Source organism: Crinia signifera, chromosome 2, assembly GCF_055691185.1.
Source record: "Crinia signifera chromosome 2, ASM5569118v1, whole genome shotgun sequence".
In the NCBI taxonomy this organism is placed as follows: Eukaryota; Metazoa; Chordata; class Amphibia; order Anura; family Myobatrachidae; genus Crinia; species Crinia signifera.
The window spans coordinates 185,006,408-185,078,496 of NC_139218.1; the positions used below are offsets into that span (position 1 = coordinate 185,006,408).

Sequence of the window (72,089 nt, forward strand, 5' to 3'; positions counted from 1 at the left end):
GTGCCTTAATGCAAAACCACACATGAGACGGCACTGATTAATTTCACATGTAACACTTGTATATCCATGTTAACCCAATACTAAGGACAATGAAACTTGTTGCGGAAAAGGGATGCAGTGGGCATCCTGGCAATCAGAATATCAATGCCATCATCCCAATTGTAAGTATGCAGGGTGGGTTAGCGTTAGACACTAGCGGGGGACTCAGGGTTAGGCTGCAGTAAGCGAGGGAAGGGAAGTATCCTGACCCACCACCATCCATATGCATTCCATGGAATAATCCAGCCATTTTATCATAGAAATTTGCACACAGAACTGCACAGAGATATACAAGTGTTGTAGCACAAATTTATTAGTGCAGCCTTGTGACAAATTTTCAGCCAAAAAAAAGTGCTTCGTGATTTACCTGGTGTTCAGAGAAGGGACATTTGACGAGACTGCAGCAATAGTGAATGAAGACATAACTATGTTATTGCATATTATGTAGAAATAGAATTTGATGATCAGTAAGGACCATATGGCCCATCCAGAATTAGGGTATTTGCGTTGGTGATTGGGATTATGGTACTAATTACCAGTTATTTATATAGCGCGCAAACACATTCTGCAGCGCTTTACAGAGAATATTTATACATTCACATCAGTCCCTGCCCCAGTGGAGCTTACAATCTATATTCCCTACCACATGTACACGCACACACATTCTAGGGTTAATTTTGTTAGGAGCCATTTAACTTACCACTATATTTTTGGATTGTGGGAGGAAACCAGAGAACCCGGAGTAAGCACAGGCAAAATATACAGACTCCGCACAGTTAGGGCTCAGTGCTGTTTGGCAGTATGGAAGGAAAGGGGGGTTTTGGGGGTCAATCGCACAAGACTGAGATGTGACAAGGACCCCTATATATTCATCAATTGAAAATTCAATTTATCAAGACGGCGGGGTGTGCTACCCTTGGACACGGAGATTAACGGACAAGGACTCTTCTCTTTCTTTGTCCTTGTCTGTTTGGCAGTATTACACCGCCTGTGCTGTATTTGGTTTAGCAGTATTTAATGAAAAACTTTACTCCACATGATTTTCATTTTAGGTTAGCAATATGGTTATTTAAAGAAACAAAAACACCACATTAAAAACCATACATTTATTTACTATATTCCCAAATAAAAAAGTATTCTATAGCTCTCAGATACCAGAAAACTATTCACCTTTATACATGAGGCATCAAACAACAATCATATCTGGCAGAATTGTGCACACAAAGGCATCTCTGCACACCTGTGCATGTACACACTTCTCCTACTTGTACATGTGCAGAGCAAAGGCACATGAAGCATGCATATGTCTATCTCTACCACACATTCTGCCAGAAAACCCAGCACTATTATTGCACAATCATTTGCTTTCTACAGATGTAGAAACAGTGTTGGTGGTTTAGTAGTAATTGTTCCCCCAAACATGTCTCCACAAAAACTGGCATTTTGAATGAAAAAACATCCCGCTGGCCCTAATGTGGTGCTTCCCAACCTCAGCTCTCAAGGCACACCAGAAGCTGGATACATGCCAAACCATGTGTGTGTGCTCAGCAAGTCTGATGGGACCTTGTTTAAGCAAGTGCATCCACTTGCCAACACAGGGGTCCTTTTCAGCCCTGAAGCAGAGGCATAAACACTGCCTGATAAGTGCTGATGTGATCAGGACGGGCCGGATCCACTGATCAGGTGACAGATCGCCTCATGGCAACAGTCCATGTTTAAGTAACATCCATGCTTGAGCACAAATGGTCAAATCAAATTACTGAGGTACTATTCAAGTCACCTATACTCAAGTATGGCTATCCTTAAAATTTGGACTGTTAAGTGTGCCTTGAGAACCATTGTTGGCACCCCTGCGGAATCTGGTCTGTCCTACAAAGCTTATATTATATGTATCTATTGATAGTGAGCACATGGCAAGTACATAGGCCTGATGCACTCAGCAAAATGTGCCATGTAGTAACATAAATTGTACCCAAATAAGGTGGCTGGGGAAGAATGCATATCAAACAATGACCTTAAAGCTGGAGTACCATGATAATTTGTATAGATTGTAACTGCTGGTGTGTCGGGGTCTAAAGATTATATGCATGTGCGCAATATATTATTGAACAAATCCTGTGTTTAGCAAGCGAGCTTTAAAATTCCTTCATGGAACTATACAGAAAGTATTGAGATATCCTTTCCTAAGAACACAAACGGACATGCGGTATGCTGGAATCGAAGTAGCCTGCTTTTGTTACATCAGTTCAGTGCATGGAATAAAACAGATTGATCTGTTTTAACATATAGTTAGCCAGTATATCTACAGCTTAAGACCCATCACCATGTATATAAAACAGAGCAATAAAATAAAGAACTACATATGATAAAGCATACAGTAATTTCAAAATTCTTTGGTTAGAAATATAAAATAAAAAACATAATATAAAAATATGGCAATGAGAATGAAAGCTGCATGAGAATGTGTGGAGAAAATAATAAATAGATGACTGATGGACGAAAAAAAAAAAAAGTAAGCGTAGGATGACAAAGTTCTTATCAGGAGTGTAAAACAGATGCAACGACTATTGCCTGTCACATTGCAATTTGATGCGAGCCAATTGTTAGTGAAATATAGATCATTCCTTTTTAGGCAGGAAAGGCTGGGTCTCTTCAGGATGTGGTCCAGGATCACTTAAACAACGTTGTAAGTGCTTGCTTTCAGAGCTCTCTGTGGGATCAAACACATCATCTGCTCCAGGTGATGGGGGCTCCCGTGCCACCATAGTGATCCCTCCTTCATCATTGTTTTCCTCCTGTGTTTCATTCACAAGATCCACAGACTCCGGTGAAGCTGGATCAATGGTGATCATAGGGAGATTCTTGGAATCTGGCTTTGGTTCATAGCCAACAGGGTCTAAAGACAACAAAATACAGGAAACACCATAAGCCAGCAGTACTTAAACTTGAATCAAGGCACCCAAGGGTAGCAGAATTTCTTTTCACGGAACGACTAGTCCAAAAGTTTTTTGATAATTTTATTTTTTTCTAAACTTAAGTAAATTATGTTTATATGTCATCATTAGCATTAAGGATATCTGCTGAGGAACCAGATTTGATTGTTTTTTCTGTTTTTTTTTTTTTTTTTGTGAACCACAAACCCAAACCACCCTTGCAAGTGTCCCAAGATACCCCTGGGTGTCATGGCGCAGTGTCTGAGAACCTCTGCCATTAAATAAAGTGTAAAAGTAACTAAAATCACATTTATCAGAGCAGCCAAGAAGGAAAAATAGGAATACATTTTTTAAGTTACACCTGTGACAGGACCTGCTAAGCATTACATTGGCAGAGTTACTGTACTGTAGTTCACAAACATGTTCCATTGCAAGAATAGAGCCAAACAAGTGTGTTCTCCCATAACAGTGTTGCATGGCAAATTGGATAATTCTGTGCATAACCCTAGTCTGATAAAGTGATTAGGAGGATGAAGGTTTGACCATCATTTGTAAATCATTTCTCACCTGAGCCCACCCGAGCTCTGGAGAGGGTAGGAGAGTCCAACTTGTGTGCAGGAACAGTCAAATAATTTGTTATCTGGAACAAAGAAAATACTTTGTCATTTCTGCTATTTAATTGTGGTCCTATTATAGGTTAATGATATTTTTAGGTTTATACACATTTAAAAGCTAGCCAATACATTTAACATTCTGAATGAAATGAAACTAACAATATAGAGTAGGAGCTAGAGTATTTGCACAGTCTTTAACAGGTGTAAAAACAGACTTATTTAGCCCTTACCTTATGGTCCATCTGATTAATTTTTTGCCTTCTTAGTAACATCTGGTTCCAGGCATCTTCATATGGGTCAGCAACCAATGTATGTCTGTTGTATGAACGGAGCTGAATAGATTAAGGATCACAAAAATTATAAAAGGTTGCAGTGCCGTGGGAAGAAACATTGAAGGGGAGGGGGGGAATCCGATGTAAGACGATGTAAGACAAGGGATCTTAAACTATTTTGCTCTGGGACACAGTCAGAAAAAAAAAATGACAGGACCCCAGCAAGTTACTGCAGAATGGGCACCATTCTGGGGAAACCTGTGGTTAGCAGACATCACATGCATGGCAGCATTGCTGATGCAAAAGTAAGTAGTCTGAAGGTCGGCAGCATGGTGTCACGGCCAATTTGAGGTCAGCATCCAGTTTGAGAAGCACTGGTGTAAAAGATGCAATTTAAATATGTAAAAGGAAGATGACAGATATCACTTAAAATCAGCTCACCCTTTGACGTGTCTTTTGCAAGTTTGTGCGCAAAATCTTCCGTATCTCTTCCTCTTTCCCCTTCGATAGGTTTGGAATAATCCGGTCTAATGATTTCTGTTTAGGCTGAATATTCCTGTGGAAAGTATTACTTCATTCACATGTTTGGAGTGCAATGATTATGTCAAAATCACCTGCTTGGCTTACAAAATGCTCATATCTGCTCTTGATTAACTTAAGTGGTTATATCAGTAATGTTCTATCAAACCAATCACAGAGTACTAATATTTCATTGAGCATATTTGATTAAATGTTGGCAAGTTTGGGAGAGAAAACTCACTTTGGGCCTACTTCACACCTGATCAAATTTGTTCTCAAAATGGGCAAAACTATGTTGCAATGCAGGTGGGGCAGATGCAACATGTGCAGAGAGTTAGATTTGGGTGGGAGGTGTTGAAACTGAAATCTAAAAATTGCAGTGTAAAAATAAAGCCAGTACTTACCCTGCACCGAAACACATAACTCACCCAAATCTAACTCTCTGCACATTTGCTCCACCTGCAGTGCACATGATTTTGCCCAATTTGAGACCAACTTTGTTTAGCAATAATGTCTGAATTAGGTCTTTTTTTGTTTTGCTTTCAAAAGGATAAATTACACTATGGGTCTTCTACATATCACCAGTGTTATAACATACAACGTAATTTCGTTGTTGTAAAATTTTTATGTTGTTTGACAATGACAACAAATTAATATCTTATTATCGTATACAAGATTCTGCAGCAATCTTGAAAATGATTGAATCACACCCCATTAAATGGGACAATACATTCTCAAGAACGCCCTTTAAAACTATCAGAAGCCATTATTAAATGTGCCACGGGTCTTAAAAATCCCAAACTTACTGCATGGACACAGTAGATACAGTAGACGGGATCTTTCCAATGCCCCCACTCTCTACCAGCTCGATTGCCTGTTTCATCTCCATTTTATGATAGAATGCGATGAGTTGTGGCTCCGTGGACCGCTCCCCTGCAATAAGGCACTTCTTCACGTACGTCTTATTGAAACGGTTTAACCTGTATTTAGAAAGATTGTATTATATTTACCAGTGCAATAGCCTAAATCTGTATCTTGCGTAATCATACCAGCCGACCATGTGTCCTTATTGTTCTGCGCCACATGTACTTATATTGGATTTAGTACAATTCAACACATCATGCAATTACTCTATTTTCTCTAAATTACCAAAAAAAAAAAAAAAAGAGGGTTTGAAACCTTAGAAAAAAAAAATTATAAACCTGGTTACAGATCTTCCTGAATGTATACCATACCTTATAGTCCACATTACACAATACCTCAGCATTCCCCGAGGTGCTCCCACTGACTATCAAAGTTTTATAAGAGCGGTTATGGTAGAAAAGGCCCGACACTAAATAGTTGACCTGAAAAGGTAGACATGCGTGTATTGGTTTTGCGTCAATTTGTAAATATTAGAACGCAGACTCCAAATTTGTGTACCCCATCCAGACGCTAACTACTCTGTGTCCATGTGGATGGCAGAAGTATATATATATATATATATATATATATATATATATATATATATATATATATATATATATATATATATATATATATATATATATATATATATATATATATATATATATATATATATATATATATATATATATATATATATATTAATATTATTATTATAGTTCCCTCATGTCAACCTATAGACCTGATACCCATAATACAATGTAATATAGTACAACATCTGCGACTTCCCGCAGCAGTGTACAGCCAGCTGGTCCCCCAAATATTTTTTTTGCAAGAAAAGCACTCTTTTATTCTGACAGATGTGGTAAATGACTATTCTAGCTGCAAATGTCTGGTTTTCAAAAGAAAATCCAAATAGTTGTATAGAGGCCCATTTATAACAACCATCACTCTAGTGTTCTTATGGTACATTGTGTCTGCAATAATGGGGCAGATGTATGAACGTTTGTTATGGGGGAGAAGGGGGTTTCAGAGCAAACTTCAGAAAAGCGACCAAGTCCTGATCACGTGACCTCTGGACTTAGTACTCAAAACCAGGCAAAAACGCCCATGATTGAATACTGATCGGCAAATCATTGTCGTTTTTCATTATGGGGAAAAGAAAACAGCAACGTTTTATTAACTCCCTCGAGGGGGAGGTCCAATGCACACACACACCCACAGAAAAAAAAAAAAAACATACAGAAAACAAGACTGCCCTTTGAACTTACTTGTCCTTCCAGTGATGATGGCCATAGTGACCACATATGTCTTCAATTCCAGTCAGAAGGTGGTCTAGGAACTAAAGAAATAAGTAGATTATGAAGATTCTTAATATAAGTACATCTTTTTGTTGTTAGGAACCAGAACACAAGAAGCATATGTGCAATACACAAAACATATATACAAAGACTGGAGTAACACCATAACCAGGGAGGGACTGAAAAGTAAAAAAGGTGATAGGGTGACCTGGCAATGTAGAGAAGTCAAGAAAGTCAAAAAAGCTCCCAATGCTTCAGTAACCCTAATTTAGGCGAGCAGGCAGTGTCAATCACTGAATAGGAGGAAACAGAAAGGCAAAGAGCAAAGGTGCTAAAGTGCAGAGGAAGAACAAGAGGGATTTGCCAGAGAGAATACATACAACAAAGGGCTGGAAAAGTTCAATTTCACAAAACTACATGTAGGCACTGATACAGGATTGTGCGAGTTAGGGGAACAGTGCCAAACTCTCCTCTGTGTGGTTCGCCATTTGCTTCACTATTACCCTTGCCACCATAAGCATGTTATCCATCTGCATTAGCTCCTCCAAGGACCCTTTGCCTCCCTTGGTATTCATATGGAAGACAGACCGTAAGTATGATATACAGTATTCACCTTTTCTGTACCATTTAACAGTAAACCTACAGTCTACCTATATGGGTCAACCACTGAAGGATGACAGTGCATAGGTCGAAACCTGAAATAGGTTAACATGGCTAAGGTTGACAATCAAAAAGTCGACATAAGTTGTTTTTACAATTTTGTCCCGAATGTTGACATTCGACATGGACACCGGCAAAATATCCGGTGTCCCCTGGCTGCACTCGGCACACTCCTTTATTTTCCATTCATACCACCTGTCAGCACATGGTCGGCTAAAAAAAAAAGGGTCGGTTTGGGGGTGTACCACTCATGTCGACCTTCCTATTGTCAACCTTCCAACCCCGTTGACCTTAGCCATATCAACATATTTCAGTGTCAACCTAAGCCCTGTCGACCTTCAGTGATTGACCCAATTCAGGTCAACCGAAATGTGGGTCAAACTAGTGAACATATCACACCTATATTCTGATGATCATTTAATCCACATCTGCCTCCTTTATCCCTTTAAATAATAATGGTCTTTATCCACCCTTGTGCTCTAACCATCATACCTTTGAGTTTGGACAGAAGGGGAAAAAATAAATAAAAACCCATGCAGTTTTCCTTATACAACCCTCTATAGCTGCATATATGATTTACTTTACTGACTAGTAACAATAGGCTTTGCTATTTAGATGATGTGCGTTGCCATTTCCAGGGGTGGTCTGCTTTGTTCTGACTGTCCAGGGTATTTTAGATAACACACATGCATAGTAGGTCATGCTAAAGAGTTGTGATTAAGATCCCACTGTGCCCTGAAAATACAACCAAGCTTTCTGACAGTAAATTGAGTAAGCAAATAACTACTTTGTTTATAGCTATCGAGCCCTAGTGAATGCACAATTGTATACACATACCACACACAGTGCCTATATGTACTCTTACTAATAACTATTCAAAATTTTCATTAGAGAAATTCAAACTTAAAAATAAGGTCCCCCAGCAAGACTAAGAAAAAAACAAAAAAACTCTAAAGTGTAAACAATGAACAACGCATTAAAACAATACTTATCATATAGCTCTTGGCCTAGAAGAGAAGTAATCACTGTGACCAGAGAAATATTTCACAGATTTGCCACAAAGTACCCCCATGACTGAGTCATACATTACAGTAAAGTTATTTTGAGTCTTTGATTCTGAGAATTTCGATTTGATTCAGTCAGCTGCTAAAATGTAGCCATCTGTGCAAATCTGCAGCTTGAGCATGTGATTTCTTGGTAGTTCTCCAATCAGCATACTATCCTACCAAAATAAATATGGACAGGATCTATATGTTCCGATAACAAAAGCAATCATCGACTATCACTGGGGGTCCAAAACTATTCTTGCATTGAAGTCACTGAGGCACACACATAAAAGTGTCAAGATATCCTTTGAAAATTCATAGATTATATTATACCCCTGAGCATTTACATAAAATATGGCCTGATGTTTCATCTGGCTGCTGGAGGAATTGCGGAATGGTAGGGGATATCCTACATGTCTTTTGGCTCTGCCCAGCAATCCAGCCCCTATGGGACGAGGTATTCACACTCATTTCAAAGGTATTGGGAGTAGATATTTCAAGGGACCCCCTTCTGGCTCTATTTCACTACCTCCCCAACGAAATGGCTGGGGGGGACAAATACCTCCTGGGCCATATCCTGATAGCCACAAAAGCTACCATAGCCCAGCTGTGGAATCAACCGAAATCCCCCATATAGTAGCGATTGAAAACATAGTACATAAAGACTTTGTCTTTGAAACAACTGACAACAATGGTTCCACATTGGCCTCCTCTATGCGTATGAGGTGGCTTAAGTGGTCCATATATAGGGAGAACTCGGGTCGCCCCAGCACACGATATAGCCCTGTCAACCTATCCTCCCTCAGATCTCCTAGCTCGAGCTCAAGTACCTCTGCCATGTAATTGACCTTCTGACTGCTATGTAGTGCATTATTAAATTGGATGATGTTGCATTGTATACCTGATGTATCCCCCCCCATACCCTCCCCGTCCAGTCTTTCTTCTTTTTGTACCCTCCCCCCATCACCCCCCACCCCTCTTACAGCTTCCATAAGTGTTTAAATTTACCATATGCTGTTACCTTATTTAAAAAAAAAAAAAAAAGGACTTTGATACATCAGAATCTCCCGAGCGGTGATCCCAAACATGAGGTCAACAGGGGACAATAGGTGCACTTTATCAGTAATCCTTTGATTTTATACCATTGGGGATTATGCAGACCGGATAGCTGCTAATTTGTAGAGACCTGCAACCAATTAATCGCCGCCCAGCCAGAGTGAAATCCATCCCTGTGAAAGCCTGTGAATTGCTTAGCAGGGCTTGTGATAAAAGCAGTCGGATCAGGGCCAGAGCTGACATCACACCTCCCTCCCTTAAACCCCTGGGCACGCCCGTGTTTTCCCCAACGCTCACAGAAAACGGACGGTTAACACCCCTAAATGCCAGGTTTGTCAATCAAATTGTGTATGACCAGTGTTCAAAATAGTAGCAGGATTTTAATCACAGCATGACCTAACATTGCATACTACAAGCCATGTGCAGGCACTTTACCTATAAAATCGCCCAGCCTGCAAATTTTCAGACGTGCGATCAGGGCTAAATAATCTCCAATTCCATGATAATACTGTGGGAAAAGATATTTTAGTGCTGAAAACAAGTGGGACGTGTCATAAGTACTGCATGGTGTTTAAAAGAGGAAGGAAAACATATGACAATCACCTCTTACAGCTTTAGTCTCTGGGGCAGGAAGGGGGCAGGGGCTTGATATTGATGTGCTGTGTTAAACTTCAATCATTCCAAACAAAAAGCACTGCACATTTAATGCACTGTCACTTCTAAAAAAAGAAATAAAAAATAGTGAACTCCCACTTTCCAATGTCACAATCCCAAAGACGTTTTCAACTTCTATACACTCCAGCAGCATTAAGCAGCTTGCAGAGAAAGATTACATCATAACCTTAGGCTGGGTACAGAAGGGTATATTCAATGCCCTCTGGAGGAGAGCTATGACTGCGCAGTACAGATAGCTTGCGGGTCAGTATTTAACGGACCCCCCTTCACTCGCCGTTTCCACCTCACAGTTTTTTTTCAGCAAGAGTGGATGTCATAGAACATAGAATAGGGCGAGCAGCTGGCGAGGGATGGCTTGTTTTCGGCAATCCTCACTGAAAAAAAGCCACTCTCGCCGTAGAAACCCCCTCGCCAGTGGCACGGAATACCGCCCATAGACTAATGTGCACCCTAGCCAACATCCATGCCATACATACTGTATGATATATCTTTCACAGGCGCATTCACCTGCATGCCTTCTTTTTCCCCATTAGGCTTGCAGCACACCCCAAGACACGACCTAGCAAACAGCAAAGTAGGATATATGACCAATACACGTACCGAGCCACAGCTTAAAATATCAGACGATATATCCTCTACCCAGCCTTAGATTTGACTGCAAGATCACACAAGCACATGAGCCCTCTACTCCACTTTTCTACCATCTTTTCAACTTGTATACAATAAGCAACAAGGACAAGCACCTAAGGACAAACTACAGGACCCTAGCAAGTTTTTTTTAGAGTGGCTGCCACTGGTGTTGTCAGCAGACCGCATATGAATGGGAGCATCAGACTCATTGAATCACTGACTGAGCCGGTCAGCAACATTAAGTGGTAACACACTTTGGGGGTCAGTACACATAGTTTAAGAACCGCTGCAAAAAAGCATTGTAGAGAACATACAAGAGGCATGTTACAAGGATATACATTTACTACTACGTTTTATGTGCAGTATAATGCTTAATTTCTGGAAAAAAATTCTAGAATACTTCCATTTCCACTACCATCTCTATGCTACCATCACCTAATGTACCCTTTCCCAATGCCAAATCAAAATGAATATGCCCAGGCTTAAGCTTATTGCCACCCTCTACACAAACTCTTGTTTCTGATAGCCACTGCCTTTGTGTCATAATGGATTCTGCCCTCCAATTTAATCCTTATATCCATTACCTCTTTTCTTCTGATTTTTCCTAATCACCAACATATGCTTCTTCCCTGTTCAAAACACTCTGGTGTACTCTCCAATAATCTCCTTTCTTGACTGCCGTGTCATCACCCCCCTACTCCATGACCTTACGCAACCCACTGTTCCCTTTACAATCCAACCAGACTCCTTACACCCCCCCTCCATCCCCTCATCAACTGTCTGCAAATATCTTCACTGGCTAACCATTCACATGAACCTACTCACCCTCATTTATATTAAGGCTTCCGCTCCATACACCTGACATTGCCAATGACATATACTGTAACCCCAATTCAACCATTCCACTTTACCTCAGGCCAAAGTTTCTCCTTTTATTGATCTCCAGGACATTACCAACTTGCTTCCCACCTACAGAACTCCTTGGATGAACAGACTTCACCTCAAACTAAAATCATGCAAATCGCTCATTTAAAACCTACTCCATCATACATACATATCATACCACCTTCTAATGTCTCAAGGCTACTCACACTATTTCCACTACATATAGCTACTTGTGTTCTGCTTTCTTATGGTTTACTTTAGCCTCACCTCGGACAATGTAGGCTTATTAAATGTATATCTAACCACTGCCCTGTCTACTTTGTATGTCCTTATTGTATATAAAGCTCCATTTATTTACGGTTTAAGGATGCACTATTTCTCTATAGTACAATGCTGCATAATTTTGTGGTGAAATAGGCAAAATAAACCTGTAATTATCTGAGTACTTATAAGTTTGCTATACCACCACGCTTTATACATTTCTCGGTACTTGTGAATTATCAGGGCTGCCGATTTTGTCCTTAAGTTTAGTTAACTTAAGGACACCCGACCGATGCGATGCCCCTGATTTACCCCCAAATCGCGTCGGTCGTGGCCGTTATAAGGGGCCGCGACGCGATGCCCGCGATTTCCCATAGACAGTGATGTTAAAAGACGCGATGGACCCGATTTCCCATAGACAGCAATGTTAAAATAAAATGACAATGTGAAATTGGCCAATATGGCCATTTCACATTGGATATGTTTCATGGCCCCCACCACCGTTAACGCCACCCCGCTATTGACGCCAACACGAAGCGTGGCGAGCGCAGCGAGCCCGCGAGGGGCGGCGTACACGTCCTCCGACCTTTTCATACCCCTACTATCCACGTCGGCACGGAGTTGAGAATAGAAAGTGTGGCGAGCGCAGCGAGCCACCGAGCCCGAAGCGTGGCGAGCCCCGCGGATACCTTCACAGGTATCCGCGTCCCCTCGCGGGCTTCACAGGTGTCCGCGTGCGCTCGCCACGCTTCGGGCTCGCCACACTTTCTATTCTCAACTCCACGCCGACGTAGATAGTAGGGGTATGAAAAGGTCGGAGGACGCGTACCGCCGCCCCTCGCGGGCTCGCTGCGCTCGGCACGCTTCGGGTTGGCGTCAATAGCGGGGTGGCGTTAACGGGGCCATGAAACATTTTTTTTTTTTTTTTTAAACATATCCAATGTGAAGTGGCCACATCATTTAACATTACTGTAATAATTTTAACATTGCTGTCTATGGGAAATCGGGTCCATCCGTCTTTTAACATTACGGTCTATGGGAAATCGTGGGCATCGCGTCGGTCGCGGCCCCTTATAATGGCCGCGACCGACGCGATGCCCACGATTTTTCGGGCGCGATAAAAAAAATCAGCAGCCTGGATAATTCACAAGTACCCATTTTTCCTTTAATTCTATAGACATTGCTAGTTATATTTAGGTTTTTAGAAAACCTTTACATATAGATATGGTTAAATAAATGACTAACAGTTACACATTTGATATTTTGGATACCCAAGAGAAGAAGTATTTACCAAGACTTTCTAGTCATAAGGTGTGTACACACGGCAGATATGCAGTGCTGTGTGAGTCCCGATACGATCAGATCGTATCGGGACTCGCATAGCACGGCATGCTGCAGAGGCACAAGTTTGACTATATAGTGCAGATCTGCACTATATAGTCTTGCCTGCCCTCTCTATTTGGCTGCCCATTTGCGCTCACACAGGAGCGTGCATCGGGCTCGCAAGTCCTAAAAAAAAAAGCACACAATCAGCAGGCGTTATGGTTTCCGATGTTCACTATATAGGCAACATCGGAAGCCATATCGCACCGTGCCTACACACTATAAAACACAGTTTGCCAATTCAAATATTTATTTTGAAAACGTCCACAAGTAAATGTGATAAAAAAGGGATTTGCCCCTTAACTCACACAAAAAAAAAAAAACAGTTTTCATTGGTATTACTTTATTAATATGGAGGTATTTAATTTGTCCGATTTACCTGTGTGTGAATCTCTTCATTTATAGAACGTTTAGACTCTTGCTTCTTCTTCACAGCTAAAAGTTCCACCAGAGGACGAATGGTCATTCCCTGTGTGGGCCAGAGAATATTTGTTAAAGTACATAAAAAATAAAACCCCACAAAGCAAACATAGGTTTCTGTACTTATTAGTAACTAGTAAGACTGCTCGAAGCAAAAGTGTTGAAAGCTAGTCTGCTACCTTCTGTGTTTGTGCATGTGTAAGAAAGATGTAGTTTCATTCTATGCCAGCAGATGGCAGTGTTTCGATGACTCACGGACACTAGACATATATATTTTACACTGAGGGCACAATAACCTTATTTACACATAATCATATGGGGTGGGATGGATCATTAGGTAGACATTCATTAGGTCGCCACCATTAGGTCAACATGGGGATAGGTCAACATGTGCCACTGCGCTCCCAATGCTTCAGCCTCGCTACGCTCGGCACACTATTTTATTCTCCCACCACGCCCTGGTGGATGGTAGGGCATGAAATACTGCATGTCGGCTCAAAAAAGCAATGCAAAAAAAAACATGACTGTCGACCTAAATGACTATTCTGGGGTGGTCTTATTTCAGCAGAAGCATCTAGTACAATTTAGCCTCATTACAAGGAAATGCACCATTTTGATTTACAGAAAGTCTACTACCTGTGTTTAAGAATTGAAGGTACTGTAGTAGATTTTACATAGTTTTTTTTTTGCTCTGTTAAGTTTAAGGAGTTCTGGTTATTTCATTTTTCTGGAGATTTTGGTCTTGCAACTTCTTATATTATATTGGAAGTCAACATATGTTTGTGAACATCACGGTTAACATTTAAAAAAACAAAAAAAACAAACGCGATTGTCTAGATGAAGGAGGCCATTTTAAGATCTTTAATGGGCCGGATATCTAGCTAGCCCTTAGCACTTTTAACATACATAAGGTTTCAACAAAATAGCTGAATTACTTACCTGCACAAAAACAGTGAAGAATATGACCGTTATTATTGCAGTGAGGAACATATCCCTGTTACTGCTGTGCACTAAATATCCCAGGGAGAATGCAATGGCACCACGCAAACCCCCATATGCAATTATAAACTGGTCTTTTGGCGTCAGCTTTACTATGCGGAACTTGTTAATAAAAAAGGTCAGACTCAGCACACCTGAGGAAAGAAAGCAAAATTAAATCCAAACAGAAGACAAAATAGTAAATTGTAAAGAAGTCCAAATCCTATCAGGGTCAGAGAGCTATAAAGAATAAGGAAAGTGTTAATTCTAGTACCCGCCATCTTTGAAAATCCATGCAGTTACTCTTCCCTGCCTGGGGTGTCGCTGTCTGCTGTAGTGCTTCTAGCACAGTGTGGTCTGTATATCAGCATTGATATGCAAACCAGAACTTTGATAGAAACACCACAGCAGACAGCGACACCCCAGGCAGGGAACAGAAACTGCATGGGTTTTCAAAGATGGCAGGTGCTAGAATGAACACTAAGGAGATAACTCAATAATATTTGCTAGACAAATTATAAATTATTCCCAGCAGTCTTGAGTGCTAGATATATACAGAACTGGGTGTAGGGTCAAAAGGGCAATAGGAAGAGCCAGGGGGAAAACGGTGGTGGCAGAAGCTCAACACTGGACAGCTAGCTGCAGCCGGTCATTATATTGAATATAAAACAGGCTGGAGTAGGTGCTTATAATGCAGTCTCTGGTATTTACACCCAAGCAAGATCACAAAACATACATTCTGATATCGGGACTTCTGTGTCATTCTCATGCACACATCAGTTTGGCCTCTTCTACAACAGGTTAATTTAGAAATCTATGTAAATTGTTGGATCTAAAAGTTTCATCTTCAAGAACTTTTCTACTTATACCCCTTTAACATTCACAAGCGCTTGCAAGCTGGGTCGCACCCCGGGTACAGAATCCCGGTTGCGAGTCGGCTTGCAAACGCTTTCATGCTGGCCGCCCGACCAGGCATAACGCCGGGCGGGTGACGTCACCTGGAGGTGGGGCCAGGGCGGTGCTGGGAGATGACAACATCTCCCAGTGGTGCCTTTACAGTGCAGTGAATGGGACCCAGGTCGGGTTGACCCAGGATACCTGTTCACACTGCACCTGGACCCGCGGGCATTCTTGGTCCAACCCTGGTCAAGACCTGTTTGAAATCCCGGGATATTGTACCACGACCCTGTCAGACTGACTCATTTCCCGGGTTGATGCACGTTCATGTGCAATAACCCGGGAAATATTTGTCAGTGTGAAAGGGGTATTATTAAATTTTGTGTGCTGCAATGACTAAGCATTTTAGACAGTCAATCTGACTGCATGCTCCGCATAGAGCCAAGTATCAAATGCCACTCTTGTTAGTGGTGGCATAAAAATCAGTTATTTCACTACATGATTACCTACCACTGCCAAACTGCTCCAATTATAAAAAAAAAATTCTGAAAATAGTTCTTAACATCGTCATTAAGCTTAATAAGAATTGAAAATTATGTCCCCACGATGTAGTAATGCAAGAATGGTGATTGTTTACAACCTCCATTTTCAAAACTGCCTTGATTTTTCCAGGAATTATTTTCATCAATTTACCCAAAGCAAAAATTTATATTGTTCACAGGACAGACCCATTTTGGAAATTTAGGTCATTTCATGCTCATTAGCGCGAGTGAAGGCAAATTAACAAAGCACTTCACCAAATAAGGTTTTGCACGAATGAACATTCCCAGCATTCTCACAGAGGAACTAATTTTCTAGCTGTATGCTAGCAATATCAATGTATTGAATGTTAGGAAATGTATAGGGATAAAAATATATTTTCAAAACAGTTTAAGTGTAAAATCCTAATCTATAAAACTCCGTTCAAAAAATGTACTCTACAGTATGGAACTAAAAGATGCTATTCTGTGTCAGCTTGTGTGAGTTGCTTTAACAAGCTGTAGTATTGATGCTTGGAAGCTTGTATGTTCTCAGATTTGTGAAGACAAGCTTTTGGTTTTACTGCAGGAAAAAAGAGTTTTTCGAATTATACTAAAATATTAAATATAAGTACGCAAGTCCTCTCAAATATATGCATAAAACTCATTATATGGGGCTAAATAAATCTTTGTAAGCATGAAGGCAGATCATCTGACTATGATCAAGAACCTCATGAATAAGTATGGGAGAACCTATGTGTAGACACTGGGTCGTCGCATATTTATAATATGAATGCTTGTTAAATCCACGAAACAAAAAGACTGCTCCACTTTACCTAAATACTGAAAATTAATTGTGATTGCTTCCTAAACTATATCTATGAAGACTGAGAAATCAAAAATGACTGAAGTCAAAGGTGTTCAACCATGCCTAGTCATAGGTTCAGGAATGGATAGGGGACAGAAGTCAGTAACCACTTACATATTAAAACAAAAAAACAAATACACTCACACCATGAATGTTCAAAAATAAAATAAAATGTATTTCACTATACCCAGCACACGTGCTATCAGACAGAAGATTAGTGTACTGATCACATAGGTCCAGTTCCAAGAATGAGGCCCAGCCACGGTGGAAACGCCAAGAAAGATGAAAATTAAGGTCTCGCTGACACTGCTCCACATCTTCAGGAAATACTTGATGGTAGTGTGGGACTTGTGAGAAATATTAGCCTCAACATAAGGTCGCATTACAACCCCTGAGGCAATGAGACTGCAATGAAATACAAAAAATATATATAGGAACATTTCAATTAAATGCTCCACAGGAGTATACATGAAATGCCACCACTGGAATTTGCAGTGATACTAATGGGAAATGTGTCACGGGTAGGGAATATGCAGGAGAAGGGGTGAGGGTTAGGAAATAAAATGAAAATGTAAAAAAAAAAGGAGGGAAACTTACGCCATAATTCCTGAGAGATGGAAGAGCTCTGCAGACATGTAAGCCATGTAACTATAAAGAAAAACAAACAAGGGCTCGATAACACGAATATGGGAGGTAAAGCGTGAAGTGAAGGCTGCGATTATGCCATACACGAATCCTACAAACACCCCTCCAAGAGAGACAACGAAGAAACTCAGGAACCCCAAGGAGATATCACGGAATGTGACCTGATCCAATTCAGAATACTCTTCAAACAGGTGGTACAAGACCTAGGGGGAAGAGCGTAAACACACACCTTAAAAAAAAAGTCAAAACTTTAATGTCAACTAAACAAAATGTCTTCGAGCAAGCACTTTAAAGCACAGCAATCCATAAACCACAAACATACAGTACTAGAAACAAATTTTGTTTGCTAAGTTCGGTACTTGTGAGTTATCTGGGCGTCCGATTTTGGTACTAGATCGCATGCATCGATTTAACATGCGATTTGCATAAGATTTGCTATTCATTTCATTACCCCACTATCCCCAAAGTGTGTCTATCAACGTGAACCCGAAGCGTGGCGAGCGCAGCGAGCCCGCGAGGGGTGGCGGTACGCGTCCTCCGACCTTTTCATGCCCTACTATCCACTAGGGCGTGGAGTGAGAATAGAAGTGTGGCGAGCGCAGCGAGCCACCGAGCCCGAAGCGTGGCGAGCGCAGCGAGCCCCGCGAGGGGACGCGGACACCTGTGAAGCCCGCAAGGGCACGCGGATACCTGTGAAGGTGTCCGCGTCCCCTCGCGGGGCTCGCTCGCCACACTATTCTATTCTCACTCCACGCCCTAGTGGATAGTAGGGAATGAAAAGGTCGGAGGACGCGTACCGCTGCGCTCGCCACGCTTCGGGTTCACGTTGATAGACACACTTTGGGGATAGTGGGGTAATGAAATGAATAGCAAATCTTATGCAAATCGCATGCTAAATCGCATGCAAATCGCATGCGATATCGCATGCAAATCGCAAGTACCCAAAATCGGGAGCCCGGATAACTCACAAGTACCCTAAGTTCTGACATTTTTCGAATGATGGATTTGTACAGCCAGTGTGAGTGACTGGGGATTTCTTTCCATAACTAACAAGAAACTGGTGTACCAAACAGTCAAAACAGCAGGGGAGTGGACTAGTGGAGAACTTGCCCATATCGACCAATAAGCAGAGGTTGCATTTAAGTGTACTCTATAAAAATGATAGGTAGAAAATCATTGGTTGCCATGCGTAATTTCTCCATTCCGTTAAAAGCTTGATATAGTATAGATAGAACACTAAATGATATTACTTAGTCACAAATTATTCTGGAAAGACCAGCTCTAGAGGCGAGGGGAATAAGCCTACAGTTGTTCCATCATACTTTAGAGGTTGACATGTAAATTCTACAAATGCTAGATAGGACTTAACACAGTAAATCTTATGTAAGCTCCATTTTATTACAGTCAGGATTGAATATTTTGTTTTATTGTCCCACTGCTCCCTCCCCAATTATGATCAAACGGCATCAACTAAGAGCCTACCCAAGTCATTGTTGAAGTGTTTTATTACTGCAGGATAGTTTGTAAGTTCCAGGTTTATTAATGCTGAATTGGGATCCAGCACTAGTCACTTCATAGATTTAGTAAGTAATGATCATACTTTTGCAATACTTAAGCAACTTAAAAACAACTGAAGGATGATTTTGCAGATTGGTTTCCTGGCAACTGTAAATGGAAATACAATTGTGTATAGAGTTTCCGCTACATTTGGCTGGGGAATAAAATGTCTGCATGGTTTGTGCAGTTTTTGTTGACATCCATACAAATCAAGTATATTTTATTGTGCGTGCAAAAGTTACATGGACAATAAAAAAAAAAAAATTTCTAACAAATGTGTTTGGTAAATCTCAACACTTACCACAGTGACTGCATCATTAAGCAAGGACTCTCCAAACACAAGAATATGCAGCAACTCATTAATGTGGATTTCTTCAAATACAGCCAATACAGCAACTGGATCCACAGCTGAAATGATGCTGGCAAATAGCAAGTTGTCCAGGAGGCTTACTTTCGATAGCTCTGTCCCACCAATCTGGCACACTGCGTACAGCAGAGAGCCTATGAAGAAAGCATTCCAGAGTGTTCCCACCACTGCAAATATCAGGATAGTTCCCAAGTTTTCAGAGAAAGGACGCAGTGGTAGAAAATACCCAGCATCCAAGATAATAGGAGGCAAGAGGTACATAAAGAATACATGAGAACTCAAAACTGGAGGAGTTTCACCAACAGCCTTGATAAGCCCGCCTACAAGAAGGCCCACAACAATGAGCAGACAGCTCTCTGGAACTACATTGGACACGGTGGGGATCACATGGAAACCTGCAAAAGCAAGGAAAGAAAAAAAAAAAATTACCCCATAGTAATGAGTAGAAACAATCATTTATGAAAGATTGTAGAGGAAATTTTTAAGAATGTGACTACTAAATTACCCTTTATTACTTAACCATGATCTTAAAGTACAGGTTGAGTATCCCTTATGAATAATTCTGTTAAAATAATTCAGGAAACTACGGTATCCAGATAAGTATTACTTCTGTGCTGTCTGTCTATCTGGGCATTATATAAAAATACCCAGACATATGTAATCAGTGATCCCAAGCATAGAATTCATTGAATTTTAAGCCACTTTTCTGACTCTTGAATGCTCTATAGGGAGCATTGGCAAATAGAAGCATTTTGTATATATGGACACTGTATTTGCTCACCACTCACACTATGCTCGGAAAACTTGTATTCTCCCTCCATGCCCTAGTGGACGGTAGGGCATGAAAACCAGTTTTAAAATAAAACTTTTTAAAACCATGTCAACCTTTTATAGCTGTCACGCTATGGCCTGTTGACCTTAGGGTGTTGACCCAATGTACGTTGACAGAATACTAAGGATCAGAGGAACTGAAGAAACAACTCTCTGAAATATTGCTTATACTGTAGAAGTGTTCCTTTGTTTTTATGAAGCATAGACTATGTAAGTACCAAAGCAAACAATTAAAATGCATCCATGTATTGTTCTAAAGCTTCCAATATCAATATTGCAAGGTTAAGGCTGGGTACACATCTAAAAGATATGTGCAAATCATTTGTTCTGCATACACACTGCCCAATCAGTTGTGACTGATGTCACAACTGGGAGGGATTTACATGGACCTGCCCAGTTGCCCTTTCAACCAACACTGGCTTGTGCATCCTCCTGTACACACAGAACAATGCTCCTATACATCTTCCATCAGCTGTGCAGTCACAAAACATGTGGGTTAGGGATTGGATATAGGAAGACACTGCCCAACCTACTAGAACAAAGTACTAAAGGGGGGGGGGGGGGGGTACAACAATAGAAAAACAATGCGAAAACAGTGACTGCACCTGGGATACTGCTGCCCAAGATCACCCTAAGACTCCCAAATCCTAGACAAATAGCAACAAAACAAATGGTGATCCTAGGGTGCTGTAAGCCCCCTCCTAAAGATAGAGGTAGTAGTCCCAAAAGGTGCTGTATCTACGACTCCTCATTGTGATCAACTCTTCCGTCTGGTCGTTCCTTTTAAACACTCTGAACGGACCTGAAATAGGTGCCCTATGTGCACATAGCAGGTTCTTTGCTCTTCTCTATCTCTGCATGCAGGTGGAATAACACCATTCATACTACATCAAAGTAGGTGACCATTGAAAATGACACTCACCAGGGCCAAGTTCCCTATGGGCACTGAATGGTTTCTTTAATCCTGTTCCTTTTCCTCACAGAACACAGGTGACTCGCTCACTCCAAATGCTTGTGTAAACACGATTTATTCCAATGGTGAAAAACATCCATAAAAGATTTCCATAAAACAATGCTAAAATGAGCAGAGACTGCCAGGGGCGAGTGGTGGTCTGGGTTACCTCCCTATCCGGATGGAAGGATCCCCCAATAGCTGAATATGACGCTCAGCACCAGTCCACAAGCCTCCTAGGTGTCCCCCCTCTAGATACTTTCTAGATACTATGGACCTAGTCAAATTTATAATGTAAATATTTATTCTGTACTTGGTGCTGATTAGAATGGCTTCACCTGTACTCAACTCTCTACTGGGCTGTAAAACTTTCAGCATTGGCAGAAAACGGTTCACATTTCTATCCTACTATTAAGAGTAATTAAAAAATAATGTCAATAGTTGTGGAGTATGGACCCTGGCAGAAGTGCACCTCATTAGGGGCGGGATGTACTAAAGGGAAAATGCGGTAAAACTGGGATTTTACCGCATTTTCCTATGTACCAATACCCGTCCGTCCCGTTTTTGCTAGGCAGGGTATAGCCACCCTCTGGGTGGCGATACCTTTAGAAGCCCATAGGCTTCTATCGCCGCCCGCCATCCACGCGCCCCCCCTCCCGTCCTCCTTTGATCTCCTCTTCCCCCAGCAGGTGTCATAGCCGGCAGGACATCCGGCTTCAGGGGGGAGCAGGAGATAGTGTTCCCACTAGGCTGTTTTAGCGGGGCGCTGCGCCCTGCCCGATTTTTACAGGGCAAAATGCGCCCTGCCCCTCTCGCAGCGCCCCGCTAAAACAGCCTCATGGGGAAGCCCAGCGTCGCCGTAGACGGCGATGCCTGGCGCTTCCCCGGCAGCACAGTGGCTTCGGAGGGGCCGGGCCCGCCCCCTTTGATGACAATGGTGGCCCAAGCACGCCTTTCATGATGGCGGCGGCCCGGGCACGCCCCCTTCATGGCGTCGGTGGCCCGGGCACGCCCCCAGCTGTGACGTCGGCAAGCCCGGTCCGCCCCCCAGCGCCCTGCCCGCTGTCACTCCTAGAGTGAACACTAGGAGATGCAGGGGGACACTGGCAGCCGCCGGGATGTGACGGAGACCCCCGCTCACCACATCACAGGTATCGCGGGGGTCTCCGTCACCGCAACCCGATGCTTGCCGCATATGTTAGTACATATGCTGCAGCATCGCGGCGGATGTCAAGCGAAGGGAAGCGATGTATATTAATACATCCCGCACTAAGAACAAATAGGACATTGCTACTTATTGCAAGATACCAAGAAACACTTAAGTGGCCTACACAAGGGAAGATGTGCTGAGCATTCTGAGCGATACCAGAACGCTCAGCACACAGCGATGTGTCAGCACTGTGTGCTGAGTAATCAAGGCCAATGTTCTCCGGTGAGAATGCTGGCCATGACCAATATCCAGCATGCTGGATATTAATCACCGGTTGACAGCAACGCGCAGGGCTGTGCATCCTCCACATGGAGCAATCTAGCAAGATCGCTTAAAAAATGCCTCTACATCGCTAAGTGTGTGGGGCCCCATAACAGTCACCAATACAATGGAATATCTAGGCTATACACATACACCTCAGGTTTTTATAGATTAGTTGGTGATTTTTTTTCCCCTTCTCCTTTTTGCCCACTACCAGCAGCACAACAGAGTGGTGGGTAACCCCTTATTCATGCCATAATATAAAAAAAAGGTACATGGACACCTCAAGACACAAGCAGCTATTTCTATCTCATCTTTAAATTCAATAGAACCATTTATTTTAAACTGTGTTCAGCGTTTGTTTTAGCACCCGGCACCTTTCAAAACCATGCAGTCCCTCTTTCCTACATGGGGTGTCGATCAATGATGCAGTGATTCTAGCACACTCTGGTCTGCCTATTAGTGCTGAAATACAGAACAGGCTGTGCTTTAAGCACCACAACAGAGAGACACCCTTGGCAGGAAAGAGGAACTGCACAGGTTTTAAAAAGGTGCAGGGTGATAGACAGGTGCCAAATATGGTTTAATCTTTGCAGCTTTTATCACTGCATAGAATACTTCTCCATCAAAGTTATGCATTACAATTACTATAACCAACACTCACTAGACAATATCAGAAACGTAATATTTCCATTGTATTTAAGAGGATTCCTGTGCAAGCGTGTTTTTTTCCTGTGAATACTGCAACATATAATTAGCGGTGGTGAGTTGCACCATATTTGGTCTGTAACTGTTGCAGATGTAAGTAATTCCAGTAGGTGGTTTTGTGCACGCCTCTCAGTTAAGGCCCTATACACTAGTCAGAGGCACAAGTTGGGCCTGATTTCCCTTCAACTTTCCCAGGAGTGCTTCAATCAGATTTGTCACTTGATGTGCCATTTTCACATGCACTTTATCGCATGTAGGAGGACTCCCAGGGAGCTGCCAGGAAATGCAAGGGGAAAAAAAAAAAAAATCGGATGCTATACATCGCAGGTGCTAAAAAGCACCCATGATGTGCAGTGACGGCTGCGCCTCTGATTTATGTTATGTGAAGCATATTCAACCTCCAACTCAGACCCAATGCTCATGAGATACCGAACAGATCACATGTGTTTTGGCCACTTTCAACCGATTTCTTGGCCCAATCGGACGGAATGTAGTGATAAGTGGCCAAATTGCACTAGTGTATGGGCATCTTAAGACTGATAGTCTGTGACATACGCACCATCAGTATTGACAGGCCACAGGGAAGAAACTTTGTCATGACAAGATGAAGTGAGTTGAAAACCCATTGGTATAAGTACAACCAACCATTAATAGACTAGCAGAATTGTATGCCACTTTGAATATAGAAAGGTGCGGTCTTTTATTTATAAACCCCCTTAATAGCCAAACTACATGATTACGCTAAACTGAAAAGACTAATACAGTACTAATGTAAGAAGCGTTGGGAATATATATCTAGGATACAGCTGAAATTGTACTGAAAAATTAAGCAGCGCGAATTCAAACTAGTTACTTTTGAGGTGAAAACAATTATTTCACATTGTAGCCATTATTACATAGAGATTACCTCACCATTCTAAAATTGAATTTATAATCAGTCACTGTGGTAAGTCCACAGTAGACAAAGTTTTGTAACAAAACTATTTAAGGTAGTTGTACTAGATACAAATGATCGTTCTTATAGATGCCTATAACACATTATAGAAAAGCAAAGAGAAAAATCTAATTTAAAGATCAGAATAGAAATACATTTTCATAACTAAATCTTGGAATGCCTACCGGCTTTTCAGGTTTTTATTGGCTCCAGATTAACTTAATATGATTATAGAAATGAGTGTTCCAAATAGTTTGATTTTGTATAACAACAAAATTATTAATAGCAAGCTATATGGAAACTAAAATGACATCATACACTACAACAATATGGCGGATCCTGAAGTCTGGACGTTGGGAGTGATTCTATCTGATTTTGTATTTGGGCGTCTTTTTTGCATAAGATATATCTCATGCAATTGATCAAGCAAAGAAAATCGCATGAGATATCTTATATGGTATACAATTGTACCATAAAGATATATCTGATGGGCTGAATTAGCGGGCTAGGGGGGCTGGAAAGGCTAGTCAAACTTCCTGATATATATTGCATGCACAAAAAAAATCACTCTTTATTCCATCAGATTCTGATAAATCACTGGTGCAGTACGAGCGACCTAGGGAGCTCCTGACTGCACATCGGATGGTAAAACACATTCAATTTGACACTTTACAAATGATAGAATTGGACCGAAAGGTCGGAATTTAATTAATTAAATTAAGCATGGTTATAGTGTATGGTGGCCTTTAAGAATGTTAGATGTTTCACAGCCACACCCATAGTTCCCAAACATTTTTGTATCACAGCGCCCTAGAATTTTATTTTCAGGGGAACCCTTGTCCAAATATTTCCTCTCCTGTATATGATTAGTGATGGTCAGCTAGCCATATCAGCAGAGAACTTACTAGTGTAGGTCTTCGTAAAGGTGCCCATACACGTACTGATTACCCAGTACTTTTTGTGCTAAAATAGCATTGTTGTGCATGCGATGCGATGCTATTTTAGCACAAAAAGTACCAGGAAATTGGTATGTGTATGGGCACCTTTACTCTGATTTATGTCTAATGTTAATGCATCCAAGGTATGTAACCAACCTTGATTAATATAATTCTGCCAGGCAGCAGTTAACAGGTAGCCATGGAGACCAACAGCGTCTATGCACCGTGACTTGGTGGGTCACGTGATGTTGCATAATAACGCGTTTGGTTGCCGTGGTGACGAGACGCTATTAAATATTCAGATGCGCCCGGTGACTGAGGCATGCATTGATGTGTGACATTGCTGGGAGGACATGCTCGGTGTCCTTTGCGGCGAGACGCTACTTAGTATTTAGATATGCCCAGAGCTTGATGATGGAGGCACGTGGTGACATTGTCTGTCACAGAGGGTGTGTCCTCCAGAGGGAGAATGGCTATATAATGCCTGTATTTGGAGGGGATACGGTCGGTTGGTCGACACCACTAGGTCAACATACTGGAAGGCTGACAGGTGGTTAGGTTGACAGTGAAAAGGTAGACGTGGGGTTTTTCCTTGTTTTTTGAGCTGACAGGCAGTATATCATGCCCTACCATCCACTAGGGTGTGGTGGGAGAATAAAATAGTGTGCTGGGCGCATCGAGGCACCATGCCCGAAGCATGACGTGCGTAGTGAGCCATGCAAGGGGATGCGGTGCACTTAAAACGGTGTCCAGGTCGACATTCGGGTAAAAAAAAAAAAAAAACAATGAAAACCCCATGTCGACCTAACCACCTGTCGACCTTGTGCCATGTCGACCATCTTTAGGTCAACCCAATGATCCCATTCCATTTGGAGTTCCGGTTGTTATGACGCTTACATGTAAGGCTCTGCTAATTGGCTGGCTGATTATTGATTATTATGTGTTTAGAGCGCTATATACTGGGCTGGCTTGCTTACTTCTATGGGTCAGTCCAGAATGAAGGCTGCATTAGCCGAAACGGGCTTGTTGACTTCCATTCTTATTTTGTGTTTTGGATGGGTAAATATTTAAGTGTCCCACTATGGATTTTTTTTCCTATTTTGCAAACTAGTCCACTGATGTTGGGACAAATAAATTGGAAGATATTTCTCTAATAAAAAGGTGAGCTACCTATCGTATATCCATCTTGGACACATGGGGCGGTATTCAATGAGCCTGATTCGCCATGTTTTTATGGCGAATTTGTGCTGTTTGGCGAATTTTTGACAAAAACGGTGAATCACCCTATTCAATGACCACATGGCGAATACATTTGAAGGTTTTTTTTCACCATGATTCACCGAGTAGCAATCGCTATCTTTTTATGGAGAAGTGGAATGTGAACTTTTAAAATAAAGTGTTTTGTTTTTTACATTTGGTGTCTAAAAATCCGGAATTTTATTCTGAGGAGGGGCATGCTACTTTTATTCATGTGCTGTAAGCACATGAATATATATTTAATAAAAAAAAAATATATATATATATATTTTTTTTTTTTACACAGCAGCCAGCAGGGGGCGCCGGAGCCGAGCCGCTCATTACATATTCATATATTCACTGCACCCGATGTTACGATCGGGTATAGTGAATATACACTCCCCTGCTGGCACCCCCGGGGGGCAGCCTGTGCTGCCTGGCACCCGGGGAGCCCACCTGCCCCCCACAAACGTTCAGGGGCAGGCAGAGAGACTTCCATCTCTCTGCCTGGCACCCTCCTCAGGCTCCCTGTGGCATTCGCCGCAGGAGCTCATATTCGCCTGTCAGGGGCAGCGAGCCCCTGACACGTTGAATACCGGAGCCCGCTGGCTCCGGAACGTGGCGAATGTGCAGCGAATCCGGTACTTGTGAGTTATCCGGGCTCCCGATTTTGGGTACTTAAAGCACAGCAATCCATAAACCACAAACATACAGTACTAGAAACTAATTTTGTTCGCTAAGTTCGGTACTTGTGAGTTATCTGGGCGTCCGATTTTGGTACTAGATCGCATGCGATTTGCGATTTACATGCGATTTAGCATGCGATTTGCATAAGATTTGCTATTCATTTCATTACCCCACTATCCCCAAAGTGTGTCTATCAACGTGAACCCGAAGCGTGGCGAGCGCAGCGAGCCCGCGAGGGGCGGCGGTACGCGTCCTCCGACCTTTTCATGCCCTACTATCCACTAGGGCGTGGAGTGAGAATAGAGCCCGAAGCGTGGCGAGCGCAGCGAGCCCCGCGAGGGGACGCGGATACCTGTGAAGCCCGCAAGGGCACGCGGATACCTGTGAAGGTGTCCGCGTCCGCTCGCCACGCTTCGGGCTCGGTGGCTCGCTGCGCTCGCCACACTATTCTATTCTCACTCCACGCCCTAGTGGATAGTAGGGCATGAAAAGGTCGGAGGACGCGTACCGCTGCGCTCGCCACGCTTCGGGTTCACATTGATAGACACACTTTGGGGATAGTGGGGTAATGAAATGAATAGCAAATCTTATGCAAATCGCATGCTAAATCGCATGCAAATCGCAAATCGCATGCGATCTAGTATTAAAATCGGACGCCCAGATAACTCACAAGTACCGCGAATCCTAAAAAGGATTCGCTGCACCTCGCAGGTATTCACATTGAATACCGCCCATGGTTTCTATAAAAATGTATTCAGGACTCTGCACCCGCACAAAGATTAATGAGTGCGGCTCATTCAAGATAGATATATAGATATAGATATCCAGACTGTGATCCAGCACTGCCCGCTGGAGCCAACACTCACCAATAAAGAATGTTGCCCGGGTGCACATCCATACAAGAGGCTTGTAATCGTCAAGTAATAAGAGTTACTTGTCAGTAAAAATAGAAAACAAGACACCATTAATAAGAACAATGCCCTTACTTGGGGGTTACACATTTCACTGATAAAAGCACACAATTGGTCAAACAAGTAAAATCTTTGTGGCCAATAGTCAACAGTGACATTGATCTGAAAAGTTCATACAAACACACGCCTGATGCCGAGTTATGTAAGAGGGCCCAATTTGAATGATCTTCTTGTAAAGACTGACATTACAGGTCATGGAAAAGCACCTCAGGCACATTTCATGACCAGAAAACCTGGATGTTATAAAGGTTTGGGATGTGCCACCTGTAACCACATGGTAGCAGGAGATCAATTTAGGCATCTATACACAGGAGAGGCATATAAGACCAAATATGCACTGACTTGCTCCTCACGCTATGTGGTATACTTGCTGTCTTGTCCATGTGGGAGACAACAAGACAGTTCAAGGAAAGAATGGGCCAACACAGAGCGGCAATCAGGGCTGCTCTCCTGTGCTGTACGAGCGAACACGCAGTGTCGAGGCATTTTGCCGAGGCTAGACACAGCATGGCCACACTGCGGTACCACATGATTGACCACTCTCTAAGAGGGGGTGATCATGGTAAACAACTTTTACGCAAAGCGGGCAGATGGATTGATAAACTAAACACTATCAGTCCAAATGGTTTAAATGCAGCCCTCAATTTTAGTTGTTTCTTGTGATGATAATTCTATAAAGGTCACACTAAGACTGTATTGTTAGAAAAAGGAGTGTCCTAGTTAAATAAGGTCAAAATCTATGACAGAGGATCAACTCTAATCTCTCCTATGCACAGAGCCATGTAGGGGTCTTTGAATAGGTACTCCCAGAGGATCTGTAAATATACACAGGATATATTTTAGTCACAGATTATATATTAATGCTATATGCCTAACAAATTTTTATTATGGATTTTTTTCACCGAGGTTGGCACTTGTTTATAAATTTTACAGTTTTTTTTAGTTTTTCACACAAACCAGTGAGTGCACAAACAACATTCACTGGTTGATTTTTCTTATAATATAATTGAAGTAGTTCAATAGACACAAAAAGATCATTTTAACAAACAGACAGCAAGGTAGTGGGTGATATTGAAGCATAAAAAAAAAATTCTGTTCAAATAGAGAGAAGAAAACAATGTAGATTTGATTGAATTGGAACCATCTAGTGGTGATATCACTTAATCCGCACTGACAACACTTTATGTCTATGATATAGAGCAGGGGTGGGGAACCTTTTTTGTGCCAAGGGCAGTTTGTGTGAAGAAAAAAATCCTTCGGGGGCCAGATGTAAAAATGTATCTTACAAATTGTCCTGCTGCAGCCGTCCCACGCTCTGGTGGCTGCCGCTGAATAGGCCTGACCGTTTCTGGCTGCTGTTGATTAAGAGGAATCTTGTGAGAACTACCGACCTCTCGCGAGAATTCCCCTGTACTTGACTCACGGCAAAGCTGCCAGGCGGGTGGGAGGGCCACTGAGACCAGCTACGGGGGGCTGCATACGGCCCCCGGGCCTGAGGTTCCCCACCCCTGATATAGAGTATAATTTTCACCGTGTTTTTTACAAATATTGAAGTCATGGTCAGTTATATGGTAATAGCGGTCACTAAATACATACACATGTTATATTTGTCACATTTTGCTTAATAGCTATTATATTTGCAGAGCTGTCCCACCAACATTCCTGTCCCCCGGCTGGCGCCACGTCACTTCCGGTCGGTAAACCTGGAAGTTCATCCAGTTCCAGATCGGTGGGCGGATGAAAGGTGTGGAGGCCTGATACTGGTAATGTATAAATGTAATTTTTTTCACGGTTCATGTCCTGGAGACAGGCCCCGACCCCTAACGCCGTAGGCACTATACAGTAAACTTTTTACAGCTTAAAGCCCCGGAGTGATGCCTCTTTATTGTGGATATCTGAGTGACAGAGGATTACAAGCCTCCTGTATGGATGTGCACCCAGGTAACATTCTTTATTGGTGAGCGTTGGCTCCAGCGGGCAGTGACGGATCACAGTCTGGATATAGATAGATATTATTTAATTAGATTATCTGGACCTCGAGACCTCAAAATAATTAGAAATATACAGACTCCATTAAAAATTACTTGCCTACCCGTTTTATTACATGAAAAAGTTTGTGTACTATCTCAGGGGTAGATTTACGAAGTGGCGTTGATGTGTAAATGCGCTATCCCCGTGCGCTGAAGCAGGGGATAGCGCATCGCCTAATCTATCACACCTGCCGAGCGTTTACTCTAACGCCGGCGGTGTGGGGCAGGAGGCATAGCGCAGGGGCGATATTTTGCACTGCGCCCCTGCCTCCTGCCAGATTTATGAACGGTCAGCATCGCTGACCGTTCCGCCGCCTGCAGCTGTCGACTTCGCCAGCTGCAGGCGGCGATGCCCTATACCTACAGCAGGGACAGCGCTGTCCCTGCTGCTGGAGCTGAGCTGGGATCTCGCGAGATCCCGCGCATGCGCAGTGAGCCGGCCGGGGGTAAAGGAGACGGCGCATCAGTATTAACTGATGCGCTGTCTCCAGGAGGGACATCGCCGGAGGGGGGAGTTAGTGCTCCCCCACTACGGCGGCAAGATCTTAATAGATCTTGTCGGTGTCCCCTCCTGCTTCGCCTCGCTGATGAGGCGAAGCAGGAACTGTTATAGCGGCGCGATAGGCGCCGCTATAATAAATCTACCCCCCAGTCACTGAATTTGAATGCTATGCAATAATTTTCTTACACATATTTAGTGCCAGTTACATATCATTTCCCCAGTAGGTTTTTAGCTAATTGAAAATAAATTTAAAAAAAATAAATAAAAAAAAAGTACATACTGCTGGAAAACTATGGTTTTGGGAATAATTTGGATAACTGATATTTGGATAAGGGTTACGCAAACTGTAATAAAAATAAATGTATACTTTATGTGATCAAATTTGAAAGTGCGATCGTAATGTGTTATTATACAGACATGAAAAGTGTATTATTCATTTATACATGTGCTGCCAGGATAATTAACATTTAATCAAGAATCAGTACAAATCATAGAACATCAAGTACCCCTCTGCTGGTGAGTCACTTTAGTTCTACAACTATTGAAGGAGTTCCTGCCATCCATGAGTACTTATTTTAGAAAGGCATCCTGGCAAACTATTATAGTATTTGGAGTGCCAGCCATTCATTCATAGATAGGTAGGATAGATAGAGAACCATTTTTAAAGAGGATAAGCTGAGAACTGTCCTCTGCATAAAATTGTCACTGACTGAATAAGCACTAGCCCAGAGTGACAGAGTTGCAAATGTAATTGCCAGCACATATCAGTGTAATCTCTTCTGGGATAGCTACACAGCAATCTCCCTTGTGAAGAGCTGACCGCTACTGCTGTTTCAGTCATGCAGCAGTAATACCCTACTAGGCTGCCCACATGCCATCGAAGTCTAGGACCTGGTGCCAGGCACAGGCTGCCACTCACCCAGCTTCATCAGGCATGCCAGGAGAATCCACAGAGCGATCTCAAAAGGGGCACGGACGTGTGCGTAATCCAGGTCCAGCACCGGGAACAGCTTGCGCCTGGAATGGTCACTATGATTATTGCGGCCGCCAGCGTGGTGCGGGTCCGGGGTGACCCCGACGCCTTCCATAAAATCCGGGGTGAATCCATGTACCTCGGGAGCAGAGTTGGAGGCAGAACTGGCATCAGGGGAGAGCCCAGGCCCCAAGGAGAGGATGAGGAAGATGTACAGCGCCCACCTGCAGCCTGGCAACTCCGGGAAAACCCTCATTGTGACAGCAGCAAGAAGAGCACCGCCCGCTGCTGTACCCTGCACCGCTCACTGCACCGGACTCATGCACCGCACAGCGCCGGCTGCCCCCGGCACATACTGCGCTAGATCATACAGATGTCACTCAGCGCTCCCCGGGCTCATGTGTGCAGGCAGGCTGCGTGTGTATGATGTACATGCTGCATCCCGGGACGTCACCTAGGAACCGGTGCGGATAATATATGCCGGGTGTACGGCAAACAGGAACACACACACACCCCGCCCGGCCTCCGCTCTCTCTACTGGAAGTCACTATGTCATCCGGAGGTTACTGCTCCCATCAGTGAGGAGGAAGCCGTGGCATGTACGTTACATATGTGGACATTCAGGGAGAGCGAGTCTATGCGGCGCGTTGCTGCTATTCCCAATAACTGACCACCTCCGGCAGCCGCCAGACTCCCACTCCGAGTCCCCACCTTGTGCTGGCGGTTACCACTACTTTAATTGCACAGCAACCGAGAGGAAGGCTGGCACTAGACTAGAAGGGATCTGAGTTGGCGATCGCTGTAAAGGTCGGCCAGCGACACCTGCTGGAGTGGAGACGCCAGTAATCTCACATCCCCCTTAATTTTTATATCTTGTGTGTACTGTAGTGTAGGCGTTGTTCTTGTTTGCTGCACTGTAATAATGCGGTCTGTTCATTGAGCAGTTTGAAGAAACTCAGGGAGACCGAGGTGTGCTCCCAACACCCTGTGCAGTGACCTAAATCGTGCACAGGGGGCGTACTTATGCATACCTCCAAACATGACCCTCTCCAGGAGGGAAACAATGCTCTGCTTCTGGACTTTCCTCTTAATGTATGATTGCCATCACCTGTTTTCAACAGGTTTACTAATAAGAAAGGTGTTTCTCCACAGGTAATGGCAATCATACCTTTAGAGGAAAGTCCAGAAACAGATCATTGTGTCCCTCCTGGAGAGGGTCATGTTGGGAGGTATGCTTATGGCATGCTTGCCTACCTGGCCCTCTCCTTCAGGGAGAAAATGCTCTGTTCCTGGACTTCCCTGGTAATGTATGGCCGCTTCTCGGCCTTTTGGCTAAGATCAAGTGTAGTATCTGTTCTTATCAGTGGGTATGGACTGGCCTCTGGCAGAGAATAGAGAAAGGCTGGACTGAGTAGCTGCTCTGATTGGCGGAGCGTGTGGGACCCCTCTTTTTTGCCTGGGAGTGGTGAAAAGTCTGGCTGAGTACCTTCACCTCTGCCTTTGGTAGGAGGTGTTGTTTCCATAAATCCACTGGTAAGAGGGGGGGAGAAACACTGGGCCTAGTAGTTTGACTCTCTTGACGGGGTTCGTAGCCCCCAAAGGATGAGACAGCGAAAGGCTCAGTCTAGTATCCATTCCCAGAGAGCGGAGAAAAGCTGAGACCGAGTAGATTGGTCCAGGTCGGGGGGAACCGTGCCTCCGGCCTGGGGACAGCGAAAAGCTCAGCCTAGTATCTTAACCCTGGGAGCGGAGAAACACTGGGACTGAGTAGATTGCTCTTCCGAGGGGGGTGCAGCCCCTAAGGGAGTCTTTCGAAAAGCCCAGTGGAGTACCCATTCCCATGCCAGGGGCTGGAAAATGCCCTACGATGGGAACAGAGAAACCTTGGTCGGACGCTGATCGGTCGGTTGCTTGGAGTCCGAGGCTGCACTGTGCCCCTGGGGAAACTCGGGGGTGCCGAACATGCACGGGTGATCCCAAAATCACCATGCACTAGTATGGCACTTGCACTGCACACTTCCCTTCAGGTAGCGCTTCACGTCCTTACCCCGTCCTTTTGGATGGGGTAGGACAATTTTTCACACCCCCACCCTGGCCTTCTGGCTAGGGTCCTTTATTATTTATTTCTCTTCCCCTCTCACGTTCGTCACTTTTCACGTTCCTTGTTTTTTGTAGTTTTGTCACGTTTTTTTGGGTAGTGTGGTCGGATCTGATACGATTTGCCGGCGGTCGGGATCCCGGCGGTCGGAATCCCGACACTGGAATCCCGACCGCCGAAATCCCGACAAGGGGGGGACATGGATCGCCCCCCCTTGCGGGCTCGCTGCGCTCGCCACGCTATTTTATTCTCCCTCTATGGGTGTCGTGGACACCCACGGAGGGAGAAAGTTTCGGGATTTCGGCGGTCGGGATTCCAGTGTCGGGATTCCGACCGCCGGGATCCCGACCGCCGGCAAATTAACTGCATCCCGTGTGGTCGACCCTTTCGGGTCCATTTCCCCAATGTGCCGAAGCTCTCGCCTTTTGGGGAGAGATTCGTGCCCCCCGAGGACGACCCCGAGCCGCAAGGCGGAGGGAAGTCTACTGAGGGTCTCTCCAAACCTTCGGGTGCGGAGGACCCACCGTCCTAACCCTTCCGGGGGTTGAGGAATGAGGGTCTCTCTAAGCTTCGGCAAAGAGGACCCACCGTTCCCTATTTTCCCCTCCTCGGCCTTATGGTTGAGAGGGGTTAGGGGAAAAACGGGGCCCTATCTCCTTCGGGAGATGGACCCACTTCGATCGCACGGCCCCCTTTGCATGTGTTTAGGCACAGCACTGGTGGTAGGGAGCACACCTCGGGCTCCTGAGTTTTTTTCAAACTCCCTGGTAATGTATGATTGCCATCACCTGTGGGGAGCTAGGTAATTGATAATAAAGGTGTTTCACCACAAGTGATGGCAATCATACATTACCAGGGTAATTCAGGAACAGAGCATTTTCTCCCTGAAGAAGAGGGTCAGGTAGGCAACCCTGACCTATGAACCCTCCCCCGAAGGAGAAGGACCCCGTTACCATACCCTCTCCAGGAGGGACAGAATGTTCTGCTCCTGCACTTCCCTCTTGCAGCATGATTGCCTTCATCTGTTTCATCTTCACCTTTCTGATGCATTAACCTGTTCAACACAGATGAAGGTAATTTTGCATTAAGACAGTGGTTCTCAAACTCGGTCCTCCGGACCCCACACGGTTCACGTTTTCCAGGTCACCTGGCAGGTGCAAGGGTGCACTCATTACTCACTGACACACTTTAAAAGACCCACAGGTGGCGATAATTATTTCACTTGATTCTGTGAGGAGACCTGCAAAACATGCACTGTGTGGGTTCCTGAGGACCGAGTTTGAGAACCTGTGCATTAAGAGAAAGGTCCAGGAGCAGAGCATTGTGTCCCTCCTGGAGAGGGTCATGTTCATAGGCGAATCTAGAATTATGGTAATGGGTGGTCCCAGATCTAGACAGAACAGCAGGGGGACCTTTGCGCGGCGTAGCAGCGTGGCAAAAGGGGGCGTGGCCTCATGGGTAGGAGGCGTGGCATCACAGAAAGGGGTGTGGTATTACACTTTAGACCATACACAGTAATGCCCATTACACATTTTAGCAAACTCCGTAATACCCATTACACATAAAGCCACACGCCGTAATGCCAATTACACATAAGGCCACACACCATAATGCCCATTACACATTGTGCCACACATCATGATGCCCATTACATACTATATAACAAACCGTAATGCCCATTGCATATTTGCCACATAAGTGCTGCTTGCCTACGTGCTCATTGCTAGGGGGTTCTTGCTTGATGGCACCATAGTACCCATTACACATGATGCCGCACACCATAGTACCCAGTACCCATTACACCATAGTACCCATTACACATGATGCTGCACACATAATGTCCCTTACACATGATGCTCCACACATAATGCCCCTTACACATGATGCTGCACACCATAATGCCCCTTACACATTAAGCCACACATTATGTGAAATGCCCCCACATACCGCCACTTGTAGCGTCCCTTAAGCAATGCCCCCAAAAGTGCCACTTACTGTAAATTTTTATATGAGCCTTCGCTGCTGCTGCAGGGAGAGATGGAGAGCGGTGCAGCTGCTTCTATTGGGAGAGGAGCAGAGCGCAGCGCAGAGCACGCTCCCACTCCCCTCCTGGTGTCCCCTCTAGCCGAGTGGACATTTGAAATATTGTGTGCGCTGTTGTTGTGCGTGACGTCGGGGAAGCATGCCGGGCGCCCGCACCACATGATTAAAGGGGGGGCGGGCTGAGGTAAAAGCGGGGAGAAGAATTGGAGCGGAAGCTGCAGGGGTGACAGTCGTTGAAAGCTGGGCAGAGAGCAGGGGGCTGCCCGGCTGTATTCAGAGCACTGCAGGTCACGGCTGCTTGAAATAATATCCACCTCACAACAGAAAATGCAGGGATTTACCCGGGAATATGGTCCCAGGATCATGCAGGGACATTCCCAGGCTGACCCCTTATACACCAGCCTAGTCCCTGCATTTTCTGGTGTAAGGGGGAGAGACAACCACTCCCCTCTCCCTACCCCCCTTTAACCAACCAGCTATATCTTCAGAACCAACTGACCCATTTACATGAGACCAGTATTATATTGAAAAACTTTTGAGTTGGCTTCGAATGGTTTTGGTCCTGTGAAACTGGGCTGTTTGGTTCCAGAGAAATCTGCCCTCAAAGAACATAAACAGTCATGAAATTACATTTAAGAAATTTAAAAAACGGTTTAACCTCAATATCCCTGGAACCAATTAACCTATATGGATCCAGCCTGGTATCAGATTGAAGGTCCAGCGATTTGGGTTCGACTGAGATCAACCTCGAGCTTCAGTGATGCCGAAGGGGGAACTGGCAGCCGTTAACCTGGGTGGGGGTCGGAATTAGCGGGTCCCATGTTATCCTTTAGCGAAAACGTTCTAGCTTTGCCTGGTAGTATCTCCGGTTCCCAGGGGGCTAGAGACACAGGGCTGGGCTCGTTGAAAAGCCCCATCCCTCAGCTACAAATGGCTGGTCTGGTGCACCCCTGGACCACCCCCTAGATTTGCCTATGGTCATGTTGAAAGGTATGCATTACTGTCCTAACCCCTCTCAGCCAAAAGGTCAAAGAGGGGAAAATAGTGATCGGTGGATCCTCTTCGCCGAAGTTTAGAGATACCCTCTTCCCTCAACCCACAGGAAGGGTTAGGGCAGGTGGCTTGGAGAGACCCTCAGTAGGCTTCCCTCCGCCTTGCAGCTCAGGGTCCCCCTCGGGGACCGCTGCTCTCCCCAAAAGGACGTGGGGAGTTGTAGCCCATAAGGGTCGTACACACAGCCCATAAAAAATGTGACACAAAAACGGAAAACCGGAAAACGTGAAAAGTGATAAATGTGAGAGAGGGAAAATAAATAAATAATATAGAGACCCCAGTCAGAAGGTCAGGGTGGGGGGGGGGGGGGGAAATATTGTCCTACCCCAGCCAAAAGGCCCAGGGTGAGGACGTGCAGTACTAATTTAGAGGGAAAGTGCGCAGTGCAAGTGCCATACTTGTGCATAGTGACATGGGGATCACCAGTGCAGGTTCAGGCACCCCTGAATTTCCCCAGGGGCACAGTGCAGCCTTGGGCTCCAGGCAGCCAGACAGTCAAAGTCTGACCAAGTGTTTCTCCATTCCTACCTAGGGCACTTTCCAACCCCTGGCATGGGAATGGGTACTCCACTGGGCATTTTCATTGACTCTCTTGAGGGTTGAGGCCCCCTCGGAAGAGCAATCTACTCGGTCCCTGTGTTTCTCGCATCCCAAGGTTAAGATATTAAGCTGGGCTTTTTGCTGTCTCTCCGTCCGAGGGGGTTACTCCCCACAAACAGAAAGCAATTTCCGTGCTCCTTGAGAATGGATACTAGACTGGGCTTTTTGCTTTCTCATCCTTCAGGGGCTACAAACCCCATCAAGAGAGACACCTACTGGGCCCACTGTTTCTCCCCTCCCGTTACCAGTGGAATTACGGCTAGTGTCCCACCATCTGGCAGAGGTGAAGGTACTCAGCCAGACTTTTCCCTGCCCCAAGCATGAGGGGTTCCACACCCTCCACCCTTTGGAGCAGTTACTCAGTCCAGCCTTTCTCTATTCTTCTGCCAGGGGCCGGTCCATACCCACTGATAAGAACAGATACTTGATCTTAGCCAAAAGGCCGAGAAGCGAGCAGTTTATGGAGCAGTGATATTGGTACACCGTACACAAATTTTTGAATGATTGCCCGTTTCAGTCAGAATAGAATGCCATATCATTCTGGGTACACACTGTCACTATGGTGATCCAATTATGTATTTTGGATGCAAGCAACAGATCAGAGAAGCTGGCAGTGGGTATCTTTATACAAAAGATGCCTCTTGTGACATTAGCATACATTCTCCTTGTGCATATCCTCCAACATCTGAAGGGCAAAGACCAACACAAATTCAGAAATGGGGCATGGTCTCTGGTAAAGGGATGTGGCCCCACCCCCTTTTCTATAATAAATAATAATACAATGGAGAGTCAGAGACCCAGAAAACCTGTACATATCCCTTTTGGTTGGAACAGCCCCCCCCCCCCCCCAAAAAAAAAAAAAAAAACAGTACTGTACCGGCCACAAAGGTACATCTGGGTGGTATGTGTCACACTTGCCTACCTGACCCTCTCCATGAGGGAGAAATGCTCTGTTCCTGGACTTCCCTGGTAATGTACAGTATGATTGCCATCACCTGTGGTGAGCTAGTGAATTGATAAGAAAGGTATTTTACCACAGGTGATGACAATCATACATTACCAGGGAAGTCCAGGAACAGAGCATTTCTCCCTCATGGAGAGGGTCAGGTAGGCAATATGGTATGTGTTGAAGCAATGTCCTATACTATGGGCCTAGAGAGTTAAATTTGTGGGAATTTTTTTGTTTCTGTGCAGGTAGGGTTACCACCCATCTGGGATTACTCCAGACAGTCCAGTAACTGAGACCGGCACCCGTAGTCCGGACAGGGGGTTGCCCCAGACTATACATTGTCTGGGAATTCCTCCCGCGGACCGGCTCTGCCTACTATGACACATACCAGTGATGTGATGCCCGGTCAGTTGACACACTCTCTTCTTCACTGCAACACTCCACCATGGCGTGCACTGGGAGGAGGTACACTGTGGTGTGTTCCTCATCATCATGTGCCCTCCAGCTGCAGCGCTGTGTGTCTATGGCTGCAAGCCAGACGTGGCATGAGTCAGTGTGTGAGGAATTTGGACGACGTCATACATACTCCTGACTAACTGTACTTGTGTCGTGTGGTCTGGTGGCGCAGTTGTATTTCCCGGCCACTGGGCGGGTCAGATAGCCACACTCAGTAAGTAGTTAGTTAGTAGTACTCCTCAGACAAAGCAGCAGTGTGCAAAATCAAGAATGGAATTGAAGAGATGGTTAAAAAAAACATGACAAGGCAGGGCTGGGGTGGGTCAAGGGGTTGGCTATGGGTGTGTCAAGGGGCAGGCCACTGTCCGGGAATCTCTCAACAAATTCTGTGTGTAGGGTGAACATTTACCCTATGTGCAGGGTAAATACTAGCTGCTTTATTTTTACACTGCAATTTAGATTTCAGTTTAAACACACCCCACCCAAATCTAACGGGAACGTATTGTCGACTGCACTTAGGTCAACAGTCATTAGGTCGACACTGTTTAGTCGATAGGGTCGTAAGGTCAACAGGGTTCTAGGTCAACATGGGTTAAGGTCAACAGGTGTCTAGGTCGACATGGGACAAGGTCGACATGGGTTTAGGTCGACATATGCGTTAGGTCGACATGGGTTTAGGTCGACAGGTCGACATGGGTTTTTTCACTGTTTTTTGAGCCGACATGTGCCGACAGGCGGTATTTCATGCCCTATCATCCACTAGGGCATGGTGGGAGAATAAAATAGTGTGCCGAGCGCAGCGAGGCACCGTGTCCAAAGCATTGCGAGCGATGCGAGGGGCTGCGGTTCACTTCCAACTGTGTCCATGTCGACTGTGTCGACATTCGGGTAAAAAAACTGTGAAAAAACCCATGTCGACCTAACGCATATGTCGACCTAAACCCATGTCGACCTTGTCCCATGTCGACCTATACACCCGTCGACCTTCACCCATGTCGACATAGAACCCTGTCGATCTTGGCCCCTGTCGACCCAACAGTGTCAACCTAATGACTGTCGACCTAAGTATGGTCAATAAAATGATCCACACCCAATCTAACTCTCTCTGCACAATGGGCCTTATTCTGGTTGGTGCGTACTTTCCCGTATTCTTTCGAATGGCGTTTTTTAGCCATCTGCGCATGCGTGGGGAACGCTATGTGCATGTGCCACGCATGGTCTCCGTACTTGTACTCAATAATACCTTACAGAAATGTGAACCGCAAACACTCGGGAAATATGGGCGTATTATGGGCGTCATTCGGAATGACACAGGGGCGTACTTTCAAAGTGGGCTAAACTGGGCGGAAACATGGGCGGACACGGGGGAGTACACTTATTTTGGTGGGCGTGCATTCGGACAGCACACCGAATGCACGCGAACAAAAAGGCAAGAAATATGCGGTGACCATAAGCAAGTATTGCTTTGCGGACACCACTCGGTCATGCGCTAGGCAATCGGAACACCTAATCAGGACGGACGCACCTCAACCAATGTCAGCTGAACACAATACAATCACCTACTTTACTCATTACTTGTTAATTACACGCTTGTCACTGCTTCAATTGGAACCATTGCAGCTTAAATGGAACATTACTAAACACACACATATATGCTGCATTTTTCACACACTTTTACACTGCAACTAATGAACACAACTTAATATTAATAATACAAATACACATGTCACTTCTACATGTATCAATTAAACCACACATTTGGGGGAAACAAAAAAACATTTATTAAATGAACTTATAAAATAAATTAGAAACCGGCACAAAATAAAAGGTAGCATACCAGCAATAAAAGTAAATAATATATAATAAATACATGTATTATAGACATACATAGCCACAGCAGAATCATTAGGAACACATCAGGTGGCTTCACAACAAAAGTATAGCACCAACACTTCAAGTACAGCACACAGTAATGCTAGCCAAAACGGGGCAACAGGGGAACCAAACATGCAGTAGCGCACGCAGGAGTCTAAGGGCCCTAGTCTTAAAGCTGAGGGTCCCCTCTTTCCATGGGTACAAGAATTTTAAAAATCGGCCCTTGGGAACCAGAGATATCTGACTTCAAAGCAGTGGTCCCCATCCAAGCCTGTTAATTACTCTTCCCAGTCAGATATTTCAGGTTGTGTCTGACTTACAGTTTTTCTGAGGGTATATTACAAAAACTGGGACTCTCCCCCTTTGATGGACACTAGAAGCTTGTCTCTACTCTTCCCAGAACCAGAGATATCAGCCTTATAGCAGCTGGTTACTGCTCCAGCTCCACGCACCTGGTATGTAGTTTTATAAACTCTCATCCCCTAGTCCCCAATACCATTTGGTAGGTGGGATTCTCTAGTTTGTAATTCCATTAAAATCTAAGAAATCTATTTCTGGGAACTGGAGATATCTGCAGTCAAGCAAGCTGTCCTCCCACCAGAAAATTATGAATAATAAGCCCACTCCACTATACACCCCTCCTCTGCATATTAAACATTCTCTACCACCCTGGAAGTTATGTATCAGGGCCCCTTCATTCAGCTCAATGCCCCTTCTCCCACCCCATCTCCCACCATCTGTGCAGTAAAGGGGTAATTAGTGGAAATTACTGATCCAGGCCCTACATGCTGAGCGGTTGATATAATACCCCCTACCACCCGGGGGACATCAAAGCTTCCCCCACCACTACCGCTCGAGGGTCGGTAGGTGCCCCAATACATTGCTATGCCCAGGGGTCTACACTGCTGTTGACGCCCCTGTATGTATATATATATATATATACACACACACACACACATATATATATATATATATATATATATATATATATATAATTTGTTATATAATATTATTATTATTTATATATATTTGGTCTATCTATAATACTTTAACTGAACCGGCATATACTGGGTCACCGAAGTGTCCATCTCCGTGCTTTGCTCCGCCCCTCTGGAAACCCCCTTCTGAAAATCCTGCGTTTGCCACTGACATGACATTTGAACCGAGGGCAAATGTGGGGACCCTCGGCACGGAATTGGACACAGGATACTGACACACACAGCTCAATGAAAGATTTGGGAAGACATAAGGGTGGAGATTAATGGGGCCACAAGTTCATTTGCGGGCACGTTTGCCCCTGGCAGGCTCCTTGCCACGTGCAGCAGCTCTTCGGCCACGGCCACGGCCAGATGGTGGGTCAGGTGGAGCACATGCTGGGGAGGGGGTGGATGGTCTTCCCCCTCTGGCAGCAGGGAGTGCTGATGGTGGTAATGCACCAGAAACGGGTGACATTAGGACCCTATTGGTGGCAACTAGCTCCACCATAAGATCATTATGGCGGAGGAGGAGTTCATTTTGCCGCAGGGCTTGATCAGCCAGCACCTGCAGGCTAGCAGCAATAGATTGCTGGCTGGCACTCAAAGCCTGCAGGCTCGCAGCGATACTCTGCTGGCTGCTGGTCAAACCCTGCAACACCTCCTCGGCCCTACGCACCCGCTCTTATGCCGACTCTCCCTGCTGCTGAATATTTACAAGCACATGCCCCCACGTGGCCAATTCAGCCGCGGACATTGGCAGCTGCTGCTACACGGGCCTGCTACTGGGGCCAGGTGGCACAGACTCCTCAACCTCCTCAAGAGATTGTTGACCAAGCGGTGGGGATGCTGGTGAACGAGAAAATTCCAATTACCACACATTCCATGCAAAATTCGAAACATCTACTTATGGCATGGCAAATAATTACCTTCAAGCAAAGAAGCCATGACTTCCGCTGGGGACTCGCTGTCCATGGTGCTCACCCCCCGGACCTCCTCCACTGCAATGCAGCACTCGGCCATCTCCTCCAGGGGGGTGAGCTTCAGCTTTGAAGGCATGGGGCCAGCCCCAGAGGTGTGGCTGTGTTCCCACCGCTGGGTCAATTTCTTTTTGAGGTTCCCTTTGAAGTCGTGCCACCTGCAATCAAAGTGTACATATTAATACATGTCACTCCTCATGTTTGCTGTAGCACCCATTGCAATCTGAAACATAATACAACATGTGCCTCCTGACACCAAACTTAGATTATATTAATTTTGAAAAACAACCCTTAGAAGATACAATCACACTCACCCTACAATAACTATCAATTCAATGACATGGCAAACATGTCTGTGGCTTCAAGCAACGTCACCGCCCATTGACCAACTCTATCGAATATCTCATGTAAACATTACTGGACTTGTACTGCTCAAATGTAACACACATGAACTTGCCTCTTCTTAACGTGCTCCGCCTCACGAACTTGTGGAGCCACCGTATTAATCTCCGCCGTTATGTCCTCCCAGATCTTCCATCTCCTTGTGTGTGTCAACTTTTCCGGTGGGCACTCGATCAAATCCCGTGCCCGGGTCACCAGGATGGCAAGCTCCTGCGGTTCATATGCCATGTTTCTGGTGGTTGGTTCCTCTGTTGCCCGATTGCGGCCACGGCCACAACCACTGGCACCGCCACTGCCACGGCCACCGGTTGCTGTACTTGAAGTGCTGGCCAGGCTACTCTGTTGGGAAGCCACCTGCTGTGTTCCCAATGATTCTGCTGATGCTGAGGATGGGCCAGCTGCCGATTGGCCTGATGTCGATGGCCCATCTGGCTGCTCTTCCCCCAATGGCTGTTCAGGGTTGATGGGGACATAGGTGGTGCTGGAGTCCATCTGAGCAAATAGGTCCTGCAACTCCTGCTCTTCCTCAGATAGAGATGCAGACATGTGTGCAACAACATTGCATTTGCCAAACACACCTTTATATAGTATTTCTGTAATTGGCGTACATCAGCGACACCCTGCGTTCCGTACGGCCGCGTTCCCTACGGCAGCGTCAACCGTGCGGCGCATAGGCCACACCCCTTGATGCGCAAAAATATTTAAAAAAAACCTGGCAAACTGAGTAAGTCTGATTTAGTAGGTAAATGCAGATGTGAACACCAATGACCAAATAAAACTGAGGTCAAACATAAAATGTATATGTGAATGTACATCTGTACTGTGCACTTGTTTGGTATGTAGAACAACTGACAATACCCATTCCATATGTAAATCCAGTCCACCACTTAGGCACAAGTAATCAGTGCTAGCATCCAAATCACATGTGAAAGCTCTCCAAATTCAGCCTTGATGCTAGCTACTTTTCATTCCACCTCTCTAGTATGGCCCAGTAGAAGGTAAGTGTACACATGGCAGCATGGCCTAATTTTGGGAAAAGGTCTGCCACTATTTGCTATGTTTCTGCTGCATAGCTTTCATTATAAAATAGCTGTTTAGTACCTTGTTGAGTTAGGTGTAAGTGGCTAGTGATGCAGACTATTTCACCTGTTGCTTATACCCATGTTTGGTGATTGTTATAGATTATATATAATGGGTTCCTATCTTATTTTACACTGTCTGTTTAGGATGGTCTGCTAAACTATGCAAAGGTACAGCAAGTGTGGGTGTGCGATGCAATGGGTTAGCCGTCTGTTCGGGCGCATACACGCTGTTAGTGTAAAAATGAACAATAAAGTTAATACCAAATATCACTCTGATCAACCAATGACAGCACATGATTGCTTGATTTGTGCCATTGCTAAGATGGTGGCATATGGAAGAGCAGCACCCTTTTCAGCTGCGGAGCTCAGGACACTGGTCTCCGTTATGGAGACCAGGCTGGGGCGGGCGGGCCCATTCATCACCAACCGACAGAAGCGGAATGCGTATGCGGTGGCCCGCCGGCGCATATTCGCCCGCACACAGGTGCGGCTGACCATCGCTCAGCTGGAGCGGCGGTGGTCTGACCTGAGGCGTCGGCAGCCGGATGTGCTCCAGCAAATCAGGGGCAGTATTGCTAGATGTGAGTGTTTCTACATTAAATGTCCATTTGTACCTGATTGCTTACCTGACATTATTTAAGCCACTAAGGTCACCAGCCTGATCATGAGTTAAACATGGCATACACTATATGTGTGCTACTTCCTGTTTGACACCCTGTAATGGTCATAAAATATGTTATTGGGGAGGATTAATGCTTGTGATGCTTACAATGGCCCAAATGTCACAGCATACCTGCCATGTTACAGGCTGTGTTTTGTAAAGGCCACTAAGGAGCTGTTTGCCTGTACAATTATCTGTACTTATAACCTTTGCATTTATAGCTTGATAAGGCTTAATACAAATGACCACTAATTGGCACTTTTTTGAATTTTCCCAAACACAGCACGTGATCGAGCAAGACAGGCCCGGGAGGAGGCAGAGGTGGGCCAGGAGGAGCTTGCCCAACCAAGGGCAGAGGAGGTGCTTCCTCAGGAAGGGATGGCGGAGGAGGTGCCCGAAGAAGTGGAGGAGGAGGAGGGGTGGGCTGTGGAGGCGCTGCCACCAGAGGAGGAGGTCCAAACAGAGGAGGAGGTGCCACCAGTGGAGGCCCCTGAGGATGAGGAAGAGGAGGAGGTTGAGGCCTGTGAGGTCGTCCAGGCGGCCGAAATTGGTATGTATACATAAGGACTAATTTATCCTTTTGTCATCTACTATTTGCTATGTAGCACTGGTGATTCAATTGTTTTTTTCAATACTATAAAGTGATAAAACAAACTGGGTAGCAACAGACACACTTTGGGGTTAGATAGGGTGGCCAAACCATCCCTTTCATCCTGGACACATATTAATGACACAGGTTGTGAGGATGGCTTTCATGTCGATTTTAAGTGCCACTGAACCTGTGTAGTTAATCTGTATCCTGGAAGAAAGGGATGACTTGCTCATGTAAGGGTTACATGTCCCTGCTGCAAGCATACAATCTGTAGCCTCATATAGGTGAGTAGAGTTTACTGGTGATTGATCTTTGTAAACTAGATTCAGTATGGCATAAATAGAGTATGGACAGGCGTGGCTTAGACTGGAGTAACAAGTGGTCAGTGCCCCTGGGCCCTCCTGTAGCTAACCACCCCCTGCGGTCTGCATGTATGTTTGGCAACATAATTGTGTGTTGATTTTGTCTTAGTAATGATTTTGTGCATGGGAGTGGGTTAGTGCTGCAGCTTCCCCTAACTGGCATTATGACAATGATTTCTGGAGCAGACGATCAGCAGCCAAGCCATGCTTGATTGCACAAATGTACTGAGCATTCCTGAGAGTTGAGTAACTCCCCTGCCACGCTCCATCATATAACAGACACTGAACTTTTTTTGCAGAATTGGGATTGGTGCAGCGCGTGACATGCTTCTCAGAGCTTAGTCATGGGTGGGTTTGGATTGAGAAGGAGCACTATGACTGTGAGGTGTTCTACAGAGTAAAGGGTAGAGGGGAAAAAACAGGCTTTCCATGTAGTATGTATGCATGTATGTATAGCTGTATGTGTCATATATATAGTTATATATGTGTCTATATATATATATATATATATATATATATATAAATATATATATATATATATATATATATATACACACACACCTGTCACGGTGCATGTTTAAAATTTAGGTATGACTATGTTAAATGTATGCCTGAATATCATTATTAATTTTTCGATTTTGATTTGGTCCACAGATGAGCCAGCACAAGCACAAGAGGGTCTCCGTGGGGCCCTCTTACGGATAAGAGGCCACTTGCGGCAGGTGCTTATTGAAATCGACCAGCTAGTTGAGGGGGAGTTCTAATGGTTTATTTTTTTGCAGTTTAAAAAAAAAATTGTTATGTAAATAAATTGTTAATTACAGTTCGAAGTTGTCTGTGTGTTTATTTAAAATGGGAAAGTATATGTGTAACTTGTTTAAAATCTTTTAAATAAGCAAAATGTAAATAGTGTATATACTGTAGATGTATGTTAGGGTCACATGCTGTAAGGGTTAATGTGTGTAATTAATGTACTAGGAATGTGGTTCAGTATAGATTAGGATTTAATTGATTCAAATAGATAACAATCCCTTTTTAATGAGGTTGCCTAATTGCCTAAGTGGGTCATGTGATCGCTGTGTGTACTCAGTAAAAAAGTGTTGTATTGAGCGTAAATACTCCGCATCGGTGCGTACGGCCAGCTTTCCGTCCGTTCTTACGCGGTAAGACCGTGCTTATGCGGTAAGACCGTGCAGAATCTGTGCGTGTCCACCGCACACGCAAGGTTTGTATGTCGTGTGCATTTCTACGGACGATGTCCGCACGCCACCGCACAGCGTTGCGTGCGGACAGCACCGTAGGAATTCGGGAAAGTACGCACCGATCAGAATAAGGCCAATGTGCCCTGCAATAAGGTCTGAATTATGCTCTATGTCCACCTCTAAATTAGACCCTACTGTCTGCTCATGCATTCGCCTCCTGTTTTCATCATGCCAGGGACTAGACCTTTTTTCATATGATGCATAGATCTATTTATTTCAGTATCATGTACATTTATGGTTCCCTTTAACATGAATTACATGTTTTTAATGTCTCGCTCTGAACTTTCATGACTGAAACATTAAAAGTTATGCGTTTGCCAGAGACAATTATAACAGACACCGACAACATAGATTTGGAGTAATTACACTTTTACAGACCAGCTTTGGGAAACATATACTTTTTATTAAGTCTGAGCAATGCTGAGTAATAAATACCACATAGGGCCTTATTCTGGTTCATTCGCTCGGATGCATGCATGCACCCTTGCAAACGAACCAAACCCCACCTTGCGAATGGTTAGCCCGCACCACCCATTCCCATGTCAAATTAGTTTGCAAGGCTTGGGAATGGATTTACATGTTCATGTTTTACATGAACATCCATTCACATGCCGGAGGGAACCTCCCCATCTTTCGATGGTCGCATGGCGCTCACATATGTAAGGTTGTCTAGTGGTACATAGGAGCGCTCACATATGTAAGGGTGGTCTAGTGGTACATAGGAGCGCTCACATATGTAAGGGTGGTCTAGTGGTACATAGGAGCGCTCACATATGTAAGGGTGGTCTAGTGGTACATAGGAGCGCTCACATATGTAAGGGTGGTCTAGTGGTACATAGGAGCGAAGAAATTCAGGGAATTGGGTGGGCAGCTGACATCCAGCTATGTACGCCCAGCATTTTAATCGGAATGCCCATGAAACGCAGGGTGTACACCTATGCTAATGCCCCAGCCCAGCACCCCACTCCCCCCTGCTCGTAAGCCTGGGAGCGTGCACTCGGCGAACAGACTTCTCGCCATGTTCGCACACACCCAACGTATATAAATGAAACATAGGTCCCTGTGCAAATTCGTGTCCGAGCAAATGAACCAGAATAATGTCCATAGTACAATGTGTAAATATAGGTCATTATCCCTCACAGACACAGTGGGAACTTTCTAAACTAGATGGCCGTAAAAGCTTTTTCTAGTAAGTTGTTAATTGTAGAATCAGATAAATCTTAAGCGAAAGGCAGGATTGCATTGAACGTGTGATTCTCACACTAGAGATTCTAATATGTTTCAAGAAAACATGAAAAGTCAAAATAATTATATCAGAATTTGCTTCTAGGCTTATAGCCACATGGACGATGTAACTGTATAGAGATACAAACCTGACCCATTTCGCTATACTTTAACTTGAGACTAACTGGTACCGGTACCCAATTGTTGTCCAGGACCTGTGCACAGGAACAAAAGTACAGTTTCTGTGGAAGGTGTCCCTATGGGGCATCCTGGCCTTCCTACGGATCAGTAGCCTGGGTCTCAATTCAGGTAGGCCTTCCTACGGATAAGTAGCCTAGGGAATTCTTCTTTGGCCCGGCCTTCCTACGGATCAGTAGCCTGGGTCTCGATTCAGGTAGGCCTTCTTACGGATAAGTAGCCTGGGTGGCGATGAGCGGGACTATCTGCCTTAGGGATTTCCCTCTCAGGGGCTAAGGCTGAAGTATTCCGATCTGTCCTGGGTCTGGCAAGGGGTCTGCCCTTGGAACCGGAACAATGAGCCCTGGGCACTGGCTCTTTGTTTGCAGGTAATGTGGCTATTCCCATACAGCCATTTAGGCCGGATTCTGGCTGCCCAATAGGCCCTACAACTGGCCAGGTCCCCTGTATTGCCCTAACTCTGAGGAACACTGTACAACCAGTTTATGGCCACCAGGGCCAGACTCACACTTTTGCTGGGTTTCTTCAAGGGTGGGGAGCTCCTTTTCCACGGAGACTACTCCTGCCGGGGTCGAACCATCGGGCTGCACTGCTGCTGCTGGCTGTGGGGTACCGGGACCTCCCTCACTGCTGTGCGATGCAGTCGGGTGCCGGGACTGCTCTGCCCCTGGTGCTGCAGCCACGACCAACCCTCTCCAGCCGCCGGGTCTCCTGCGCTCTTCACAGGGCACGCTGCTACTCTCTCCTCGTGCCGTCTCTCCTGCACGCTCCTCCGGGACCTCTGACCCCCGCAGCTTCTGGCCTCTCCTCCGGGACCTCCAACCCCCGCCAGGCTCCTTCAGTCCATCACCTTTGGTAAGTCCCGCCTCCTGTACCTTGGCGCCCGCAGTGATGGAGAGGGTAATTAACCCCCTCTCTGCAGTGGGGCTAGTTTTATATGTCCTGCTAAGGGGGACCCGCTGCAGGGTGCCACACATACAGTACATGCAAAGATTTTATTATAATTTAAAGGGATACTTGCTGAGCATGAGAATCTAAATGCTACATACGCAATAGTCTAGACAGTTCTGGGCACAGTATAATCCTCATAATAACATGTTCATTTAACCTGGTTTCTAATGTAATGTCATGCATTTGTGAGAATCACATTTCCTGTTAATTGATAAAGATTAGCCAATAAGAACAAATACAAAGAGACCGTCTTATGAAAATAACTCTCAGCTTTCATGGATCTTCTTGCTGCTACACAGTCTATACACTGTCTTTCCCACACTGGCAGAACTCAACAGCAGTCCACATCACTCTACTCAGCTTAATGGCTGAGTAGATGGCCCTGTCTCTCAGCACCACTTCATTGAAGATGTCACTTGCCCTCTTCACTCAGACCTACAGCCCCTCAGTCCCCTCTCCCACTCCTCTAGATTGCCTGGTCCATAGACTTCAAAAGGAAGTGGGTATATCACATCATTGCCATTGGTTGGAGATGGGTAATTTAATGGACTTTGGTATTTGCTGAGGGTGGTGGGGTGGGGGGGGGGGGGGTGTAATCAGCCAGTGGGGATCTGGCAACAAGGGGATTGGGGGAGGGGATTCTTCAGTTGGGATTTATGAATATGGGAATGGGGGGTTATGCCCCTCTGGGACATCTGTTATAAATGGGGAGGTGGAAGGTGATGCCAATGGGAATAGTTCCATTGTAGATTGGAGGGTTAATATTATTGGGGGTCTATAGGCACTAGATGGGTGCTCTAGGGCAATTTTTTTTACTAAAATAATTAAAAATGTTTTCGAAAAATATATTTTTTACTGATTTAAATAAAAACAAATACAATTTATTTTAGTTCAGATAATTTGTTAATAACTTGATAGATCAGGACAGTGCTGCCCAAACTGTGTGCTTAGGCAAACTGGATTTCCACAAGGGTCTTGCAGGGGTGCCTCAGGTTGGTGGTCCAGGACCAAATCAAATTATTTATGGACAAAGAGATAGGGGTACTTGTTTCCTAGCACGGCGCCCAATTTTTTCATCTTATGGCACCTTATGCCATCGCATTGCATGCCATATAGCCACATACGATGCATGCAATGCGATATGATTTTTTATTGTATAAGCACCCTAATGGGTGCTTAGAATGTTAAATGCACCCCCCACGCCACCCCCACTATGAACGCGAACCCGAAGCGTGGTGAGCTCAGCGAGCCCGCGAGGGGCGGCGGTGCGCGTCCTTCGACCTTTTCATACCCCCACTATCCATATCGGCATGAAGTTGATTATATATAGTGTGGCGAGCGAAGCGAGCCACCAAGCCCGAAGCGTGGCGAGCGCAGCGTGCCCTGCAAGGGGATGTGTATTATTTTACATGTATTCCGCGTCCCCTCGCGGGGCTTGCTGCGCTCGCCACACTATATAAAATCGACTCCATGCCGACATGGCTAGTGGGGGTATGAAAAGGTCGGACGACGCGTACCGCCGCCCCTCACGGGCTCGCTGCACTCGCCACGCTTCGGGTTGGCGTTGATAGTGGGGGGCATTTAACATTGTAAGGACCCATCTGGGTGGTCGTACAATAAAAAATTGTATACCATTGCATTGTATGCCATTGTATGGCATACAATGCCATACAATTTTTTATTGTACTACATCGCATTTAGTCTTATGGTATACAATGCAATGGGCGCCGTGCTAGGAAACAAGTACCGAGATAGGCGAAACCATTACTGGCGGCTGCCAATCTTAAAACATGTAGACAATTTAAAGCTCAACTCTGTAAAGCACCACATGGTAGGTAGGCACAATGTACTATATTTTGATACTGCTTTCCAAACTTATAAATACTTTATTTTATCCAAAGGAGGCTGTGAAAAAAATGCTGATACTTGAGAGCGCCCTGATTTAAAGAATGTTTGGAAACCATTGGATTGGAAAATTCATGATTATTAAGAGGGGTTTTATTATATTAAAAGGTATTTATAAGGATTTTGAGGTAATCTATAAAGAAGATGATAAGAACAATGACTTGGGTAGAAGCAATAGGCAGAGTAATTATAAGGGGAGCTATTTAAAAGCAACTTCACTTTACTATGTATCGAGCAACTCCACAATGTCCATCTTGGGACATTGGTGGCATGTATGTGCAACAGTTCACATGGCCATGCCTCTGATCCTTGTTTTTAGCCCACAACAGGCATTTCCAGGGGAAAAAAACACTAATAATCTTGCAAATGGGGATGAACATCCTACTAACTGAACAGGATAGTCTTCTGAAATGGGGACTGTCCAATCAAAATCAGGATTATTAATGAAATATGCCCTTTCTTTTCCTTATGCAATTCAATTATACTCTATCAGTTCAAAATTAAATTAACTTTTTGCACCGCTCCACCCAACAAGTACACAGGTGTGCCTACTCCAACATAAGCAAGGAATGACTTCACTTATCCCATTTACTGTAATACTATTATGTTTAGCATTTCTCATTTTCTTGTGTCCTAATCATACTTGCCTACTTACTGGCTGCCTTTTCCGGGAGAAGGCAGCTAGCCTGGGGGGCAAGTCCAGAGAACCAGCCCATAAGTAACATTGCATAGTTAAATTGAGGTTTTTGGTTTAAAAAATATGCATTAATAAAAAAATTAATAGGACACCACAGGCTGCTCCCCCTGTATAATAATAGGATCCCAGAGGCTGCTCCTCCTGTATAATATCAGGACACCACAAGCTGCTCCCCCTGTCTTATAATAACAGGACACCACAGGCTGCTCCCTGTAAAATAATACACCACAGGCTACTTGAAAAAGCGGTACTCTTTACTTAGAACGGCGCCCACGATTTTGATCGTGGGCATCGTTAGTAAAAAATCGCGGGAATCTCGGGCATTGAATGCACTAAAAAATCGGGTGCGATGCGACCGACACGATGCCCGCGATTTCCCATAGGTAACAATGTTAAATGTCTCAATTGACCCGATTTTCCTGTTCAATGCCTCAATTGACCCGATTTTTCCATAGGAAACAATGTTAAATGGCCCACAGAGGCCATATAGGCACCCTGAAGTGTGAAATTGCCCCCACAATTGTTAACGCCACCCCACGATCAACGTGAACCCGAAGCGTGGCGAGCGGCGGCGGTACGCGTCCTACGACCTTTTCATACCCCCACTATCCACGTCGGCGAATAGAAAGTGTGACGAGCGCAGCGAGCCACCGAGCCCGAAGCGTGGCGAGCACAGCGAGCCCCGCGAGGGGACGCGGACAGCTGTGAAGCCCATGAGGGGACGCGGATACCTGTGAAGGTATCCGCATCCCCTCGCTGGGCTCGCCACGCTTCGGGCTCGGTGGCTCACTGCGCTCGCCACACTTTCTATTCTCAACTCCACGCCGACGTGGATAGTGGGGGTATGAAAAGGTCGTAGGACGCGTACCGCCGCCCCTCGCGGGCTCGCTGCGCTCGCCACGCTTCAGGTTCACGTTGATCGTGGGGTGGCGTTAACAATTGGGGTGGCCATTTCACACTTCAGGGTGCCTATTTGGCCTCTGTGGCCCATTTAACATTGTTTCCTATGGAAAAATCGGGTCAATTGAGCCATTGAACAGGAAAATCGGGTCAATTGAGACATTTAACATTGTTCCCTATGGGAAATCGCGAGCATCGCGTCGGTTGCATCGCACCCGATTTTTTAGTGCATTCAATGCCCGAGATGGCCACGATGGCCGCCCTTCTAGGTAAAGAGTACCGAAAAAGCTGTCCTGGAGTGACAGTGAAACACGTTGGTGTCACCATAGGGACCTGTCAGAGACTTGCCATTTCTATCCTGCTGAATTATCTGGATCTGCACAACACCCCCCTGGCATTGGATTTATTTCCATCAGCACTTTGCACCTTACAGAGGACTTTGCTTACCATCTAGTCCAGGAGGACTGTGACTCCTCCTGAGAGCAATAAGCAGGGCCGTTTCTAGAGGCGGACAAGCCGTGCAGCAGCCCGGGGCGCCACACGGCTTGTCCGCCTCTGTGTAACAGCCTGGGCGCCCTGTGTGGCACCCCAGTCTGACTCTGAGCCGCATCCTCTTGGCAGGGACAGGGTTAATACCCATGCCATTTGAGGGCGTGAGGAAGCGTCCCCAGGCTGAGTGACAGCCCTGGAGGACGTATGGCAGCAGGGAGGAAGTAAGGGGAGGTCAGAGGCCGACTCCCGAGAGGTGCAGAGTCAGACTGGGGCACGCGTAATCCGTGACGCGGGAGGAGCACAGTGAAGCAGCGTGGTGAGGAGAAGGAGCGTGGAGCGCGTCCAGGGCGGAGCCTGACCACCGCCGAGCAACACAGCTGACGTTGTCATCGGACGACAGCGCAACTATAGAAGCCGCCGGCGGGGGGGCCTGGAGTGACCGTCCGGCGCAGAAGACAGGCAGCCTAGGGCTACAAGGAGCCGGCGGTGAGGGAGCAGCGCGAGACACAGCGGGAGTGGAGCGGTGCGACTGAGTGACGGGCAGGAGCCCGCAACTTGATCCAGACGCCAGGTATCTCCTGTATTTGCCACCCCAGATACACTCCCTGCCACTGACGAAATGGACCCTACCTGGCACCCCACAGCACCCCAGGTACCGGTGGGGCTATACTTTTCCCCAGCACCCAGTGTGCTCCCCACATGTGCCCATCCCCCTGCTGTGTTAGCAGCCCATCTGGATCCTAACCTCCTGATCAGGAAAAGTGGGCGCCCAGCCTAAGTAGGTGCAGCGACACATATCTGTGGGGGCATATATCTGTGGCACTGTGGGGGCATAAGTGTGGCACTGTGGGGGCATAAGTGTGGCACTGTGGGGCCATGTGTGGCGCTGTGGGGGCATATATCTGTGGCACTGTGGGGGCATATATCTGTGGCACTGTGGGGGCATATATCTGTGGCACTGTGGGGGCATAAGTGTGGCACTGTGGGGGCATATCTGGCACTGTGGGGCCATGTGTGGTGCTGTGGGGGCATATCTGGCACTGTGGGGGCATATATCTGTGGCACTGTGGGGGCATATATCTGTGGCACTGTGGGGGCATATATCTGTGGCACTGTGGGGGCATATCTGGCACTGTGGGGCCATGTGTGGTGCTGTGGGGGCATATCTGGCACTGTGGGGGCATATATCTGTGGCACTGTGGGGGCATATCTGGCACTGTGGGGGCATATATCTGTGGCACTGTGGGGGCATATTTGGCACTGTGGGGGCATATATCTGTGGCACTGTGGGGGCATATAAATGTGGCACTGTGGGGGCATATATTTGTGGCACTGTGGGGGCATATATTTGTGGCACTGTGGGGGCATATCTGGCACTGTGGGGGCATATTATTAAACGGCATCAGTTGTGCGTCAGCGGCACGTGGGGCATAATGTGTAATGGGCATTACGGTGTGGGGAATATTGTGTAATTGCCATCACAGTGTGGGGTCTAATGGGCATCACGGTGTGCGACATAATGTGTAATTGTCATCACGGTGTGCGGCGTAATATGTAATTGTCATCACGGTGTGCGGCGTAATGTGTAATTGTCATCACGGATAAATAGTGTATAATGATTTAAGTAGCCTGTCATTGTTTGGCCTTGATCTGTGAGGCGTACTAGGTCACTGTGTGGCCTTCAGCCGGCCAACTTAAGTGCGGGAGGACAATGACAATTCCTGCGGTAACCAATGTCTGGTCATGCAGGATGCAAAAGCGTGATGTAAGGTAATTGTTTTCCTGCGAGACCACGCTCTTATATTAAGCCACACCCCTTTTAAAATTAAGCCACGCCCCCTATTTTCTTCAATCCCATATTGTGTATTTGGACCAGAGGGGGGGGGGGGGGGGGGGGGGGGGCGCATTTTTATTTCCTCGCCCTGTGAGCTAAATTGGCTAGAAACGGCCCTGGCAATAAGGAGAATCACCGATTTGGAGTACCACCAACAAGCACAACAGTGTTCTAGAGAGGATCCCCCAAATCTACAGCCCCCCAAAAAGGACTGGAACACCTCCACAATACTGCTCCGATTACAAATCATTGGACTTCACCCTCCTCCTTCTAATACCAGTGCCGGGACTATACAAGTGACCAGAGCAGGTTATACCATCCCTTTATTCTCTGTTGACAGGTCCCCACATATTGAATTGGTTTTTACAATTTGCCACACCATATATATATATATATATATATATATATATATATATATATATATATATATATATATATATATTTTATCTTTTATGTGTTTTAGTAATAAAATTGTTTTGTAACAATATTATATTGTATCATTAAAAGAGCGCTGCAATCTCTCTTTCTTTGTTTTATATTTTAAAGGGTTTGACTAGCCCTTCTTGCAGCAGCTCACATTGGGTAAAACAGCCCTGATTAAGCGCTCTATACAGTTTACTGTATTTCTTCATCTCCAAAAACATTGCTGCCGGCCTCCTGCATTAGACATGTCCTCAGTGCAGGAGGCCGGCAGCCATGTTTCTGGAGACCAGTCGGTGACTGGTCAGTCGTGGCTGCAGCAGCAGCCTAAGAACAAAGGCGGCTTGCACACAAATTGATTGAGCAGCCCGGAGGGCACATGGCACCCTGCCCCCCTGCCCAGCCTGCCCCTGCAGCCAACTCAGTGAGGCAGGGGGCGGGGCCGCTGCTGAGAGTGGAAAAGGGGCCTAGTGGGGACAGAGACAGACTGCCTTGTGGGTGTGTCCAAAGCGGCAGCGGCATTTAGCCATGCCCCCACCGTGTAATGCTGGCATTTCAGGCATTACACTGCGGTGGGCGGCGCTAAAATGATGCGATTCACATCATTTGGCCCACGGACCCCCTGTTGTGGGGGCAGGTTCCTGGGAGTCAGACAGCTTTCCGGGAGGGTCGCCCCCTTTCCAGGAGGGGGACACGATTTCCGGGACCCTCCCGGCCATTCCTGGAGGGTTGGCAACCCTGGTCCTAATACTATGCCATCTGATGGATATATGGATGAATCTGCAAGAATCGAGGGACTAGTCACATTTATCACTACCACCACCTGATCTCTTTGTTTTTTGACATTTTGGGATTTTTATATGGTATCTTAGTGGAGAGTGGGGTATGAATGAATATTTGTCTAAAACTACGCTATAATAATCTAGTCAAGAGAATATGCCTTGACAAGCACAACTCTCTAAAGGTGCCCACACACTAGAACGATTTTTGGGCCGATTGGTCGACCTCCGATAAATCGGCTGATATATCGTCAGATGTTTACCGATAATCGGTCAAAAATCGGCCGATTTTGGTCCAATGCGCGCTACCGTGGATCTTTAGCTGAATCTTCTGATCTTACGTGCTGCACAAAAGATCAGAAGATTTAACAAAAGATCCATAGGAACGCACACGGGATCTTAAGAAAAATCTTTGGTAAAGATGTGCGCTTGCCTGAAATCTTTTGTCCAGGACGGAAAAAAGATTTTAAGGCTAATTTATGCGCACATCTTACGATCGCAGATCTTTCTAGTGTGTGGGCACCTTAAGAAAGCTATAAAAACAGGTTAAGCAGGTTATCAGAGGTTAGCAGGGAAATCCTGAGTTGTTAAACTTTAAGATGAAACCGGACATTTGTGGCAACGCCTAAGTGGATAAACAGGCTCTGGGCACACCTCCCAATAGAGACAAAGCCATGATAGTTCACACAGGATATGGGGCACAGGGCATACTCATTGTAGTGAAATATTGATTTTCTATACAGAAATGCCTATCAAAGCCATTGCAATCTCAATTGCCTACACATACACAGCCTGTAAGCAACAACGTGAAACATCAGGGCTAAGGGTTGGTGTGTGGGCGACTCAGGGACTGATTTGTAAGATATTGCATATTAACAGGAAAGCTGCTGTGCATTACTCCACTGCTAATATGCTAATGCTGTATTAGGTGTCTGTTGTAAGTAGATGCATCCTGCCTGCTTCCATGATCAGAACACTTTCCATGACCATCAGTCATCTGAGTAACCTTCAGACTATTAATTTCTCTACTTCTGGTTTGCAGAGGAGGTCAGTGATTCTGCATCACCAGCAGTGGTGTAGCTAGGTGCCACGGTGCCCTGAGCAAGGGCATGTTTCGCCCAGTCCCCCCGATTTGTAGTAGACAGAGCTCTTGCGCAGTAAAGAGGGGGAGGCCTAACATTATACCACACACCGCAATGCCCATTGCACATTTTAGCAAACTTTGTAATACCCAGCACACCTAAAGAAACATGCCGTAATGTCAATTACACATAAGGTCACACATGATGCCCATTACATACTATATAACAAACCATAATGCCCATTACATACTAAATACAGTAACAAACCGTAATGCCCATTACACATAAATCCACATGACATAATGCCAATTACGCATAAGGTCACACATGATGCCCATTACATAATATATTACAAACCGTAATGCCCATTGTATACTATATAACAAACTGTAATACATATTACATACTATATAATAAACCGTAATGCCCATTACACATCTGACACATAAGTGCCACTTACCTGCATGCTCATTGCTAGGAACTTCATGCTCGATGCCAGGGGCTTCATGCTCATTGCCAGGGGGGACTGATATAGCTTGTTGCCAAGGGGGACTAAAATTGCTCAATGCCAAGGGGAACTAAAAATGCTCATTGCCAAGGGGAACTAAAATTGCTTGTTGCAAAGGGGGACTAAATTTGCTCATTGCCAAGGGGGACTAAATTTGCTCGTTGCCAAGGGGAACTAAAATTGCTCATTGCCAAAGGGGACTAAAATTGCTCGTTGCCAAGGGGGACTAAATTTGCTCGTTGCCAAGGGGACTAAATTTGCTCATTGCCAAGGGGGACTTGATTTGCTTGTTGCCAAGGGGGACCCCCTCCTGCTCCGCCCGCTCCCTGCTCTACCTGGCTGAGCTACCCCTGTCCGCAGCTATTTTCAATTAAGTCTCCTGATGGACCGCTAGCCAATAGGTGCTTGCGGTACAGCATCCATCAATGCTTCTTTCTGATTGGCTGCTGGACCTCAAGCTCCTATTGACTAGAGGTCCAGCGGGAGATTTAATAGTTGCGGACAGGGCGGCAGCTGAACTCAGCCGGGCATAGCAGGGAGTGGGACGGGAGATGGAGCGGGCTGCATGGCTCCAGTGCCCTTTGATATCTCAGCGCCCGGAGCTTGTGCTACGTCGGCTCCGCCCTCCCTACGCCTCTGATCACCAGACGTGGACACTGACTTCCGCATGCACCCAAAACAGAGACAATACACCTCCATTTTGATGAAAGAACCTGGTCACCACCAATTCCTCACCCCCAAATGCTATGAGCCTATCAATCATTTCTGGGGCTTAGAAGGCACTGCATGGGAGGATGTAGCATCCATTTTGCACATTGGCAGGGACCCTACCATCATACTTGTACAAAGACTATCAGGTTAGTGTACAAGTCTGAATAACATGCCATGTTTTTGCACATGTAGAATCTGCAGAATGGGTTGTACCTGCGTACTGAAGATAATTGGTCGGAAGATGCTGCATTCTATCCTCTAATCAGCAGAAAAGTGCCTGAAAATGGTCTGCTGATATTTACTCAACTGCATACAAACATGAATAATACCCTTAGGAATAAGAACCACTTTTACCATTCCAGAAAGTATTGGCCTGGAGTGGTAAAACTTAACAGACATTTTGCTGAGAATATCTCCCATCGGGAAATGGGACCTGCTCTGTCTGTGTCCAAAAAGGGGCGGTGTATGTGGGTGTGGCCTCTGGCGGACGGTATGACCTTGCTCCTGACGCCAATTTGCATCATAAAAATTCTGCAAACTTAAGAAACCATCAAATTTAATTTTCATGTAGGATGACTTAGTTCAGAGTAAGTGTTTTAAACATGCTTGTTTTTTGTGCTGCTGTCCTGTTTGCAAATGCAATCTGTTTAAGTTTGTGCTTTAATATATCACACTCTGCGTACCCCAATTCTCTAACAGATTCAAGGACAGTATTCAGAGGTGAAAGCAATGTCTATTTCGTATGAAGTAGAGCATTGTTTTGCCACTGTGCATGCGTCAGTCACACTTGGCGGAAATAAAAGGGGGTGGCTAGATAATGCCGGCTTGTTGAGTCTGTTGTATCGGTGCGCTTAAGATTTTCCCAGCAGGAGAGGACCAGGATTTTCTAGTGAAATACTCGGCCTGAGACAACATTGACTTGGTCTGATGTGTGATTGATGTTTTGTATATAAGCGGCATATGTGAGATGCTGCATTGTATATTCCTGTACACAAGGCTGAGTCATTGGCATCTGTTAACCTAATGCTGTGAGCGAAATCGCTGCAACACAAGCCATTTCAATCACTCTGAATTAGGCTCATTGTCACTTTATGGATTACGCAAAAGTTACTCCAGACTGCTCTACAAACTAGATTAAAGGAATTATATTATAAGGCACAAAGAACAAATAATACGAAAACTAATATTTTAAATAAAATAAAATAATAAAAAAAATAAAAAATAATAATATTAAAAAATAATAAAAAATATATATAAAGAAAAAATGTCAAAGTAAATATTCACACAGGTATTACTGTATTATAAAAAGCACACACACTGTCCACTTCTAGCAGCTCCCAGTAAGGCTATTGGTGACTAATCTAAAGCACACAAATGTAATTAAATTTAGATAGCGCTTCAAATAACAAGTATATAGCAATTTCCTCAGAAATCTGCCACGTTTGAGAGCGGAGAAATGCGTAGAGGCGGTCCTGCAGCACACTCCTCTGGTACCTGCTTTTGTAAGCCAGCAATCACACTTGAAATTGAAGCCAGATGCCCTCCATCCTCAGGAACCACCAGAGCCGCTGGAGCTGCCTGCTCACAGCAATTACAAACACCAGACTGCGGCTAGTGAGTGGGATCATCTAGATGCAGGGGCATAGAGCCTTGCCATCTCCCCCGCGCGCTGTGTCCATTATCAGCGCGTCCTGTCAGGTGTTGGTGTCTGCGTGGCTTTGCGTGAGGGTCAGGGAAGCCAGAGTGCCCAGTATAGTGTACGTGAGGATGGTGCCACAGTACAACAGTACAGCTGTATTCATACACTGGAGACTGAGGAGCGAATTTCATAGAGGTGTAATTTGACACCATACAACACACCATTTGTGTGCAATTGACATCATACAACATTGACGTTTGTTTTATAGAAACTCTGTTCATGTGACATATGTTTGAACATTGAGGTGCCAATAAAGGTCCAATCCCACGCCGTGCGAATTAAAGGTGTTGGAGCCATTACCACTGATGAAGTCACTTTGGTGACAAAACGCGTTGGGTCGGTTCCCATGTTTTTATGAAACGGATTGAAAATCACCATGTCTGAGATACTGAATTTTGAATTATTTTAAATAATAAATAGTTTTTTTATCAACAGTTGTATTTATATAAAAACAATTGTACATTAAGGTGAGAGTAGCGCACTTTAAATTTTCCTACCATCTCTTTCCCACTCTATCCTCTGCTAACAGGGAGGTTTTGTAAAGTGCAGCTGACCAATAGAGCGCAAACAACAGTGTTTTCTTCTCTCTCTGTGGTGGGGATGGGATGCCAGCTCCCCGCACCACCCACCTGTGCTCCGACCATATATATATATATATATATATATATATATATATATATATATATATATATATATATATATATATATATATACATACACATATATATATATATATATATATATATATATATATATAGATACAGAAGTACCAACACAATCACCATTCCTAAGAATGAGGTGCAAACAGCACCCACTTCCCAGGATGGGGTGCAGTGGCCTGTGACCACACACTCTAACCCAGAAAAAAAAACACATGTTCATTTTAGCTATGATGTGTAAGCAGTGGCCAGGTTCCCATAAAAAACAGTTGTTAGTGTAGGACTTGCAGTGAAATGGGGTCCCTTGGCGATGGGCTGCAAGCTTAAATGCATTGATCAATTCATGAACTAAAACCCCATTATTTATTTAATTGATTATTTGAATGTTAAGGTGAGTTAGTTTGTTGTAGTGAGTGCTGGGCCCCCTGTGATTGTGTATATATATATATATATATATATATATAATTCATCCAAATAGGACAGCACTACTCCTCCACAATATAAACTGCCGGGGTGTCCAAATCCAGAGGGAATACCAGCAGATATTCCAGCAAACACAGTCCTTAGTGTAAAGTAAGATGCACTCACCGGTCTTCTCAGTTTTGCAAGAAGGTATTTAATACATACCACAAAAGTTCACATGACAGTGGGTTATGGTCGACGTTTCGGTCTACTGGCGAGACCTTTTTCAAGACCTGCCTCTCCTGCCCTCCTCAGTGTGCAACTACCATAAAATAATGGACGCCTTATATGCCCAAAGACACACCCCCTAATTCCATATTCAGACAATCTACTAACACATCACACCTGGTACATCTAGATGCACATGCATACATCAGCTAACATTGCCTCCAGTAACCAGAGCGAAAAAACATCAAAATATCATAAGCAGACTGCAATTCTTACCTACAGCGCTGTATCCACAAATACACTCAGTACATCGCAAAACACAGGACAGGATGTCCTGCCAGCGTGCGTGTCACCGCCTCGCTGCGTTCCAAGGACAGGAAATGACACTCTCATATCAAGCCTGCGTGTCATTCACATTCTGTATGTCGCGCGAAATGACTATGCGCTCCACCTCCAGGAGGCTTGCGTGTCAAGCCTCACTGTGCTTTCCAATAGCAGGAAGCTCCCCGAGTGCCTGTCAAACTAATTTACATGCGCTGCTGTCCACCCAGCCTGCGTGTCATTCACATTCTGTAAGTCGCGCGCAATGACTATGCGCTCCACCTCCAGGAGGCTTGCGTGTCAAGCCTCACTGTGCTTTCCAATAGCAGGAAGCTCCCCGAGTGCCTGTCAAACTAATTTACATGCGCTGCTGTCCACCCAGCCTGCGTGTCATTCACATTCTGTAAGTCGCGCGCAATGACTATGCGCTCCACCTCCAGGAGGCTTGCGTGTCAAGCCTCACTGTGCTTTCCAATAGCAGGAAGCTCCCGTGTAATGCTAATTTACATGCGCTGCTGTCCACCGCTGCTTACCAGTAAAAGTGTACATATAGCGCTTGAAAAAAGATGCATGTAGCGCTGAATAGACCAGATATGAGGTGCATACAAAAAACAACAATGATATCAAAAAAGTACATAGGTGTCTGAGGGAATACCAGGCGTCCATCACATTAAACAATTTAAAGTGACATACCACCACATAAACAATTAAAGTGACATACCCTTATGTCACCACTAAAAGTTAAAAACAGTTACATTTTTTTGTTATTTTTCTTAAATATTTTTTTATATAAAAAGATCACAACCAGGCGCTACTAATATTACTGCAATCACTATTGTCATCAAGCGTAGCCACTACCATGTTACTCATGGATTTGGGGTACACCTAAAGACAAGATAGTAAGATTTTTTGATTTTTTAGAGGAACACACTCAGCGAATTGTACTCGTTCAGTCCCCTTGGCGAGATTGTATCGAGTCTCTGTATCCATTTAGCCTCTTTCCTTAATAGTATCAGTCCCCGGTCACCCCCTCTCCTCAATGGGGGGACCCAGTCGATGATCATGTACGTCATAAAGGAAATCTGGTGCTTCATTTTCAGGAAATGCGCTGCAACAGGTTTGTCGGTGGCCGAAGTTGCATATGCCAACCGTATTGAGGACCTGTGCTGATTCATTAGTTCTCGAAACGTTCTTATCGTCTTGCCTATGTAGGCTAGCCCACACGGGCATTTCAAGATGTATATCACATGGTCCATGGTGCAAACCAGATGGTGCTGTAGCATGATTTTACGTCCAGAGTGCGGGTGGCAGAAAGATCCTCACGTCAGCATCGCCCGGCAGGTCGTGCACTGTGGACACTTAAAGCAACCCATCTTCTTATGCAGCCAACCACCTTCTCCAACCGAAAGCCTCATATCTGGACGAAATAACACATCCTTAAGATTCTTCCCTCTTTTAGCCCCGATCAGGGGGGGATGGTTAGAAATGGTTCTGAAGGCAGGGTCAGTTCTTAATATGGGCCAATGTTTTTTTATGGCCTTGTTGACCTTTTTAAACCCACTGTCACACTGCATTACAATAGTTAGACGCTCTGGAGTGCCAGTTTCCTCTCTCACTGTCACCGGTTCAGCGAATAATCTTCTGGCTTTGTGCAGACTTTGCTGTATGTCAGCATTTTTATAACCGCGTGTCTTAAACCTTTCAGCACAGTCCAGTATCTGCAACTCTGCCTGTTGTGTACCAGAGTTGTTGTGAAGAACCCGCAAGAACTGCAAGACTGGCAAGTTAGATTTTAATTTGTCAGGGTGGTGGCTTGTTGCCCACAACAGCGCATTCCTGTCAGTCGGCTTCCTGTATAACGTATACTCCAAGTGGGAATGTTTATTGGTCACTGACACATCGAGGAAGTTCACAGTAGTGCTGTCAACATTTGCAGTAAACCTGATAGGGCTGTCAAGCTGGTTTAATTCATACACCATCAACAGAAGGGAATCCTTCGTACCCCTCCATATTATAAACAAATCGTCTATAAATCTTTTGTAGTGTATGATGTTGGCAGCATACCTACGCAAAATGTGAACCTCCTCATAATCAGCCATAAACAGATTTGCAAACCCCGGCGCCAGGTTAGAACCCATGGCAGTACCGGATTTTTGCATGTAATGTTCGCCCTGATATTGAAAATGGTTCAAAGTTAACACTTTGTTTATTAATTCGCAAATAAACTCAATGGGAGGTCCACTGTACGGTCCCTGGATCAACGCTTTGCGTACTGCTTGTATACCGCTAGCGTTCGGGATTACCGTATACAATGACGACACATCCAGTGTCGCCAAGACACATTCATCAGACAATTCAACCACATTGTGCAACCCCCCCAGGAAGTCACCAGTATCCTTAATATAACTCGATACAGCCTGCACGCACGGCTGCAGAAAAAAGTCCACATACTGTGCTAAAGGTTGCAGTATGGAACCACATGCAGCGATGATGGGCCTTCCTGGGGGGTCCACAAGGGTTTTGTGGATCTTCGGCAGTGTGTATAGTAAAGGGCATTTGGGATGTTCTACCGACAAAAAAACATAGATTTGTTCATCAATCCAACCCTCATTTAATGCTGTTCTTAAAAAAGAATCCACTTCTCTCTTAATTCTGGGCATTGGACTGAAATCTATCTTCTGATAAGTGTCGGTATCACTCAACTGCCGTCTTACTTCCTTATCATAATCCACAAAGTTCTGAAGGACTATTGCTCCCCCCTTATCAGCGCCCCTTATTACGACAGATGTGTCGTTCTTAAGATCATGCAAAGCCTGCCTCTCTGCTGTAGATAGATTGTCAAACGTCCGATGGTCTCTCACCCCATCTCTGACGTCACCATCCACCATACGCATAAAGGTTTTAAGGCTCGCGCTTGATGAGGGGGATCAAAAGTGCTTACTTTTTTGAAACCAGCTATACCACTAGGTTCATAAGTACTGCTCTTGTCTGAGAAAAATTCTTTCAAACGTAATTTCCTTCCCATTTTGTAATGATTTATATTCCATTCCATGGTGTCAAATTTACAAGTTGGTATAAACTTTAAACCCTTTTCCAATAAGGTTTCTTCTGCTGTAGTCAGGTTGTGACTAGACAGGTTAAAGATAAGTTGTTCTACCTTATTCCTCTTCCTCTGCCTCTGGCGCCCCCCCCCCCGCCTTGGGTGCGGTCTCTTCCGCCAGTCCTTGACCCAGGGCGAACATTACATGCAAAAATCCGGTACTGCCATGGGTTCTAACCTGACGCCGGGGTTCGCAAATCTGTTTATGGCTGATTATGAGAAGGTTCACATTTTGCGTAAGTATGCTGCCAACATCATACACTACAAAAGATTTATAGACGATTTGTTTATAATATGGAGGGGTACGAAGGATTCCCTTCTGTTGATGGTGTATGAATTAAACCAGCTTGACAGCCCTATCAGGTTTACTGCAAATGTTGACAGCACTACTGTGAACTTCCTCGATGTGTCAGTGACCAATAAACATTCCCACTTGGAGTATACGTTATACAGGAAGCCGACTGACAGGAATGCGCTGTTGTGGGCAACAAGCCACCAACCTGACAAATTAAAATCTAACTTGCCAGTCTCGCAGTTCTTGCGGGTTCTTCGCAACAACTCTGGTACACAACAGGCAGAGTTGCAGATACTGGACTGTGCTGAAAGGTTTAAGACACGCGGTTATAAAAATGCTGACATACAGCAAAGTCTGCACAAAGCCAGAAGATTATTCGCTGAACCGGTGACAGTGAGAGAGGAAACCGGCACTCCAGAGTCTCCACCTCCAGGAGGCTTGCGTGTCAAGCCTCACTGTGCTTTCCAATAGCAGGAAGCTCCCTGAGTGCCTGTCAAACTAATTTACATGCGCTGCTGTCCACCCAGCCTGCGTGTCATTCACATTCTGTAAGTCGCGCGCAATGACTATGCGCTCCACCTCCAGGAGGCTTGCGTGTCAAGCCTCACTGTGCTTTCCAATAGCAGGAAGCTCCCGTGTAATGCTAATTTACATGCGCTGCTGTCCACCGCTGCTTACCAGTAAAAGTGTACATATAGCACTTGAAAAAAGATGCATGTAGCGCTGAATAGACCAGATATGAGGTGCATACAAAAAACAACAATGATATCAAAAAAGTACATAGGTGTCTGAGGGAATACCAGGCGTCCATCACATTAAACAATTTAAAGTGACATACCACCACATAAACAATTAAAGTGACATACCCTTATGTCACCACTAAAAGTTAAAAACAGTTACATTTTTTTGTTATTTTTCTTAAATATTTTTTATATAAAAAGATCACAACCAGGCGCTACTAATATTACTGCAATCACTATTGTCATCAAGCGTAGCCACTACCATGTTACTCATGGATTTGGGGTACACCTAAAGACAAGATAGTAAGATTTTTTGATTTTTTAGAGGAACACACTCAGCGAATTGTACTCGTTCAGTCCCCTTGGCGAGATTGTATCGAGTCTCTGTATCAATTTAGCCTCTTTCCTTAATAGTATCAGTCCCCGGTCACCCCCTCTCCTCAATGGGGGGACCCAGTCGATTATCATGTACGTCATACAGGAAATTTGGTGCTTCATTTTCAGGAAATGCGCTGCAACAGGTTTGTCGGTGGCCGAAGTTGCATATGCCAACCGTATTGAGGACCTGTGCTGATTCATTCGTTCTCGAAACTTTCTTATCGTCTTGCCTATGTAGGCTAGCCCACACGGGCATTTCAAGATGTATATCACATGGTCCATGGTGCAAACCAGATGGTGCTGTAGCATGATTTTACGTCCAGAGTGCGGGTGGCAGAAAGATCCTCACGTCAGCATCGCCCGGCAGGTCGTGCACTGTGGACACTTAAAGCAACCCATCTTCTTACGCAGCCAACCACCTTCTCCAACCGAAAGCCTCATATCTGGACGAAATAACACATCCTTAAGATTCTTCCCTCTTTTAGCCCCGATCAGGGGGGGATGGTTAGAAATGGTTCTGAAGGCAGGGTCAGTTCTTAATATGGGCCAATGTTTTTTTATGGCCTTGTTGACCTTTTTAAACCCACTGTCACACTGCATTACAATAGTTAGACGCTCTGGAGTGCCGGTTTCCTCTCTCACTGTCACCGGTTCAGCGAATAATCTTCTGGCTTTGTGCAGACTTTGCTGTATGTCAGCATTTTTATAACCGTGTGTCTTAAACCTTTCAGCACAGTCCAGTATCTGCAACTCTGCCTGTTGTGTACCAGAGTTGTTGCGAAGAACCCGCAAGAACTGCGAGACTGGCAAGTTAGATTTTAATTTGTCAGGGTGGTGGCTTGTTGCCCACAACAGCGCATTCCTGTCAGTCGGCTTCCTGTATAACGTATACTCCAAGTGGGAATGTTTATTGGTCACTGACACATCGAGGAAGTTCACAGTAGTGCTGTCAACATTTGCATGTTCTTAAAAAAGAATCCACTTCTCTCTTAATTCTGGGCATTGGACTGAAATCTATCTTCTGATAAGTGTCGGTATCACTCAACTGCCGTCTTACTTCCTTATCATAATCCACAAAGTTCTGAAGGACTATTGCTCCCCCCTTATCAGCGCCCCTTATTACGACAGATGTGTCGTTCTTAAGATCATGCAAAGCCTGCCTCTCTGCTGTAGATAGATTGTCAAACGTCCGATGGTCTCTGACCCCATCTCTGACGTCACCATCCACCATACGCATAAAGGTTTTAAGGCTTGCGCTTGATGAGGGGGGATCAAAAGTGCTTGCTTTTTTTAAACCAGCTATACCACTAGGTTCATAAGTACTGCTCTTGTCTGAGAAAAATTCTTTCAAACGTAATTTCCTTCCCATTTTGTAATGATTTATATTCCATTCCATGGTGTCAAATTTACAAGTTGGTATAAACTTTAAACCCTTTTCCAATAAGGTTTCTTCTGCTGTAGTCAGGTTGTGACTAGACAGGTTAAAGATAAGTTGTTCTACCTTATTCCTCTTCCTCTGCCTCTGGCGCCCCCCCCCGCCTCGGGTGCGGTCTCTTCCGCCAGTCCTTGACCCAGGGCGAACATTACATGCAAAAATCCGGTACTGCCATGGGTTCTAACCTGGCGCCGGGGTTTGCAAATCTGTTTATGGCTGATTATGAGGAGGTTCACATTTTGCGTAGGTATGCTGCCAACATCATACACTACAAAAGATTTATAGACGATTTGTTTATAATATGGAGGGGTACGAAGGATTCCCTTCTGTTGATGGTGTATGAATTAAACCAGCTTGACAGCCCTATCAGGTTTACTGCAAATGTTGACAGCACTACTGTGAACTTCCTCGATGTGTCAGTGACCAATAAACATTCCCACTTGGAGTATACGTTATACAGGAAGCCGACTGACAGGAATGCGCTGTTGTGGGCAACAAGCCACCACCCTGACAAATTAAAATCTAACTTGCCAGTCTCGCAGTTCTTGCGGGTTCTTCGCAACAAATCTGGTACACAACAGGCAGAGTTGCAGATACTGGACTGTGCTGAAAGGTTTAAGACACGCGGTTATAAAAATGCTGACATACAGCAAAGTCTGCACAAAGCCAGAAGATTATTCGCTGAACCGGTGACAGTGAGAGAGGAAACCGGCACTCCAGAGCGTCTAACTATTGTAATGCAGTGTGACAGTGGGTTTAAAAAGGTCAACAAGGCCATAAAAAAACATTGGCCCATATTAAGAACTGACCCTGCCTTCAGAACCATTTCTAACCATCCCCCCCTGATCGGGGCTAAAAGAGGGAAGAATCTTAAGGATGTGTTATTTCGTCCAGATATGAGGCTTTCGGTTGGAGAAGGTGGTTGGCTGCGTAAGAAGATGGGTTGCTTTAAGTGTCCACAGTGCACGACCTGCCGGGCGATGCTGACGGGAGGATCTTTCTGCCACCCGCACTCTGGACGTAAAATCATGCTACAGCACCATCTGGTTTGCACCATGGACCATGTGATATACATCTTGAAATGCCCGTGTGGGCTAGCCTACATAGGCAAGACGATAAGAATGTTTCGAGAACGAATGAATCAGCACAGGTCCTCAATACGGTTGGCATATGCAACTTCGGCCACCGACAAACCTGTTGCAGCGCATTTCCTGAAAATGAAGCACCAGATTTCCTGTATGACGTACATGATCATCGACTGGGTCCCCCCATTGAGGAGAGGGGGTGACCGGGGACTGATACTATTAAGGAAAGAGGCTAAATGGATACAGAGACTCGATACAATCTCGCCAAGGGGACTGAACGAGTACAATTCACTGAGTGTGTTCCTCTAAAAAATCAAAAAATCTTACTATCTTGTCTTTAGGTGTACCCCAAATCCATGAGTAACATGGTAGTGGCTACGCTTGATGACAATAGTGATTGCAGTAATATTAGTAGCGCCTGGTTGTGATCTTTTTATATAAAAAATATTTAAGAAAAATAACAAAAAAATGTAACTGTTTTTAACTTTTAGTGGTGACATAAGGGTATGTCACTTTAATTGTTTATGTGGTGGTATGTCACTTTAAATTGTTTAATGTGATGGACGCCTGGTATTCCATCAGACACCTATGTACTTTTTTGATATCATTGTTGTTTTTTGTATGCACCTCATATCTGGTCTATTCAGCGCTACATGCATCTTTTTTCAAGCGCTATATGTACACTTTTACTGGTAAGCAGCGGTGGACAGCAGCGCATGTAAATTAGCATTACACGGGAGCTTCCTGCTATTGGAAAGCACAGTGAGGCTTGACACGCAAGCCTCCTGGAGGTGGAGCGCATAGTCATTGCGCGCGACTTACAGAATGTGAATGACACGCAGGCTGGGTGGACAGCAGCGCATGTAAATTAGTTTGACAGGCACTCGGGGAGCTTCCTGCTATTGGAAAGCACAGTGAGGCTTGACACGCAAGCCTCCTGGAGGTGGAGCGCATAGTCATTTCGCACGACATACAGATTGTGAATGACACGCAGGCTTGATATGAGAGTGTCATTTCCTGTCCTTGGAACGCAGCGAGGCGGTGACACGCACGCTGGCAGGACATCCTGTCCTGTGTTTTGCGATGTACTGAGTGTATTTGTGGATACAGCGCTGTAGGTAAGAATTGCAGTCTGCTTATGATATTTTGATGTTTTTTCGCTCTGGTTACTGGAGGCAATGTTAGCTGATGTATGCATGTGCATCTTGATGTACCAGGTGTGATGTGTTAGTAGATTGTCTGAATATGGAATTAGGGGGTGTGTCTTTGGGCATATAAGGCGTCCATTATTTTATGGTAGTTGCACACTGAGGAGGGCAGGAGAGGCAGGTCTTGAAAAAGGTCTCGTCAGTAGACCGAAACGTCGACCATAACCCACTGTCATGTGAACTTTTGTGGTATGTGTTAAATACCTTCTTGCAAAACTGAGAAGACCGGTGAGTGCATCTTACTTTACACTAAGGACTGTGTTTGCTGGAATATCTGCTGGTATTCCCTCTGGATTTGGACACCCCGGCAGTTTACATTGTGAAGGAGTAGTGCTGTCCTATTTGGATGAATTATTACGAGAGACGTTTTTGATTTCTCTGGACTGGCACCCCTGGATAATATATTTGAGAATTTGAGAGAAGCGAGTTCGAGAAAAATATAAGCATTTTGTTTATTATTCTTATCTCTATATCCTCTTTAAGTGGTTTGCAACTATATGGCTATATAGTGTTTCACAACCAGGCGCTGATGTTGAGTGGCAACCTACATTAGGCAAAATTGTGAACCCTCAGTGATATGGCACAACTTGAGGGCTTTTTTGATGAAAATGCTTTGAATGAGGCCGAATCAGTGTTTGTTAGTCTGACTGACGATGAAGCAGACAGAGTGTTGTTTGATCAAATAGAATTTGATAAACTGCCGGCTGAGACCTCTTTGGATTTACATCATAAATTGACCCGCTTGCGTAAGCGAGAGGTGGATTTGATTTTACATGGTCAATTTTTATCTGAATATTATAGAAAGAAACGCATACCAAGAGGTTTCAGGGTGGCAAACACCCCCACAATCGGCCGCAAGAATTCAGTGTTCTGCATCAAGTGGTGTGGGATACTGAATAAGTGTTCGGCAGATTTACTGATTTTGGTGATTGAGGAGGTGGGGGTGGAATTAAAAAAAGTTAAAACTGAGCTAAAAGAACTAGAGAAAAAATGTAAAACCACTCTGGCTAAAGATAAATCTGAGGACTGGCTAGGTAAAACACAGGCCTTGGTGGAAAAGTATCGCTCTGACCTTATAGCCTTTAAACGTAAAAAGTGGGAAATTGTAGAGGGTGATTATAAACATCACACCGTATACCGTTGGCTGAGTGGTGAAGGGCAGGCTAATAGATACAAAACAAGAGGTCGCAATTTTCAAAGAGGGCAGGGTGCACGTAATCTGTACTCTAACTCTTCCCCTGACTCTGATACATCTGGTAGTCTACCCCCATCTGGTCAGGATCTCGGGGCTGGGTCTTTTTTAGGCCCAGACGTCAGGCCCAGGACAGGGTCAAGTACTGGCGGAAGAGACCGCACCCGAGGCGGGGGGGGGGGCGCCAGAGGCAGAGGAAGAGGAATAAGGTAGAACAACTTATCTTTAACCTGTCTAGTCACAACCTGACTACAGCAGAAGAAACCTTATTGGAAAAGGGTTTAAAGTTTATACCAACTTGTAAATTTGACACCATGGAATGGAATATAAATCATTACAAAATGGGAAGGAAATTACGTTTGAAAGAATTTTTCTCAGACAAGAGCAGTACTTATGAACCTAGTGGTATAGCTGGTTTCAAAAAAGCAAGCACTTTTGATCCCCCCTCATCTAGCGCAAGCCTTAAAACCTTTATGCGTATGGTGGATGGTGACGTCAGAGATGGGGTGAGAGACCATCGGACGTTTGACAATCTATCTACAGCAGAGAGGCAGGCTTTGCATGATCTGTCGTAATAAGGGGCGCTGATAAGGG

At 44.9% G+C, this 72,089-nt stretch overlaps 1 protein-coding gene, 1 long non-coding RNA gene and 1 pseudogene across 2 annotated transcripts; 2 read left to right on the forward strand and 1 right to left on the reverse strand.

The window, feature by feature from the left end:
• Positions 1 to 1,130: 1,130 nt before the first annotated feature.
• On the reverse strand, positions 1,131 to 32,426 carry SLC9A1 (solute carrier family 9 member A1). Its single transcript, XM_083173316.1, has 12 exons — positions 31,610 to 32,426; positions 19,365 to 19,825; positions 17,459 to 17,709; positions 17,049 to 17,266; positions 14,540 to 14,733; positions 13,560 to 13,649; positions 6,555 to 6,625; positions 5,184 to 5,357; positions 4,300 to 4,414; positions 3,817 to 3,918; positions 3,540 to 3,612; positions 1,131 to 2,935 (listed from the first exon to the last, which is right to left on the reverse strand). Exons 1-12 carry the CDS (start codon positions 31,917 to 31,919, stop codon positions 2,658 to 2,660), a joined length of 2,337 nt encoding a protein of 778 aa, XP_083029442.1. The 5' UTR covers positions 31,920 to 32,426; the 3' UTR covers positions 1,131 to 2,657.
• Positions 32,427 to 32,975: 549 nt separating this feature from the next.
• On the forward strand, positions 32,976 to 33,111 carry LOC146060898 (U2 spliceosomal RNA; annotated as a pseudogene).
• An 11,705-nt stretch (positions 33,112 to 44,816) lies between these two features.
• LOC146058467 (uncharacterized) lies at positions 44,817 to 46,554 on the forward strand. Its single transcript, XR_014469861.1, has 2 exons — positions 44,817 to 45,386; positions 46,445 to 46,554. It is a non-coding gene; the product is annotated as an uncharacterized LOC146058467 (long non-coding RNA).
• The last annotated feature ends 25,535 nt before the right edge of the window (positions 46,555 to 72,089 follow it).

Coding starts and splice junctions, on each gene's coding strand:
- SLC9A1 (XM_083173316.1), bottom strand. CDS start 31,919: ATGAGGGTTTTCCCGGAGTTGCCAGGCTGCAGGTGGGCGCTGTACATC. Junction 17,710..19,364: donor TTAATGATGCAGTCACTGTG/GTAAGTGTTGAG, acceptor TCTTCCCCCTAG/GTCTTGTACCACCTGTTTGA. Junction 17,267..17,458: donor CATCTCTCAGGAATTATGGC/GTAAGTTTCCCT, acceptor ATTTCATTGCAG/TCTCATTGCCTCAGGGGTTG.